The sequence below is a fragment of the Hemitrygon akajei genome, chromosome 10 (genome assembly GCF_048418815.1).
Source record: "Hemitrygon akajei chromosome 10, sHemAka1.3, whole genome shotgun sequence".
Classification (NCBI taxonomy): domain Eukaryota; kingdom Metazoa; phylum Chordata; class Chondrichthyes; order Myliobatiformes; family Dasyatidae; genus Hemitrygon; species Hemitrygon akajei.
Window position 1 is genome coordinate 167,358,545 of NC_133133.1, and position 72,089 is coordinate 167,430,633.

Consider the following 72,089-nt stretch of genomic DNA (forward strand, 5'->3'; position numbering starts at 1 on the left):
ATGTTTGGGATTAATTAGGAGGAGCAAATTAAAGGAAGGCAGGGCAAGCGCAGCAGCCGTTTTCACAGTGGCTGTCCTCTGAGTGGACAGCGAGCAGTGATCTTAAAGCTTCAGCTCTCTGAAGCTTCAGCAAAGAGTAGGCTTTACTCAGAGAAAGCAAAGGAAAGAAAAGCTCGTTTTTTTCCTTCTCTTCTTTATATCTGCTCAGCTAGAATAGTAGAGATGTCAGGCAGGATAGTGTAATGCTGCTCTTGTGGGATGTGGGAAGGCAGGGAGACCTCCAGTGTCCCTGACCACTACAACTGTGAGAAGAGCATCCAGCTGCAGCTTCTAACAACCTGCGTTAAGGAGTTGGAACTGGAACTGGATGAAATCCGGATCATTCGGGAGGCTGAAGGGGTGATAGATTTCTTACACTGCGTCTGCCTCTGTGACTCAGAAGGGAAGGGGGGAAGAAGAGGCATGCTCTGGTGAAGGGGGATTCATTAGTTAGGGGAATGGACAGGAGGTTCTGTGGGCGAGAACAAGATTCCAGATGGCATTTCCTCTCCCTGGTGGGGGATACCTGGATCGAATCATCAGCATTCGGACAGTATGGTGGGAGTTCCAGTTTTCAGAGGGTATGAAGTGTGAGAAGTTACCATAACTAGTGAGAAGGTTCTTGGGAAACTGAAAGCTCTGAAGGTTAAATAAGTTACCTAGCCCAGATGGAATACTCCCCAGAGTCCTGAAAGAAGTGGCTAAAGAGATCTTGGAGGCATTAGTAATGATCTTTCAAGAATTGCTAGATTCTGGTATGGTTCCAGAAGACTGGAAAATTGCAAATATCACTCCATGCTTCAAGAAGGGAGAGAGGCAGAAGAAAGGAAACTATAGGCCATTGGGAATATGTTGGAATTGATTATTAAGGATGAGGTCTCACGGTAGTTGGAGACACATGATAAAATGAGCCGTAGTCAGCATGGATTCCTTAAGGGAAAATCTTGCCTGACAAATCTACTGGAATTCTTTGAAGAAATAACAAGCAGGCTAGACAAAGGAGAATCAGATGATGTTGTGTACTTGGATTTTCAGAAGGCTTTTGACAAGATGCCACACATGAGGCTGCTGAACAAGCTATGAGCCCATTGCATTACAGGAAAGATTCTAGCAGTGGCTGATTGGCCAGAGGCAAAGAGGTTGATTAAAGGGAGCCTTTTCTGACTGGCTGCCAGTGACAAGTGGTGTTCCACAGGGAATGCTTTTATGTTATATGTCAATGATTTGGATGATGGAATTGATGGCTTTGTTGCAAAATTTGCAGACAATACAAAGATTGGTGTATTTAAGGAATAACAGGTAGTTTTAAGGAAATAGAGAGGCTACAGAAAGACTTAGACAGATTAGGAGAATGGGTAAAGAAATGGCAGATAGAATACAGTGTTGGAAAGTACATGGTCATGCACTTTGGTAAAATAAATGAAAGGGCTGATTACTTTCTAAATGGAGAGAAAATTGAAAAAAAAAACTGAGGTGCAAAGGGACTCGGGAGTCCTTGTGCAGGATTCACTGAAGGATGAGTCTGTGGTGAGGAAGGCAAAAGCAATGTTACTATTTATTTCAAGAGGACTGGAATATAAAAGCAAAGATGTAACATTGAAACTTTATAACACACTGGTGAGGCCTCACTTGAAGTATTGTGAGCAGGTTTGCGCCCCTTATCTTAGAAAGGATGTGCTGAAACTGGAGAAGGTTCAAAGGTGGTTCATGAAAGTGATTCCAGGATTCAATGGCTCATCATATGAAGAATGTTTGATGGCTCTGGGCCTATATTCACTGTAATTCGGAAGAATGAGGGGTGACCTTGATAGAGTGAGGTGAAGAGCGTGTTTCCAATGGTGAAAGAGTCTAAGACCAGAGTACTCACCCTCTGAATAGAGGGGCATTCTTTTAGAATGGAGTGGAGGAGAAATTTCTTTAGCTCGAGAGTGGTGAATCTGTGGAATTCTTTGCCACAGGCAGCTGTGGAGGCCAAGTCTTTATATGTATTTAAGGCAGAGGCTGATAGATTCTTGATAGGTCAGGGCATGAAGGGATATGAGGAGAAGGCAGGAAATTGGGGCTGAGAGGAAAATTGGATCAGCCATGATGAAATGGTGGAGCAGACGCGATGGGCTAAGTGGCATGATTCTGCTCCTATATCTTATGGTCTTATCTTTGACTGTCATAAGCTAGGATTTAAGCTTCTTTACGGATTTGCGGATGGTATTCATGGCTCCCAAAGTAGAGTGGTTCTTTCAACTTTGATTAACCATGCAAAAACTATTTCGGATCCGGAGGATCTCCATGAAGAAATAAAATGATCACACATGACCATAGAATCGCTACAAAGTGACAGAAATCAAACAGGCCCTTAAAGGGGCTGACTGGAAAAAACAGGAAGCCTAACAACAAGGAGGAACCCATCACTACTACCTGTCTTCCCTATGTTTCCACAGTTTCTTGAAGAATCACCAGGATCCTGAAGAAATACTGGATTAATACCATCCACAAGCCTGATAGATGTAAAAGTCGCATAGACATGAAGGGTAGTAAGATCTATTTCTGTGCTGTTTGATTTCATGACTCAGAAGATCCTTGACTGCCATTATATGATATTACAAGGCTATACAATTATTTAGAATAATACTTCCTGTCTGGTTAAATCATACATGCTGATTGAAAGCGTGCAGTAATGTTCATGAATCATTTCAACTTTGTCAACCAAAACATGACAAATGCAAATCTGCCAATATTTCTCAACAAGTTCCAGCCTGGTACTTTGTCATGGCTTAAGTTGGATCTAAGCCCAACTTCCCATCAGTAGTATTGAGAGGAAATCATTATAAGCACAAAATTTATATAAATGTGAAGTTATGCTGTGCCATAATGCAATTAAAGAAAGAATTCTAGAGGTAAAAACTTGTCTCTGGTCACCAGCACTGAGCACACTTTATTATCATTTATTCACATGGATCCCTGCTTCCAAAATTCAGATATATAGGTACTTACATCAATGGAATAGAGCATATATGTCAAACTCAAGGCCCGCGGTGGAATTATCTTTGGCCCGCGAGATAATATCTAATTACTATTAAAGCTGGCCCCAGTAATCGAAGCGCCTATGGCGTATGATATGGCTAATGCTGAGTTTATTCAGGTACCAGGTTTTCAGGGTTTTTAGTGTTTATTCGGCAGTCTTGCTCGGCAGTCTTCTTCATAAGAAACGGAATTTGTAAAGTGAAACACTTTGTAGTTATAGCAGAGACTGAGACACATGAGAGCAGGCTGAAAAAACGGAGGCAACGAAAGCTGCGTTCGCACGCGTCCGACTGATCCGGCCCGCATGAAGCTGCATTTTGCTCAATCCGGCCCGTGACCTAAAATGAGTTTGACACCCCTGGAATAGAGTATTCAAACAGGAATATAACACACCTCTGAGGGTATGTCATGTAATGTGTGTGACTACAGATGAATTTGTATCTTCTGTAACAATCCAAATTTTTCTATCTTTTATTAGTACTTGCAAACTTTAGGTCTTAATATCTGTTGGCCCAGCAAAAAGAAATTTGTTACTGATTTGGCCACTCCAGATAGAACAGTCAGAATCAAAACTGGATTCCACAGGGTAATTTAAAAAAAAAGAAATCCATTTAAATTATGTTAAAGCTTATGAACCACAGTTTGCATAACAGGAAACAGTTCCAGCCCCAAATGCTCTCATGAGCTGAGAAATGAATTAAACTTCTGCATAACAGTTGATGTGATCCTGAACTCTGGAAGTTTGCAGAAGCGGTCAAGTGGAAAGATTTGAAGCTGTTAAGATCTTTGAGCACTTAAAGGTTCTCATGAGTCCCTTTAACAGACACTGGAACAATATTCTTCAACAAAATGCAAGTAGCTGGCAGATATATATTGTGTTCCACGTGTACAGGGGCATGTTTGCTTTCTTAAAATATTGTATGAGGCTCTGGAGCACAGAAAGCATTTTCGAAACCAGACCTTTTACTGCACCAGGAACATCATAGAACATCAGACTTAAGATTATGGTGAGGCACTGCAATTTACTGCTTTGTGAGTGCACTCACAAGACTGGAAATTGGAGTGAAACCACATTGGCAGTGATGATGCATCCCGTAAGTGTTTTCCTTCTCTGTTGGTGGAGTCATGGCTTGAGCCTTATTGATCTACTGCTTGATAAGTGCCGTGAACAGCTCTTATCAAATAGTAGACTTGTTTATCAAACTTTCCAATCATTTGGGGAGTGATTACTTTCCAGTAGGCTCCTGTCTCTGATTATACAGTGGTTTTAAGAATCGATTTACTCTGGGTGATAACCAGGACTGCAGGTGATACAAGTGGCTGCTGAATGTCTCCCACCTCCCTATCCTCCTTCCCGCTACACTATCTCATCATCTTCCAACACAAAAAGCTCTAAATACCAAGTCTCTTTTACTTAACCTACTTGTGTGGAAAAGAATTACGTTATTGTTAGCAAGAACAAGTCATTGGATTCAGATCAGTATATTGTCATAGAAGGCAGGGTACAATGGATTTCCTTGCTCATGCGGAGTTTGCAGAATAAGCAGTATACATGATTAAATAATAATTGCAACAATAAGTATGCTGAAAAGCACAAAATAACAGAGTAATCCATATGTTATCTTTGAAAGTGTCATGAGCCCTGCAGGCCTCTGCAGCTTACTGTAGAACATTGGTCTTCTGGGTCTCTCAAGTTAGTCTTCTGCAGCCTTTACTAAATGTATTATAGAGAATGATTTATCTTGTGGTGTTACTCAATTATCCCTACGAGGCTCTGCTGGTATTCCTACGCCTAGCCCCTCGCTTCTCTCTCTCCATGGGGATTCTGCCGCTTTTCCGCTCCTGGGTTGAGCCGTGAGCCTGCCATCTGCCACTCCTGAGTTTAACCCTGCGAGCGACCATCGTGACAGAGAGAGTCTGCCGCTCCTCCGCACTTGGGTCCAGTCCTGTGAGTGACCATCGTGATAGAGAGAGCCTGCCATTCCTCCGCACTTGGGTCCAGTCCTGTGAGTAACCATGGTGACAGAAAGTGAGCATTTCAAACAAATCTTTGAAGAAGTACTGAAATAACAATTTGGAGGAAATGCAAGATGACACAGTCATAGAGAGTCATATCTATATTGACTATTGTCATAGTCACATCACAGAATCAGGTCACTTGGCCCAAGTCAATTACACGGACCAATTACACTACTTCTATTTCATTTCTCTCTATATTCCCATCAACTATGCCAAAATACTACCACCCACTTGCATACAAAGTGGCCAATTAGCCCCCCAACGCATATAACCATGGAACAAGGGAGGAAACCAGGAGCATCCAAAGGTCACAGGCAAAGCATGCAAACTCCACACAGACAGTACCTGAGGGAAGGGTGGAGACAAGGTGACTGGAGCTGCAAGGAGTTTTAGGTGCAATACTGCGGCATCCAGTGTAGAATTGTGCAGGAAGTTCAGAGAAAGGCAAAATGATTTGTGCTTCTGGGCTGCACAACTCCAGTGTTGGATTATCTCATACAGAATAGTTAGTCTGCTGTTTATAATAGTATATTTGCCTGAATTATTTCATTAGGAAACAACAGGACCAAGCACAATTTGTTAGTTAGTTAGTTAGTTACTGCCTGTAACACCACTGGTGTTTAGGGCAGCAATGAAGATCCTCCAATTCAGTCTGTCCTTGGCCATCCTCTCCATTGTGCCCCAGGTATGGTTCAGGGTACTAATTTCTGCCTTTTCACTACCGTCACTCACGTAAATCTTGGATGGAGAGTCAGGAATACTGCTGCACTCAGATGTAGAAGGACTCTTCATTGCTGTTTCTGTAACAAATATTTGGACCAGTCAGGGTTGTTAGCTTTGAACCGAACCCCTGAACCTAGAGGATCAGTGGACCTCTTAGTCTGACCTCTACCCTTTGACCTATTTGGCTTGGACAACCCTACAAAGAGTCAAAGCACAAGGCCCTGATTCCAGCTAACATAGCTCTCCAGGTAATTGAGGCATGTAGGCCTCCAAACCCTGAGACAAGTCTGTGGTCCTCTTGGAGGTTGTTGGTTAGGAATGGACAACAAATGCCAAGACTACTGGGGCATCCACACTGTATGAACAAATAAATAGAAACACCTGTGTTCCCTGACATTCTCTGCAGAATTGTCAGCTTGAATGTCCACATTAGACGGTAAAAAGCCCATGTATAATTAGATATACTAGCGAATCAAAATGCAATCTTCTCTTTTCTTTGTGAATACAATATAAATATCTGAGAAATTAATTATTAAAAATTCCCAGTAAAAGGAAAAACCAATCACGTACAGCTTTGATTCTAGTCAGCAGCCTATAAATCAGATCACACCAGGAATCTCAAGCTGCAATTTCCTGTTTCTTTTTCAATGTTTTGTGCAAACGCCAAGTTGATGCTGACATAAAAGGAAACAGATTATTACCTCATTGAAAGAAAAAGTACTGGGAGAATGCATGTGCTCAACAAAGCTGACTTTGTCGGCAGTGGTTTTGTGAGTCTCCTTCAGTATGTGGACCCGTTGAGAAAGGGGGTTGAGCCAAACATGTGGGAAACCATTAAATGTTTAAAAAATTGAATTTTGTAATAGAACCCTTCATAGGAGGTTTAGAAAAATAAAACCATGCAAGTATTAAAAACATCTTATACTCTCTATGAGTTCAAATGCTGATTATATTTCCTCAATTGCTAAAGTGAATATTATTCCCAGGATTTCCATTATAAAGAGTCTTGAAGAATGGTCTCAGCACAAAGCACCGACTGTATATTCTTTTTCATAGATGATGCCTGACTGGCTGATTTCCTCAAACATTTTATGTGTGTTGAGAGTCAAATCCATTTTAGTTATTTGAAGCAATGCACATGAAATGCTGGAGGGAACATCAGGCAGCATCAATGGAAAAGAATGAACAGTCAACTTTCCAGATCGAGACCCTTCAGTTATTTTCCCCCGAACTTACAGAGTGTTACAATTAGTGAATTGGTTTGTTTATGCTGGTTTGCTCTGTCTAGTTCTGATCTTTATCAGTTTGTTTTTTATTTAAGTAATTGAACATAACTCTGTCTGAGAAATGATTCAGTTGAAATTAAAAGCTTGTGATTAGACAACTTAAATACTTGAAGTCCAGCAGGTTTTTACTGAAAGATACTGATCTTGAAGATATGAAAATTAAGTTGATGAGTTATTTTCTCTTATAAAATTCCAACAACATGATGAACTCAATATTTCACATTTTGAGGAGAAGAATTAGGATGTGCTTGCTTTCTTTCACCATCCAAATTAAATCCAAATACTAAAGGAACAAATTGCTAATGCTAGGAAATGATCGCAAAATGCAGATGGCAAAGTTCAAATTTCACAGTACACTTATGGTACCTATGATGAGTGAAATTAAACCATTTCTGAATGACAACTTTCTGTCAGAAAAGTATGAAGTTAGAGATCATTGTGTTTTAAGAGGCCTTAAAAATGGGAGGAACAGAAAGAAGCAAGGTGAAAGTTTGGCCTTACACCATCTCCATTTATCTTTCCTGTCTTTAGTCTTACACTCAGTTTACTCTGTGTGGGCTAGTATCTCTGAATCAGTGAAGTTTTGTACTCTCCTCCTCCTGACACTGTGATGTTCTTCAACCTAGACTGATTGCTTTTTCTTTCTGCCCATGTGTCACTCGGTCCTTCACATGCTGGTAAACTGGGTTACTCAAAGTTAGTGGCGAGACACCGATTAAAAAAGATCCACTTTTAGTTAAAGCAATGGTATTTTTCTTTAAAATAAAATGCTGCCCATGTGGGATATTTTAGACAGAAATTCTGTTCTCTAGTATGCAGTTGTATGCAGTTGTGTCCAGGTTTGCAGAAACTTATAGAGTCACAGTTATACAGCATGGGAGCAGGCCTTTCTAAGCAAAGCAAACACCACTCATTAACTTTAAGGAGGAGAAAAAATATTTTTCTCAACAGGGAGCATTGACATTGTTAGCTGCTGTTGAGATATAGTGTGGAATAGGCTGTTCAGGCCCTTTGATCTGCTCTGCCCAGCAATCCCACGATTTAATCCTAGCCTATTCACGGGGCAATTTACAATGACCAACCAGTGCGTCTTTGGACTGTGGGAGGAAACCGGAGCACCGAAAGGAAACCCACACGGTCACGGGGAGAATGCACACAGGTAGCGTTGGAAGTTGAACCCAGGTTGCCTGTGCTGTAAAGCATTGCGCTAACCACTGCGCTACTGTGCACAAAGTGGAGAAGTTATGCCAGGTCGACCGTCTATGTTCGTCCATTTGGTTACCTGAAAATCTTGTTGCTCATTTTCTCAAATGATCAAAGAACTCTGTTCAAAGTTTCACATCTCAGCTGCACTTTTCAGGTAACTCGCAATGTGGGCTGCAGCTGTTACACACTTCTTTAGCAGAGGCAATTCAATGGGGCCAGCCATCTCCATGTCAGGCCACCCGCCAGCTCCTGCAGGCACTGAAAAGTGTGGTGACCTTGGCTGTTCACCGCAATTACATGAAACAGCAGGAGTGGCCATTTCACCTGCTGCTTGCAACACAGTGGCAGGCAATAGCTAATCACACATCATAATCGCCAAGTTCATTCCCAGTTGTTTCACCTCTTTGAATTACTTTGTAGTTTCATTCCAGATACTCAAGCACAGAAATTTAGACCAATAATTCAGTACGAAAGAGCGTTCACTGATGGAGGTGCCTTTTTCTGTATTAAACATCAACCAAGTCCTCAAGTCCTTTTTCATGCAAATGTAAATGATAGATTTTAGAGAAAAGATTTCAGTAAAAATGTGTTCTGGTAAATGTTTATCCCTCACTCTACGTTACTAAAACAAACCTGATTACTTGGTCATTATCGCGTTACTTTCTGTGGAAGCTTGCTGAGAAAATTGGCTGTTGTGTTTCCTGCAGTAAATCATTGACTATACTTCTAAAGTAATCCATTGGCTGTAAAGTGCTCAGGGACATCCTGAAAAGGAATTGACGGTATGGCATGAGTTGCGTTTTTGCATTTAAGTTCTGTTTAACTGGAAATTTAAGGAAAAAGAGAAAAAAAAATAATTACCGGTACTGCAAAATTAATAACACATAGTGTACTATTGCTATTGACATATTGTTGCCAGATAACCTAGACAGCAAGTAAATCAACACTTCACAGAGGTTGTCAAGTTAATGATACCCTAAGAGCACCCAGTGAAAAATGCAGATTCAAAGTGTTAAGAGGCCTGCAATGTTTATAGTCAGATATTTCTTTTGTACCCTCATACGACGCCTCACATACTAGACTCCTCAATCACTGCAGTAAAACGAATATTGGTTTTGCAGCACACACAATCCTGGAGGAGCTCAGCAGGTCAGGTAGCATCTATGAAAATAAACAAACAGTTGATGTCTTGGATTGAGACCCTTCTTCTTGACCCCTCTTTTGAGTCTCAGCCTGAAATGCCAACTGTTTGTTCATTTCCGTAGATGCTGCCTGACCTGCTGTGTTCCTCTAGCAGTTTGTGTGTGTTGCTCTGCAGATATTCTTAAATTTAAAATATTGCTTTTGATTTGACTCAACAAATGACATGGTCATAGCAATATTGGGTGAGCATGAAAGTCCATACATTTTGACTTAGAGATGTGACATGCAGCCTCCTTAGATACCAGTATTATGGCCAGAAAGCTGGTGTTCATAATGGAAGAAGTACCTGCAGATTAACATTTGTGTAATGTAGTGTCATTATTCATTTGAATTTGATGCATCTCAGACAACACCAAACAGGAGCTAAGATCCAATGCTGTTGGGCTAAATTGTTCTCCGATCTTGGCAACTTACTTGCAAATATTTTGTCACCATACGAGGAGACATCATCAATGCTTGGATGATGTCTCCCCATACGGTGATGAAACGTTTGCAAGCAAATTGCCAAGATCAGAGAACAACTCTGCCCATCCATCAACCAACTGAGCTACACATGTTCTGAATTTTCTCCATCCCATAGTGTACCTGAATGTAAATAACCAGTAATGAAGCTAAGTACCAGAGGGCATTTATTTAAGGAGGGAGGGGGTAAGTTCAAAAGAAATTTGCAGGCCAAGAGAATGCCAAGTCCCTTGAATGTACTGCCTGGGATGATGGGGAAGGCAAATACGATAGACATACTTAACTGGGTCTGACATTGGCACACAATAGGGACGTGTTTAGCCAGAGAGTAGCAAATCTGTGGCATTCATTGTTACAGATGGCAGTGGAGGCCAGGTCATAGCATACTGCATATTTAAAGGTTCTTGCCTAGTAAGGGTGTCCAAGGTTACGAGGAGAAGGCAGGAGAATGAGGTAGAGATTTGTGAAGCAATGATGGAGAAAACTTGATAGACCAAATGGTTTAATTCTGCTCCTACGTCTTATTGTCTTATAGTTCAAATTGAAGATGACATTGGACGGTCAGATAGATACTGTATCCACAAAAAACAAGTCAAAGGCTTATGGTAAGTTCATAGCAGATATACAAACAGTTTTTAAACAGGGGTGTGCCTGGTGTGGTGCTGGAAGCAAATATATTAGAGGATTTTAAACAGCTCTTAAATAGAGGCATGAATGTGTAGGAAATAGAATGATATGGACATTGTGTCTTCAGAAGGGATAAATTTAGACTGGCATTTGATTACTAATATAATTAGTTCGGCCCACCATTGTGTGCCAGTGGTCTATCCTGTGCTGTACTGTTCTATGTTCAGCATACATTATGACACAACATTCAGCCCAAACACGTCCCCTCTTTAACACCTATGCAATATCTGACCTTGACAAAATGCACTACAATTGTTTGCCAAAACTTCGCATCCAGTTTTTCAACACCAAGAGGGAGAAGGACAGCCGCTTCATGGGGGCATTTGCAAGCTGCTTACCAAGTCACACACTGGCCGGTCTTAAAAATATGTCATTACTACTTGTCTCTTGCTGATTCTCAGACCTGAAACAAGCTTCACAACAACACCCTGGGAGCATCTTCACCAGAAATCCCCAATTATTCAGGAAGGCAGTTCACCCCACCACTTTCTTAATAACTTTTTAGGTTTGACAAGAAATTCTGGACTTAGCAGTGATGCTTCTATCTTGCAGAGTGAGTTTAAAAATAAATCCTATGGCTACCATTTTCAAAATTTAGCGAGTTCTGCTATATTTTATATTGAAGTCCCTGTAAAAATCAATGTTAATCATTTGTGTGTGTGTGTATCTCTCCTGACTCTTCTGATGGTTAGGTTTGAACTATATCTCAATATGCCTTGTGGTGAATGAGGAATTACCTCAAAACTACCTCAAAAATTGATGAGTGAATGTCTAAGTGGAATAAGGTCACAGGGATTCTCAACCTCTTTTATGCTGTGGACCCCTTTATAAGCCTATAAACCCCTTCTCAGAATAATGCATTTAAATATAGAAAATAGAATACATAGGATTACAAAAGAAACTGATTATATTGAAATACAGTTATAAAAATATTAACAAAGAAATTTGTGATATAGTAAAATATGGACTTCTTTAGTAATTCATAAATAACATTAAAATATATTTAAAATCTTGGCAAGTTAAGATGAAATTTTATTTTTTAAAGACATATCAGTGCAAAGGCTGTTGCTGCTTCGCTTGAATAAGAACATTAAACTGTGAGGTGGCCTTTGACAAGGCAATTCATCATGTTGAGCATCCAATCGCCGTGCTGCCCAATAGTTGACGAGTTACATCGCACGACCATCTGCAGAAAGGAAGACTGCGATTACATTTGATCTAGTGGTGGATCTAATAGCTACCGTAATTTCAAGTTGTGGCAAATAATATTTTGAGATATTTGTAACAACTGTAATGTGAAAATATCTGTTATTTCTATTGGTGACAAACTCACAACTACTGCTAGTACCACTGTAGTTTGTTGCCTCCATTGAAGGAAATGCTAAATTTCAGTTAGAGGTTAGTGAAAATAAAGATGTAAGTTTTTTCCCATCCGAGTTCACAGACCACCTGGAATCTATCCATGGGGTCCATGGATCGCAGGCTAAGAACCTCTGACTTATGAGACAAGTTTATCATGAAAACAAAAACAAAAATAAAAGAAATGCCACCTGAAAGGGATTATCGAACATTAGGCTTCTCAAATGTTTTAAATGGTGATACAAGCTGGAAAGGTGAAGTCTGAACAGATTATAGCTGTCAACTAAATTACCTCAGGATGAGTCTAAACCTTGCAGCCATTGGCAGATTTCCTAGTGAGTTGCTCATGTCAGGCTGGATGGCTGGAAGAGCAGCATTGTGCGATCTAACTTACACTGAACTGGCCTGAGGACTTAGAAGTGAGACCCATTCAGTAACAAGAGAGGATATCCAACAATGCAGTTCAATGTGATATTGAATTTTCAGGCTGTTACAATTTGGACAAGGCATTAAGCTGTTAGCATTAGCATCACACATCAATAAATTGTTTGTAGGAAATTCAAACTTCAACAAATATGACTAAAATATAATATACTTATTTATTGAGATACAGCACGGTGTGTGCCCTTCCAGACCTTCAAGCTGTACTGCCCATCAATACCCCGATTTAACCCCAGCCTAATCATGGGCAATATACAATGACCAATTAACTGATCAACCGGTACATCTTTGGACAGTGGGAGGAAACTGGAGGACATGGAGAAAACCCATGAAGTCATAGGGAGAACTTACAAACTCCTTATAGGCAGTGGTGGGAATTGAACCTGGGTTGCTGGTACTGTAAAGCGTTGTGCTAACCACTATGCTGCCAAGGCAGAGTATGTGAAAATGGACTCTACAACCTTCCTAAAAATGGATTATGCATCTTGAAATTAATGAGAAATGTACTTTGGTTTGTCTGAATGATATAAGTGCTCCTTATCTTCTGTTATTTTTCTGTTAATACAAGTTTTACTGGGTAGATTGGAAGAAGTAAGAGATCTAGTTTCCTTCAATTTATGTTTTGCAGAATGATACCATTGAGCACCATTTCATTGTTCATTATTCCTTTTCGTAGGCTACTTTAGTTGAGATAGTTTGAATGAAACCATGTTTGTCTGTCTGCGACAACATTCTCATTAATTCATAATGGACGGTAACATTGCAGTTAGCACAATGCTTTACAGTACAGGTGACCGGAGTTCAATTCCTGCCGTTGTCTGTAAGGAGTTTGCACGTTCTCCCTGTGGCTGCGTGGATTTCCTCCGAGTGCTCCAGTTTCCTCCCACAGTACGTAGATGTACCAGTTAGCAGGTTAATCGGTCATTGTATATTCTCCCACGATTAGGCTCAGAGTAAATTGGAAGATTGCTGGGTAGAGTGGTTCAAAGGACCAGAAGGGCCTATTCTGCACTGTCTCTCAATAAATAAATAGCTAGATTGGTAAACAAGCTAACAAATATATACATACGTTTTTGCTCCTATCTACTATTTCATGATATGGAATGAATGATGGATGAATCCATTTATCACAGGGCAGACAGATGCCTACAATTCTTTGTATTATGAACCAAAATTGAAAAAAAAGATGATTGCAATTAGGTTACACTTCCCATGTCCTGAAGTCCTGTTAGTGTCAAAGGAGCACGATTTCAAAGAAGTTGCTGTTGAAATGTAGGAAACACAACTTTTTTTGTTCACTGTAAGTTCCCACAGATAGCAACTATAATAAATCCAGATGTTCTGCTATTCTGCTGGGTGAAATTGTATCAACGGGAACTAATGATAAATCTACCGTAGATTTCGCACTACAGAGCGCACTGGATTAAAAGCCGCTGGCTGTAATTTTAGAAAGAAAATCAATTTTGTACTTGTACAGGCCGCACCGGATTTTAGGCCGCAGGTGTCCCACGTTGTAATATGAGATATTTACACAGAAAGATATTACACGTGAGGATTTTTTAACTTTTAATTAAATCCATATGGTAACAAACAAATACATATTGCAAATGCTTTTTTTCGAACCGTGCCTGTAATACGGCTACTTTTAAATATACATACGTATCGGTAACACACAAATTACGTTGCGTATACTTTTTTACTGAACAGTGCACGAACAACATTCCAATATCTCCTAGCGACTGGTAAAAATATATATACTGCAGCCTACCAGGAAAAGTTATTGATTGCCTTTAACTTAAAAGCAGCGTTTTCGATCGGGTCTAATGCCGCTCGCCCCCACCTTCCTGTTTATCGCAAACCGGTATTTCCCACAAGACGCGGCGAAACCGGGTGTGACGTCTAGCATTCCGGGCTGTAGTACAGAAAACATACTAACAAATGAATTACTAAGCGAAAATATTATAAACTAAATAACTGCCATAAAGGCAGCACAATGCTTTTCTTCGAGTGTTTTCCATGTTGATGAGGGTGAGTACAAATGACTGATTTACAATAATTTAATTGTGAAAGTGCGCTTGATTTATCGTACAATTTCATTGGACCTCTGTGAACTACTCATCAATTTTATTGGTCTACTGTTACGAGGCAAAATGTTTTTGGCGGCATGAAAAAAAATCATGCATTAGCCGCACCGTAGTAAAGGCCGCAGTGTTCAAAGCTGTTCAAAATGTGGGAAAAAAGTAGCGGCTTAAAATCCGGAATCTACGGTACTTCAAAGTGCTGAAGGATCTTAACAGGTCAGGCAGCAGCATATGGAGAGGGAGAGTGTCAACGTTTCTGGCTGAGACCCTTCCTCTGGATTGAGGAAGGGCCTCGACTCGGAACGTCGACTCTATTTCTCTCCATAGATGCTGCCTGCCCTGCTGAGTTTCTCCAGCATTTTGTTCGTGTTACACTGGATTTCTGGCATCTGCAGAATCTGTTGTGTTCCTGATAACTCTCCTGCTCTGATTGGTTTGTGAGCTTCCTTGCTTACTGTAGCGTAAAACATTTCTTGTGTGAATCTGACTGTTCAAAGAGTAATCTAAATTAAAGTAAGTTTAGGGATATTTATAAATGTACGCAGGTCAGCCATTTTCATGAGATGCTGAGGTAGATTTTTATGATTATTTTACTAATAATGGAGGTGTGAAAAATGCCATCAAAATTTAAATATTGAGGAGCCAAGACAGAAAATGTTGTTCGTGACTGAAACAACTATTGATGTGGTAAGCTGGGTGTTTCAAATGAAGCCTGAAGACATACACTCAGCACCTTTTTGAGACATCTCCTTCAGACTGTCAAAGCAAGGAGTTGAAGGAGGCTGTAAACACTCCAACCAGTTGATTACCACAGGTCTTCAGTACTGGGCCGGGTACACCAACAAGGGCAGATGGTTTCTAGGGATTCACCCTCCTGAAGAAAGCTCTCGTCTCAGAGACTGAGATCATAGGGTCATCGGGGTCTGTGGGGGTTTGTGAAGTTGCCTCCCTGTTCTTTTGGTCAAAATGAGCATGATAGACATAGGGAGCAAAATCTTGTTGTATTTGTATTGCTTGGCTTTGTTGTGTAGGAGGTGATGGCATTCAAGCCCTGCCAGTTGTTGACCATCCCCCTGTGATTCAAGTTTAGTCTGGAAATGCCTCTTTGCCTGTGAGATAGATCTCTTGTACATTCTTCGATTGCCAGATCGGGGATGCACCAATCTAGCTCTCATCAGATTTCAAATCTCTTGGATCTTCCTGGCTTCAGGTTGGGGCAAACTCCAAATGATCTTGTGAGTACTTGCTCATTAGATTTGCATCTCACACTTTTACCAAACATTTTCAACTGACCACATCCTTCTCTCAGCTCCCAAATTCAATTCCATGATTGATGAAGGCCAATACATCGTATGCCTTCTTAACCACAGAGTCAACCTGCGCAGTTGCTTTGAGTGTCCTATGGACTCGGACCCCAAGATCCCTCTGATCCTCCACACTACCAAGAGTCTTCCCATTAATACTATATTCTGCCATCATATTTGACCTACCAAAATGGATGAATTCACACTTATCTGGGTTGAATTCCATCTGCCACTTCTCAGCCCAAGTTTGCATCATATCAATGTCCCACTGTAACCTCTGACAGCCCTCCACACTATCCACAACACACCCAACCTTTGTGTCATCAGCAAACTTACTAATCCATCCCTCCACTTCCTCATCCAGGTCATTTATAAAATTCACGAAGAGTAAGGGTCACAGAACAGATCCCTGAGGCACTCCACTGGTGACTGACCTCCATGCAGAATATGACCCGTCTACAATCACACTTTGCCTTCTGTGGGCAAGCCAGTTCTGGATCCATCGACGGCACGGCACACGGCAGCAGCGGCCTTTCAGTCCTGGTGCTACTTTAATTTAGTTTTTAATTTAATTTTAAGGCACAATTAGGGTTTAGGGCAATGAATAACAGAGCGACTGTCTACCATCGCCAGCTACTGCTACAATACAGAGATCACCCAAAAACAAACCTTCATGAAAACCTGCTGGTTAGATTGCGAGACCTCGGCTTGTTGAGGGAGTTGGGCCTACAGTCCTCAGAGTCGCCTGAGGCCGGTGGCCGGAGTTGGGGGACGTCGTAAGCGGTGTGCGAGGAAGTGGAAGCGAGGCGAGTGGGTAGGAGTCCATGCCAGGAAAAAAAGTAAGCCCTAATCCGCCAGCTGTCCCATCCATTCTGCTCTCCAATGAAAATTAAATTGGACTACATCCGTGGCAACAAAATACTCGGTGGGAGTACAGAAACAGAGGGAATCCTGGACACGGCCATTCAGCTGTTTCTTTATGTAACAGATTTTCCCCCAAGCCATCAGACTACCAACCTACTGCCCTCTGCTGTGCCTATTGCCTTGTTTATTATTCATTGTAATGCTTGCACTGTTCTGCGTACTTCATGCAGTCATGGGTAGGTCTGTAGTCTAGCGTAGTTTTTGTGTTGGTTTACGTTGTTCATGTAGCACCATGGTCCTGAAAAACGTTGTCTCATTTTTACTGGGCACTGTACCAGCAGTTATGGTCAAAATGACAATAAAAAGTGACTTGACTTGACTTGACCTGACTTGATCCACAAAGCAATGGCCCCTTGGATCCCGTGCCTCCTTACTTTCTCAATAAGCCTTGCATGGGGTACCTTATCAAATGCTTTGCTGAAATCCATATACACTGCATCTACTGCTCTTCCTTCATCAATGTGTTTAGTCACATCCTCAAAAATTTCAGTCAGCTCGTAAGGCATGACCTGTCCTTTACAAAGCCATGCTGACTACTCCTAGTCATATTATACCTCTCCAAATGTTCATAAATCTTGCCTCTCAGGATCTTCTCCATCAATTGCCCAACCACTGAGGTAAGACTCAAAGGTCTATAATTTCCTGGGCTATCTCTACTCCATTTCTTGAACAAAGGAACAACATCCAGAACCTCTCCTGTCCCCACTGATAATGCAAAAATCATCGCCAGAGGCTCAGCAATCTCCTCCCTCGCCTCCCATGGTCGCCTGGGGTACATTTCGTCTGGTCCCGGCGACTTATCCAACTTGATGCTTTCCAAAAGCTCCAGCACATCCTCTTTCTTAATATCAACATGCTCAAGCTTTTCAGTCTGCTGCAAGTCATCATTACAATCACCAAGATCCTTTTCCATAGTGAATACTGAAGTAAAGTATTCATTAAGTACCTCTGCTATTTCCTCCGGTTCCATACATACTTTCCCGCTGTCACACTTGACGGGGTCCTATTCTTTCACGTCTTGTCCTCTTGCTCTTCACATACTTGTAGAACGCCTTGGGGTTTTCCTTAATCCTGCCCGCCAAGGCCTTCTCATGGCCCTTTCTGGCTCTCCTAATTTCCTTAAGCTCCTTCCTGTTAGCCTAATAATCTTCTTATTGATCTGTAACATTACCTAGTTCTCTGAATCTTTTGTATGCTTCTCTTTTCTTCTTGACTAGATTTATTACAGTCTTTGTACACCATGGTTCCTTTACCCTACCATAATTTCCTTGTTTCATTGGAACGTACCTATACAGAACTCTACACAAATAGCCCCTGAATATTTGCCATATTTCTTTGGTACTTTTCCTGAGAACATCTGTTTCCAATTTAAGCCTCCAATTTCCTGCCTGATAGCCTCATAATTCTCCTTACTCCAACTAAACGCTTTTCTAACTTGTCTGTTCCTATCTCTCTCCAATGCTATTGTAAAGGAGATAGAATTATGATCACTATCTCCAAAATGCTCTCCCACTGAGAGATCTGACCCCTGGACAGGTTCATTTCCCAATACCAAATCAAGTACAGCCTCTCCTCTTGTAGGCTTATCTACATACTGTGTCAAGAAACCTTCCTGAACACCCCTAACAAACTCTACCCTATCTAAACCCCTCGCTCTAGGGAGATGCCATCGATATATGGGAAATTAAAATCTCTCATCATGACAACAGTGTTATTATTACACCTTTCCAGGATCTGTTTCCCTATCTGCCCTTCAATATCCCTGTTATTATTAGGCAGCCTATAAAAACACCCAGTAAAGTTATTGACCCCTTCCTGTTCCTAATCTCCATCCACAGAGACTCAGTAGACAATCCCTCCAAGGCGTTCACCTTTTCTGCAGCCATGACACTATCTCTGATCAACAGTGCCACACCTCCACCTCTTTTGCCTCCCTCCCTGTCCTTTCTGAAACATCTAAAACCTGGCACTTGAAGTAACCAATCCTGTCCCTGAACCATCCAAGTCTCTGTAATGGCCACCACATCATATCTCCAATATTTTCTGTATTATATTCAATTTGCAGCACCTATGATACTTTGCATTTGGATCAAGTACCATATTTTAACATTCAGTTAAACATTTTTCTGGGGGAGCAGCTCTACTTGTAAGGAAAGATATTGAGAGAAGGAATCATTATGAATGTTTATTTTTCTAAATGATTGTCAGGCTATAATCTTCTTCTTGGGTCCTTAGCTCCCAGTGGAGCATAGACCATCGCTGACCTCCCATTGGAGTTCATCAATGTTTCTGTAATCCATTATATCCACTGTACATGGGGATTGGCCTATACAGTTCCACCAGAGCCCTGTTGGCCAGTGTTACCTGCTTCCACCTCTCACAACGGGGGATGTAGGGTTGGATTTTGAGAGGTGTCAGGCTATATTAATCTCTTTGATGTTCTTCAAATAATTAAGATGTGGGAATTAGTGTTTAGGATGCAAGTCAAGTACCTGAATTGATCCCAAGAAATTCATCAAAATACTTTAGAGATTTTTTTTGGATTTTTGATTACTTGGTAGTAATAGAACATTGTGGTTTTAAAAAGCGGAAGGGATTACATTGTGCGGTAGGTAAATCAGTCTGGAATAAATTTACCTTGTTCAAACAGAGCCTTGAGCTGAATAAGTTATTAAGAACTAAAGGGGATGACATATTTGAGCCTACGGGAAAATATGAATGAGAAACATTGCAATTCAGCGTTAATCGGCTTGGGCTGATGAGTGGAAACAAGACTAGTTATCACCTGTATAAATAGCACGGTGATGGCAGGTACGCTTTCCCTAAACCTATCATCACAGTAAACGTGAGGCCGGTTGGACTAATTTTGCTGACAGAGACCAACAATTCATGAGAAATTGCCAAACCAGTGAACAGAAGCCAAAGCCATGCTGTGCAAATGAACCTGATCTCAGCAGGAAAAAGATAATGATCCAGTTAATAAGAGAATAAAGAGCAAACATTCTAAAGTAAAACACAGAGGACAGTGACAAGTCAAAATGGCGGTGAGGAATAGCAGACAATGGATCATATAATTCAAACAAGAGCCAGATAATATAGTATTATCATATTTTAAAAGAATCCCATTTCTCAGCACAGGGCCCATTGTCATGTCATTTCAAGTGCTCACCTACCTGTGTACCAAATAATAAGGCAGACCTCCCACCCCCCATTCTCACTACATTCTACAAAGGATGTATCACGGGCATCCTGAGCAGCTGCATCTCCGCCTGGTTTGGGAATTGCATCGTCTTGGATCGCAAGACCCTGCAGCGAATAGTGAGGTCAACTGAGAAGATCGTCGGGGTTTCTCTTCCCGCCATTACAGATATTTACACTACACGCTGCATCCGCAAAGCAAACAGTATTGTGAAGGACCCCACTCACCCCTCATACAAACTTTTCTCCCTCCTGCCATCTAGAAAAAGGCACCGAAGCATTCGGGCTCTCACGACCAGACTGTGCAACAGTTTCTTCCCCCAAGCCATCAGACTCCTCAATACTGAGTCTAGACTGACATCTACATCATTTATAATTATATTGTAATTTGTCCTCTACTGTGTCTATTGTCTTGTTTATTAATGAATGTACTGCCCTGCACTGTTTTGTGCACTTTATGTAGTCTTGTGCATTTCTGTAGTCTGGTGCAGTTTTTATATTGTTTTACATATTCTAGTGTAGTTTTGTGTTGTTTCATGTAGCACCAGGGTCCTGGATGAACATTGTTTCATTTTTACTGTGTACTGTACCAGCAGTTTATGGTCGAAATGACAATAAACTTGACTTTACTTGAGTTGAAATGAAGGAGAAATAGCACCAGTGATTTTTGCAGACCCAGGCGACTTCTTTCGGTTCATCAATGAAACAGAGTATTCTTCTTCTCTTATGTCTTTCTTTTCTTTTCAAGATGGTTGAGGTTCTGTCAGAGCCTATGATCTATAGTCCAAACTATGTTCTTTAGAAGAGCTTGGATTTCAGACAGTCTGGGTGGCCTAGCCCTTCGTTACCTCCCGGAGCAGTCTGGAAACATGAGCCCTTGGGGAGTGGCCCCGTAGATGGTGCGGCTCCTCGCCAATTTTGCCAGCTGAAGCATCATGGGAGACTGAAACATTGAGACAACAGCCAATGCATTTGCTAATTGCCGGCTGCTGTCAGAAGGAGGTCCCTGTACGTGAGTGATCACCCCCCTCCGCCCCCCCCGATGGAGAGTGAGAGCCTGTCAGCACTTGAGATAGGGGGCTTGAAAAAGCAATGCAGAAGGTCATAATATTGGAGCAGAGAGTTGCTGGTTATCAATCTCATTGTTGAAGGAGCGACCTCTCTCTCCCTTGTTGAGTAGAGGGAAAGCCTGTCTGAGACATCGAAGTGCTGGGTTATCTACGGTAGTTTTGATGGACTCTGGTTCAAGGTCTCTTTGGGGGACTTTTGCTGATGCTTGCATGGTGGGAAGTGAGGGGGGGTTGATGTTTCTGCTGGCAAGAGTGAGGGAGGGTTGATGCTTTTGCTGCTGCTTGCAAAGGATGGGAGGAGTGGAGGGGTTATGGGTCTTTGATGCTTCTATCATTGATTCTATGGGCTTTCATGTTGACTGGATATCTGTGAAGCGTACAGATTTCAGGTTGTATACTGCATACATTCTTTGATATTAAATTAACCTTTGAACCTTCCTCCACCACTCCTTCAGATTTAAGCCACTTTCTAGGTGAAGGAGTTATTTTACCGAACTTCTCTAAATGACATACTTACAATAAACCAATCCTCCTGTTTCTAGATATCATTGTTATGGAGAAAAGTTTCCTCTTATCTGCCCTATCGCGATTCATCACAATTTTGTGTACATCTGTCAGGTTCTCCTCAGTTCCATGGAAAACAACCATAGCTTATCCAGTCTCTCCTCATAATGCTTCATCCCAGACGACATGCCGGTCAATCACCTCTGCACTTCTCTGGCTGGTGTGGTGAAAATGCATCTCTACCAAAGGGGGTGCAAAGCACTACTCCTCTCCGCTGGCCTGCAGGTCACCCTTGGGCAAGGTATAGCACCTGCTTAGCCCCTCGATCAGGGTCACTTGAAGCCAAGGGAGCAGGTGGTGGATGGTCATATGAGTAGCTGATGCATGTTATAAGTCTTGGTTGACTATTGATGCCATGGAGATAATCTCTGAGGAGTATTGATAATGGCTGGGGTGATCCATCTTGTAAAGACACTGCCCAGAAGAAGGTAATGGCAAACGACTTCTGTAGAAAAATTTGATAAGAATAATCATGGTCAAATAGCTACGCCATATGACATGGTGTAGCTCTCTGTCAGGCACCGACCATTCATGGTTATACCCATCCAAAAATCATATTACAAACAAGAGAAAATCTGCAGAAGGTAGAAATCTGAGCAACACACACAAAATGCTGGAGGATCTCAGCAAACCAGGCAGCATCTATGGATACGTCAACTGTACTTTGTTCCATAGATGCTGCCTGGACTGCTGAGTACCTTGAGCATTTTGTGTGTGTTGCCCAAAATCATATTTCTTCAATTTAACAGTGTCCTCATTAAAATGTAATTTCACTATCTTTCCTCCCCATCTCAGTCCTCAAATGACCCACAATCTTCATATGGCCCACTTGCTGCTCCAGCTCTTATCACCCATCCACCCTCTCCCTCCCCATGTGTGGTGTATCTAATATTCCAGTAATATTTGATTAATATTGCAAATATATTGTTTGATTTATTATTCATTGGTTGTTTACATAATTCAGTATGGGTTATATGTAAGAAGTACATGAGTGGCATACTTCATTACACCACCATATTATAGGTGACTGTCTCACTAAAAGAAGGAACTATGTAAGTAGACATGATTCCGGGCTCCAGTGTTTTTCTTTCAATTAGTTTCTAGACTACAAAGCAAACAGTGGCAATGAGTAAGTTTTAAAACGAGTACCTACTTGTTGAAGCACAGCACGATTTTCTCTGAAAAGGGGAGGGGGACTTTCAAGTTAAAGAAAAAGCACAGCACATGTTTCTTCGGAAGAGGAGTAAGATATTCAAGTTAAAAAAAAAGGCAGGAAACAGATGAAATTAATGAGTGGAAATGATAGTCCACATTGGAAAGATAGATGCATTTAACTGTGCAACAGATAGATGAATGATTACAGTATTTTGAAGTCAGTAAGAAAAGAGTGCTAGTGTTACTGAATACAATAGGTGGAAAAGGATACAGTTTGCTTAGATATTTAATTGCTCCAACCAAACCAGACAAAATTTGTGTTGCTGATATCATGAACATAATGCAGGAACATTTAGAACTGAAAATATTGTGATTGCAGAATCAAAAGGAAAGGGAGTCCATTTCAGCTTACATGGCTGAATTGAAGAATTAGCTGAGTATTATCAGTTCAGTAATGGACAATAATGTACTGAGAGATTATTTAGCTCGTGGAATCTTAAAAGAAAACATTTAGAAGATGGCTCCTAACTGAAGCACAACTCACATTTAAAAAAGCAGTTGAGTTAGCTGTATCAATGGAAACAGCAGCCTGAGATGCAATTGAGTTGTAGTGAGGAATAAAAGTGAGCATTAACAAAATTGCAGTATCTAAACAGAAACTTGTGTGAATGAACAAATTGTGTTACTATTGTGGCAGCGGCTGACGTACACCAGACGTACAGCAGGTTTAAAGGTGAAACTTGCAGAAAATGCAACGAAGTAGGACACATGCAAAGAGCACGTCAGGCAGACAAAAATAAATGGACTGGACAGGGAAGAGGAAGAGATAAAAAGACATGTTGCAAGGTCGATGCTGTTGATGAAAAATCTGATAGTGATGAGAGTGACACAGGACTGAGTAGTCCTGAGATATACAATGTGAAAGCTAACAAAAGACAAGCAATATGGCTTACACCAGAAGCGAACAGCAAATTATTTAAATTGGAATTGGACACTGGCTTAGCTGTTACAGTCATTCCACAAAATGAGTTTGAATGGCATTTCAAAGATGTTTAACTGAAGCCTGCAGATATCCAGCTAAGAGCTCATTCTGGAGAAAAGATAATTCCTGTAGGAATAACATTCTTAACAGTGAAATACAATAACCAACAAGCCACATTGGGTTTATATTTGGTAAAAACAGGAGGACCAGCATTGTGGGGCCATGATTAGCCGAGACAATTACAACTTGATATGGAGATCCATCCACCATTTGCATGCCATATCCCCTGCAACGGAGTCAACTGAAAGTGAATTAAGAAAGCTATTGGATGATGCCAGAACAGAGTTCAAAGATGGCATTGTAAATCTCCAACATATGAAAGGTAAAATAGTGTTAAATGAAAATGCCACACCCAAGTTTTACAAAACCTGTCTGATTCTTCATGCCATCCGTGATAAATTAGCCAGTGAGGTAGATCGCATGGAGGCTGAAGGAATTCTTTCCAAGACTGAATGAAGCCTATTGGCAATAGCAGTGGTCCCAATAGTCAAGAAGAATGGGACTGTTAGGATCTGGGTTGATTTTAAGGTCACCATTAATCCAATACTGAAAGTAGATCAGTGTCCAGAACAGAGGACAACCTTGGAGGGAAACACTTCAGCAAAGTGGACTTAGATGAGGTCTACCTATAGAAGGAGATGGAAGAAGAGTCCAAAGTGTTTCTTGCCATAAACACCCACAAAGGGCTTTATCACTATAATAGGCTTATTTTTGGAGAAGCATCTGCACCTACACTCTGGTAGAAAGGTATGGACCAGGTGCTGCAAGGCTGCCCAGCACTCAGTGTTACCTGGATGTCATCATTATTACCGATAAGGATAACAAAGGACAGCTTCAAAATGTCAAGACTGTGTTAAAAAGGTTAGAATATTATGGGGTCAGAGCACGACATTAACAAGTGTGAATTATTTAAACCAAGGATCACTTACTGTGATCATACCATTGACACACAAGATTTACACAAGTGTGCTGAGAAAATTCAAGAATTGGCAGCTGGTCCCAGGCCAAAGGACATGCCACAGTTGCAATCTATATTACCATGAATTCAGAGATGGGCTGTGTTTCTTGGAGGACAAAATTACAAGATCAATTTCAAGAGGACAACTAATTATGGAAGTTTTGGTAGAATGTTCTGTTCACCCTTGGAAAAAGAAATACCTGAAAAGCTTACAAAAGAGGACACTCCTCTTGATGCGTTTTCCCTTATAGAAATCAAAAGTCTCCCTATTACAGCAGAGATGATCCAAAGGGAAATCAGAAAAGACCCCACACTGTCTCTGGTCCACATGGCAACACAAAATGGCTGGGAAATGCAGCAGAAGTTCCAGTTCCCCATTTATACCACTGCTAGGATGAACTTGCCCTTGACGGAAGTTGCCTTATGTGGGGATTGAGAGCCGCTGTACCATCAAAGCTGAGAGTTAATGCATTGTAGGAGCTACTTGCCAGTAATTTAGGCATGGTCAAAATGAAAGTGTTGTCTCGCAGCTTTGCCAGGTGGCCTGACATCAATGAGCAGATGAAGCAGCTCGCCATGCACTGTTCGGAATGCCAACACATCCAGAAGATGTCAAGAGCAGCACCTCTCCATCCCTGGAAATGGTCTCCATTGCCCTGGCAGACGATTCGTGGGAATTTTGCTGGACCATTCATACACACACATTTCTAGCTATTAGTGGATGCAGCTACAAAGTGGCCGGGGTGTTACCAATACACTTCAGCCTGACACACTGTTGAGAAGCAACTCCTCAAGGCCTTCTGTTCCAGAATACTTAGTCACTGAGAATGGACCACAGTTTGTTGTGGAACAGTTTCCGTCACTCCCGATGATGAATGGAATAAGACATATTACATATGCTCCTTGCGTGTCGCAATGCAGCACACTCCAGACCAACAACTCACCAGCTATGCTGTTCCTCAGTCGCCCCTTGCGCTTACACTTTGATCTTCACAAACCCAGTCTCAGAAAGAGAATGCAGGACAAATAGCTGAGGCAAATTGAGGGCTCCTCAAACAAGGAGGTTGATGTTTCACTCCTTGACAAGCAGTGCTGACGAGGGACTATATAGGGCATCAGAAGTGGGTAGCTGCAAAGATTAAGACGGAACTGGGCCATTCTCCCATACAGTGGAAATTGCATCTGATGTCACCTGGAGATGACATATTGATCAGTTGAGAAGAGCAGAGTCAATTGTTCGAGAAGAAAGGTGTCCAGAGCCGTCAGAACCACTTCCTGCAGTTCCAGAGTCAACCCCAACAACCACCGTGGATGAGGACCCAGAACCTAAGATTGTTTCACAGCCACAAATCCCACCTGCCAAGCAGATCGCCACTTGTCAGGAAAGACATTATCCCACAAGAATAAGAAATCTTCCACAGCAATTAAATGACCAGAGAGTAATAAGCTACATATTTGAGTTGAGATGCATTCCATATTGAGTTGGAGTTTATAGCTAAGCAGGAAGGAATGTAGGGTATTTAATATTTGAGTAATATTGTAGATACCTTCTTTGTTTGATTAAGCATCCTTTGCTTGTTTACATGGTTCATTATGGGTTATATGTCAGAAGTACTGTTATGTACCCGTGGGTATCTTGTGACTGTCACATGACCATGATGTAATTGAGGCTGTGCTGGGCATGATGTAGTGGTCCTGTGATGGTGGAGTGACGTAATTTTCCCACCAGTGAGAGGTCATGTGATAGTTTTCAACAGGGTATAAAAGGAGAACCCCTCCCTGTGACGCAGGGCAGTTCGTGGTTGAATTCATTCAGTGACTCCGTTCTGCTGCGTATTCGATGTTATGACGAAGTTTTGTTTTAAATTGGAGCTTTACTTTCTGCCTTTAAGTCTCAAAGGTTATTGCCAACAGTTCTGCTACAATACTGCCAGTTAAAGTCCAGTCGGAGAGTGAAGATTTATCGAAGTTCGGGCAGCTAGAGGATCGAGGGCAGTTGATGTCAGCGGTGAAACATGTTCGACCTTATTTAATCTTCGTACAAGGAAGTAGTAATTTGTGTCCGAGATAGCTTCTACATTTCTGAGCAGAAAGAGCTGGACGCAGAGTTTCGCCAAGGAAAGGTCAGTGTCTTTAAGCCGTTGTATTTCCTTCAATCGTAAATCCCTCGGCAAAGCATACATTGGCTGGGGCCATACTTGGGTGGTAAACTACTACAATAATTGAGGGTTTTCTTCACCCAACATAGCCATTCTCTCTCTCCAGCAGTGGATATACTGTGGTCTTTTCCCACAGAGCTCTTGTGGTGGCTGTTTCAAGTTTCAGTGCTTCCCTTAGCATTTACCCTTGCAGGGAAGCACGGGCTAGTCCATGGACATCTCTGCCTGTTGCCAGACCAGCAAGCTTTGGGCAGACAAGGGGCGTCTTTCATTGGGCTGATGATCTGCCTGCAGCATTTGATGTCCTTCTGCATGTGTGTGTGTTTCTCTAGGAACAGCCTTTGCAGAGTCCTCTGCTATCCTCAGGATGAACCATGACGTATGTCCTTGCATCTTCCGCCCCACGGTCTGTAAAGAGGTGAGCTTCTGAGAGCTGAAGCAAGAAAAACACTTGATTACTTTAAATGTACAAGGCCTGAACCATGTCCCTTTGGGTCCAAAACAGCTGAATGCAATGGCTAGCCCTCACACTAGCTTGCTGGCCTCTCTCCTTTCTCACACTGTAGTATATCCAGGCCATGCTGTGAAGATGTGGAAAGGCCAGAGCAGTTGAGGCCAATTTTATCCTGTGGGCTCAAGATTCACATGAATTCTGTCTTATAAATGGTTCATGGAGAGGAAATCTGGGGCTGGAGATCGCAGCCTGGGAGCTCTGTCAGAGCATCTTCAGCACTGAGATAGGCACTTTGATACAGTCATTGTAAACTACTCTTACGGTACTGACACTGTATACTTTCCTGTTCAAAGTACTGGCAGCATGCTATGAGGAATGGAAAGATTGGCCACAAAGGACAAAGGATCCAATTCACATATCCCAGACAGCCCAGGATTCTGGTCCCTCTAATTGTGCACATCGGCACTTATGAACAATTTCTAATCAATTTGAGAGTGTGAACCTGGAGGAAAGCCTTGTAAGACCAACTGGTCAAGTTTTCAATTAAAATATTCTCTTCCAACCTATTAGGAACTACAAACCAAGGAACAAAGAGATCAATAAGAGGCCAGACTTACAAGATTCAGCCTTGAGGCTCCAGTCAGCTTCGAGCAACCTGTCAGTGTGTCCCTTGCCGATCATTCCGTGGCAGTCTCAGAGTGTTGTGCTCTGCCTCAGAAATACACTCCTCTGAGGATAATAGAATTAATTGTGGAAATAGAATAAATAAACGGTTGCAAATTTTGCACCTACCTAGACCCATCATTCTTTTAGACATCTCCGTCAGAGTTGCTCCCATTCTTCTCTGCTCTGAGAGGGATAAATCCGGCTTCTCCAGTCCTTCTGCACAACATAAGCCCCTCATCCCTGGAGTCACTCTGGAGATTCATTTTTGGATCTTCCCTGGCTTTGCTAAAGCTCCTGATGAAGGGCCTTGGCCCAAAATGTCCTCTGTCCATTCTTCTCCATTGATGCTGCCTGACCTGCTGAGTTCCTCCAGTATTTTGTGTGTGCAACAATGGCTAGAGCTGAAGGAAAGTAGGTATCAATGTCAAAGGTCATGGGGAGAAGGCAGGAGAATGTGGCTGAGAGGGATAATAAATCAACCATGATGGAATTGTCCAATGATCTTATGAACTGAATTGAATTGAATTGAATTGATTTCATTACTCAGGTCCTTCAGATACATGAGGAATAAAAATCTTTATGTTACGTCTCCATCTAAATGTGCAATGTGCAACTTATAGCCATTTATAATAAATATTATGTACAACAGGATAGTCAATATAACATAGAAATATAGCTGTGACAGCTTGAATTAATCAGTCTGATGGCCTGGTAGAAGAAGCCATCCTGGAACCTGTTGGTCCTGGCTTTTATGCTGTGGTACCACTTCTCTGATGGTAGTGACTGGAACAGTTTGTGGTTGGGATGACTCAGGTCCTCAATGATCCTTCAGGCCATTTTTACACACCTGTCTTTGTAAATGTCCTGATAAGATTATCCTTACATCTACACACCGTCCTTAGACATCTGGAGAAGAGGGATGCTTATGTGAGAATGCTCTTCCTGGACTACAGTTCAGCATTCAACACCATAATTCCCTCGAGGCTCAACAAGAAGCTCAGAGTCTTTGGCTCCTTTTCTCTCTGTAAACCCATGACTGTGTCACCACCCACAGTTCCAATCTGCTAATTAAATTTGCTGACAGCACTACACTGATTGGCCTAATCTCAAATAATAATGAGGCAGCCTACAGAGAAGAAGCCATCACCCTGACACAGTGGTGTCAAGGAAACAACCTCTCCCACAACATTGCAAAAACAAAGGAGCTGATTGTGGACTATAGGAAGAATAGAGACAGGCTAACTCCCATTGATCTGGGGTTGAGAGAGTGAACAGCTTTAAGTTCCTCGGCATAAACATCACCAAGGATTTCACGTGGTCTATACCTACAGGCTGTGTGGTGAAAAAGGCACAACAGCACCTCTTCCACCTCAGACAGTTGAAGAAAGCACTGACAAGACAAAAAAAATCATTTATAAGCTGTACAAGACATTAGCGAAACTGTTGTCTTGCTGTAGGAAAGAATCTATTAAGTTGGAAAGTATGCAACAAAGGGTCACAAATCTATTACTAGTACTAGAGAACAAGAGTTATGAGAGTGATAGGCTGAGGCTTTATTCCCTAGAGAGCAGGAGGTGGAGGAGTGACCTTACAGAGGTGTATAAAATCATGAGGGGCTTAGATAAGGTGAACAAATGATCACAGTCCTTTTTCCAGGGGAGAGAGTATGGGTTTAAGATAAGAGAGGAAAGACTTAAAGGAGACCTGATGGGCAACACAGAGGATGGTAGGTAGGTATATAGAACAAGCTGCCAGAGGAAGTGGTAGAGACAAGTACAATTACAATATTCAGAAGATTCCTGGACAGGTACATGGAAAGGAAAAACTCTGAGAGATGTGGGCCAAGTGCAGACAATTGAGAATATGGGACCAGGTCAGGCAGGCAACTTGGTCATCAAGGGCAAGGTGGGCTGAGGATGGTCTTTCTGAGGTAACTCCATGACTCTTTGACAATTGTACCTTATGATAACTATCCATCACTTGTACTGCAACAGAATGTTGAGATATTCTCTATCCCGAGGTAGCTTAATCAATGAACCTCAAGGCTGAGATTTATGGACAACTGAGGAGTCAAGAATAGTGAGGAAAGGGCAGGAAAATAAGATTTAGGATCAGAATCAGATGAGCTATGCCCTTAATAATGGGCTTGAGCAGCCCATTGGTTCACGTCTGCCCCTATTTCTTATGTTCTGATATGAATAGGCTTTTTTACATACCAGGTAATACCATATAAGCTCTTCAGACTGCAAACTTTATTCTGCATACTAAGTCATGTACTAAATTATTTGAGAATGATGTACGATAAGAACTGTAATGAATCTTTTCCCTTTCCTGACTCCTGGGCATTGTGTCTAATGTCACCATTTCAGCTAAACCAGCCTCCCCTACATCTATTCTCAATGACTCAGTAAACAGACAACATTATCAAACACAGCACCAATCTGGACATTCTCTCTTCTCCCATCTCTCTTTGGGCAAAAGATACAAAAGCCTGAAAGCCTGTACAAACAGGCTTAAGGGCAGCTTCTGTCTCACTGTTATCAGACTCTTAAGTGGGCCTCTTGTATGATAAGACGGACTCTTGACTTCACAATCTATCTCATTATGATCTTGCACCTTATTGTCTACCTGCAATGCACTTTCTCTGTAGCTGTTGCGCTTTTTCTATATTGTTACAGTTTTACCTTGTCAAGTCACTTTTATTGTCAATTCAACCATAACTGCTATGTACAGTACATAGTAAAAATGAGACAACGTTTTTCAGGACCATGGTGTTACATGACACAGTACAAAAACTAGACTGAACTACGTAAAAAAAGCAACACAGAGAGAAAAAAAAACAACTACACTAGACTACAGGCCTACCCAGGACTGCATAAAGTGCACAAAACAGTGCAGGCATTACAATAAATAATAAACAGGACAATAGGACAGTAACGTGTCAGTCCAGGCTCTGTATATTGAGGAGTCTGATAGCTTGGGGGAAGAAACTGTTACATAGTCTGGTCGTGAGAGCCTGAATGCTTCGGTGCCTTTTCCCAGACGGCAGGAGGGAGAAGAGTTTGTATGAGGGGTGTGTGGGGTCCTTCATAATGCTGTTTCCTTTGTGGATGCAGCGTGTAGTATAGATGTCCGTGATGGTGGGAAGAGAGACCAGGGTCTTGCGATCTGAGATGGTGCAGTTTCCGAACCAAGAAGTGATGCAGCTGCTCAGGATGTTCTCAATACAACACCTGTAGAATGTGATGAGGATGGGGATGGGAGATGGACTTTCCTCAGCCTTTGCAGGAAGTAGAGACGCGGCTGGGCTTTATTTGCTATGGAGGTGGTGTTGAGGGGCCAGGTGAGATTCTCTGCCAGGTGAACACCAAGAAATTTGGTGCTCTTAACCATCTCTACCGAGGAGCCGTCGATGTTCAACAGGGAGTGGTTGCTCCGTGCCCTCCTGAAGTCAACAACCATCTCTTTTGTTTTGTTCACATTCAGAGACAGGTTGTTGGCTCTGCACCAGTCCGTTAGCTGCTGCACCTCCTCTCTGTAAGCTGACTCATCATTCTTACTGATGAGACCCACCACGGTCGTGTCATCGGTGAACTTGATGATGTGGATCGAGCTGTGTGTTGCAGCAGTCGTGGGTCAGCAGAGTGAACAGCTTTAATGCACTCTGTAATAAGTTGATATGTATGAATAGTATTCAAGACAAGCTTTTCACCGTACATGTGATAATGATAAACCAATTCCAGTCCAATTCAAACTCAAAATTGAGCCAGATAATAAATCAAACATGTTATCCTCTCAGTTTCTGCCAGATGGGACAGCCCTTTCATCCCATGGGTGACAAAGAGCGCATAAAGATCAACAGAGCTTCTGTAGGTCTGTGAGTGGAGCACTAAATCCATGTTTGAATGGTATTAAACTGCTGTTGAATACTCTCTGATTTAGCAACTTGTTTGTCCTTGCTGAGCAAAAGATTAACAGAAACTAAATTTGCTTTCAGTACATTTACTTTTATCGTACACGGATGATACATGTACTCTGGAACTCACTCTTGACTCTGTGCCAGCACTTTACCGATTTTAGAAGAACTGTTGAATTCCAAACATGCCATCATTGGAAAGTAATCAATTATGGTCATTTATTGACTGCATAGTCGGATTGCTAAACATGTACAACTTTCAACAGAAACTAATGCTAAACATGGGTCTTGGTCTGTTTTTAATTTATCTTCTTTTTGTTTATTTTAAAGCTGTATTCAATTATGTAAGTGTGAATTGTACTAATTTATAATGTATATTTCATGTCTCTGTTGAGCAGACATTGAAGAATGTTTTATGTGAAAGAAACTGAGGATTATTTAGACAAGTAATTATTTGATGGATTGAAAGGCCTGCTTCCATTCTTTAAGCTTACTTGGTGCCAGAGGAGTTACCAGTCAGCATTGAACTCAATATAGAACTGCCTTAAGAACTCCAGCACTGGATTTTTCCCTTAGGGTTTACTCTCAAAGTCTTCCCACAAGTGAATACAACTGCAAGGCAGCAGAGGTTTGAGATCAGAGTTTTCCTTCTTGTAGGTGAACAACCATGGTTGACGAGACCCATCTGCCTGAAGCAATTGGTTTTAAGACCCCAGTAACCTGCCTTTGCCCCTTCTCCTGTCAGTAGAAATGGTACTACCAGGCTTAGTAGCTAGGCTACACATGAAGGCCAGGAGCTGGACATGGTTGTTAGAGGCTATTTGAGGTGCACATCATTGGAAGCATTTAGATCAGAATCAGGTTTATTATCACCAGCATGTGATGTGAGATTTGTTAACTTAGCAGCAGCAGTTCAATACAGTACATAATCTAGCAGATAAAGAATAAAAATAATAAATAAAATGAAACATAATAATAACTTAATCAATTGTGTATATTAAATAGATTATTAAAAACATGCAAAAACAGAAATACTGTATATTAAAAAAAGGTGAGGTAGTATCCAAGGCTTCAAAGTCCATTTAGGAATCGGATGGCAGAGGGGAAGAAGCTGTTCCTGAATCGCTGAGTGTGTGCCTTCAGGCTTCTGTATCTCCTAGCTGATGGTAACAGTGAGAAAAGGGCATGCCCTGGATGCTGGAGATCTTTAATAATGGACGCTGCCTTTCTGAGACACCGCTCCTTAAAGGTGTCCTGGGTACTTCGTAGGCTAGTGTCCAAGATGGAGCTGACTAGATTTACAACCTTCTGCAGCTTCTTTCGGTCCTGTGCAGTAGCCCCTCCATACCAGACAGTGATGCAGCCTGTTATCCTCACTATCACCCCTGGCTATGACAGCCTTAACGAACTAGTGTATAGATGAGTAATAGAATATGTGGGGGAGTCAATGTAAATGTGTGGAGGATAAACTGGGTTAGTGCAGAATTATTGTAAAAAAATATGCTGGTGGTTGGATGAGACCTAGAGGACTGAAGGGCCTGTTTCTGTGCTTATCCCTCTATTTCAGTCTCTGTCATTGTTTCAACCCATTGCATTGTTGCATGAGTGCTGAAGTAAGCAAGAGGGCACTTCACACCTTCAAGACAAGCACTGGGTCCTTTGAACGGAACCTTACAAAAAGTAAAATTAGTGGAAAAAGTCAGATATCTTTTCAGCTCTATTGAAATAATATAAGCATAATTAATGAACAGCCCACAGACCACTGAGGTGCCTAAAGGGGGATATCAATCAGTTACACACACAAATGCTGGAGGAACTCAACAAGTCAGGCAGCATTGATGGAGGGAAATGAACAGTTGACATTTCGGACCAAGAATCTTCATCGGGACTGGAAAGGAAGGGGGCAGAAGCCAGAATAAATTAAGGAAGTGTGGGGAGGAGAGGGAGTACAAGGTGGTAGCTAATAGGTGAGAGACCAGGTGAGGGGGAAGTTGGGTCAGGGAGGGAGAAGATGGGAAGGGATAGATGGAAGTGATAATGAGCCGAAGAAGAACAAACCTAATAACTGACTGTGGACCATGAAAGAGAGGGAAGGAGGAAGCGAACAAGAGGGACGTAATTAACAGGTGATGTGAAGAGAAAGAGTGGGAGGGTGGCCAGAATGGGAATGGAAAAAGAGGGAATGATTAAGGTGGGAAAAATGAACAGATGCTAATGACATCAGGCTAGAGGTCACCCTCTAAATATGAGATCTTGCTAAGTTTGGTCTCATAATGTCAGTACAGGAGGCCATGAACAGACACATCGGAATGAAAGTGGGAAGTCAAATTGGAATGTGTAACCATTAGGTGATCCTGCCTTTCGTGGTGGTTAGCACAAAGGTGCTTAACAAAGTAATTCGCCAATCTATGCTGGGATTTAGCAATGTAGAGGAGGCTGTACTGGGGACATCACATACTATAGATGACCGTGACTAGCTCACAGGTTAAGCGTCTCCTCACCTGGAGGGAGTGTTTGGGGCCCAAAGGGAGGAGGTGTAGTGACAGGTGTAGCACTTGTCAGGAGGGAACTCAGTGGGGAGTGAATGAAGAAGAGAGCCCCATAGAGAATAATCCTTCTGGAAAGTGGGTGAGGTGGGGAGGGAAAGGTGTGCTTAGTGGTAGGATCCCACTGGAGATTGTGAAAGTTGAAGAGAATTCTCTGCTGTATATGGTGGCCTGTGGGGTGGTTTCTCCATAGTGGACCTTTCCTTGGGCATTTGAAGCTCCATCAATTATTAAAAGTGCTGCTGTTCTGCAACTTAGTCAGCACCATCATAGGCTCTAACTTCCATAGGACCCAGGACACCTTCAAGGAGGCGTTGTCCATCATTAAGGAAACCCATCATCACCCAGTTGTACCTGGTTCTCACTGCTACCATCAGGAAAGTGGTAAAGAAGTGTGAAGGCACACACTCAATGATTCAGGAACAGCTTCTTCCCCTCTGCCATCTGATTTCATAATGGACATTGAACCCACAAACACTACCTCACTGCTTTTTTATTTCTAATTGTTGCACTACTTATTTAATTTAAATACTATATATATATAAATGATTTTTGTAAAAATTATTATATATTGCATTATACTGCTGCTGACAAATTTCATGACACATGCCAGTGATATTAAACATCATTCTGATTCTGAGCTTAATTTAAAATTAATTTCCAAGAGCAGAACACAAGTTGAGTAAGTCCCCTTTAAATTATATATTTCGGCATGTTCTTGACCCCATCCTTAGTTTCACCCAGTCGATCCACGCTACCAACAGGAACTGATGAGAGATTGTCAAGCCAGCTACCTGCTAGGACATATCAAAATCTGTCAAGCAGGTGATAATCTTCAAAATTGGTTGGTGAGGAACTTGTAACACAATTTCACAGACACATCTACCACCTCATAGTACAGTATACAGTTCGTTCAAAAATATCTTGTTTTTATTTTGAAAAGGCTAATCCCTAATTTTCTCTTTGGGTGGGTCAGAAAGGTAAAGTAATTAAACTCCGAGTAGCAGCTCTTGGCGATGTTCTTTACTACGTGTATTTATTTTATGTACTGCCTGTGTTTGACCTCCCCTATATTTAAGTTTTTTTTGCTGAAAAGTAATGTTATAAGTCACATTTCTCTACAACAGTGTTGCTGACAAGGTCTGGCCACATCTGAGTTGAAGGGTTACAAAAGTGAAAGTAACAACATGGGTGGTCTTATGGGAAAAAAAGCACATACATAGATAAAGAAAACAAGATATTCACCTTCCAGGCAGGAAGATTTGGCTTCTGTGTTACAGGAGTGGGAATCACAAGCCTAATATACAGAGATCTCCAGTGTGGAAGCAAGTACTTTGAGAGGTTGAATGGTTTCAAGCACACCTTGTTAATCAGATTGATTCCTGGAATGAGCAACTTGTTCTGTAAAAAGAAATTAAGCAGATTGTGACTTTACCCTCTTGAGTGTAGGTGATCACTTTGAAGCATTTGTTTCATTCAGGCCTTGATGAGATGGAGTCATGGACGATGTTTGCCCCCCCCCCCCCCCCCCCGGTGTATGTTCATAACCAAGTGCCTGAATTCCCCTCAAATGCTCCCATTGCATAAAGCTCGCTTTAATACTTCTGTTTATTTCCCTCCTCACTAACTTAATAACCTATTCACATATGCTTTTAATTCCATGACATTGGCAAAAGAAGTATTAGGGAATGGGTTATCACACTGTAGATAATCAAGCTTGATATAAAAGAAGTCTTCTTGTCCCTTTTTGAATCATATGCTGCGGTGTATTGTGGATTTACTGAAAGGGAAAGTACAGGCCTAATCTGCTTAATCTTTTTCCACTGGACCACTCACCTTTAGCTCAGTCTGAGGAACCAATCATGACATCCGAAATGGCTGCTTAATACTAGGCTACAGATACTCGGTGCCCATTAGCTTCCATGTTGGTTTGAGATCAGCATGTCCATTGATGCCCTGGAGAAAGATAAGCAATTATCTTTCCATCAGTTATTTGTTAGTTTCAGTGATTTAATTATAAGACCATAAGATATAGGAGCAGAAGTAGGCCATTTGGCCCCTTGAGTCTGCTCCACCATTTAATCATGGCTGATCCAATTCTTCCAGTCATCCCCACTCCCCTGTTTTCTCCCCATACCCTTTGATGCCCTGGCTAATCAAGAACCTATCTATCTCTGCCTTAAATGCACCCAATGACTTGGCCTCCACAACCGCTCATGGCAACAAATTCCACAGGTAATTGTTTTACTTTTAGACTCACAGTGGGCTTTGTAGTTATTTTTAATGTAAAAGAACAATATTTTTACTTGTTTACTTACATACTTATGGCCCCGTATGCTGCTGGCATTTGGAGCAGCAATGAAGGTCCTCCATCTTTTTCTGTCCATACTGTCACACACAGATATAGAAGGAATCTTTACTGCAGTTTCTGTAACAATTTTTTTGACCAGTCATGGTTGTTAGCCCTGAGCTGAATCCCCAAACCTGGAGGACCAGTGGACCACTCTTGGTCTGGCCTCTACCCTTTGACCTGTTTTGATTGGGTGACCCTACCAACAGTCAATGCACAAGGCCCCGACTTGAGCCAATATAGCTCTCCAGGTCATTAAGGCACGCAAGCCTCCAAACCCTACAACGCGCTTGTGATCCTCTTGGAGGTTTCACTTGTCTGACTCACATGTTAATGAATGTGCAATTCTCAGATGTTCAGTGGCATTCATTGACCCTTGGTCCCACTGACATCTTTGACAGGGCATGACTAAGCAGGTGGGAGGGGAAGTGGCAAGGGAGAGGCTCACTGGCTGTCAAAGCCATTCTGTGATTGTAACAAGTGGAAGGCTGCAGTGTTCCAGAGTTTCAGAATCCAAATCGCAGTGGAAGACTGGAACAAATAGGTGACTAAGGGCCAGGCAGAAAGTGTTCTGGGCAATAGAAGATCTGTCCCATCCTCGTACAGTTCCTGAAAGGCACACCATTTTACCAAGAATTGAAGCTGCAGGTGCTCGCTATTTTATAGAAAGACTTGATGAGATGGGATCAACTCTATTATGAGCAATCTAGCTCCAAACTCTCAGGAATTATGAAAGCAAATGAAGATTGACCCACAGTCATCACTCTTCTGCCCCTGAGTCATGCTGTTAGTTCTTTTTCTCCCATTTGGGAACTTGGATACCAGTGCCAGCACAGGGCAATCCACCACCGCGTTGAACTGTCACAGTGCAGGCTGCCGACTGCATTCGTGAAGTGGCTTTAACTGCCAGTGAAGTTCTGCCTCCTTCTCCCAAATGCACATTGGCTATCAAAGGCCACAGTAATGCTGAATGATTTAAAAGGTGAAAGTCTTTGAAACTAAAAATCCAGTCTAATTTTGTGGAGGTTAATGGTGGGGTGGGGATACATCTCCAATAAAGGAAGTGTAAGGCGTTCCTTCCCCCCCCCCACTAGCCTGTAGGTCACCCTTGGACAGGGTGTAGCCCCTGCTTGGTCCCTGATCATGGAACATGAGAAGTAATGGGACCAGGTGGTGGGTGGTCATATGAGAAGCTGGTGCATATCACAAGTCCTGGTTATACACCCACAGATGCCAGGCAGGCAATCTCTGAAGAGTATTGATTATGGTCACCCATCTTAGACCATACGACCATAAGAGTGGTATTAGGTCATTTGGCCCATTGTGTCTGCTTTGCCATTTCATCATGACTGATCCATTTCCCTCTCAGCCCCAATGTCCTACCTCCTCCCTGTATCCCTTCAGGCCTTGGTTAATCAAGAATCTATCAAACTCTGCCTTAAGTATATCCAAATGACTTGGCATCCACAACGCCTGTGGCAATGAATTCCAGAGATTCACCACTTGTAAAGACACTGCCCAGAAGAAGGCAATAGCAAACCAATACTGTAGAAAAATTTGGCATAAACAATCATGGTCATGGAAAAACCATAATCACCTACGTCATATGATACTGCACATAGAGAATGAAAGAACAAAGTTATTACACTATATTGGTGTAAGATTGCACTATATAATTACACTATATATTACACTATATTGCTCAGGGCCTGAAATCACAGATAAGCCCGATTGGATAAGAATGGCAGATCTCCTTCATTAAGAAACTGAATTACATTTTGCATGATGATTTTGTAGTTTCAGGATGATTATTACCGAAAAAATCTTTCTCACAGATTTAATTAATTAATTAATCAATCCTACATTCCCCAGCTTCTGTGTCGGGATTTAAACTTAATGACTTCTAGTCTAGTAATATTACCATGAAGCTATCATTCCCCTAATGTAAACTTTATTTCTAAACCAAGGAACCAAGTAATATGAAACAAGGCTGATGAGCTTATAGCACAGTTAGGAACCCTCATGTAGGGGTGCATTAGGATTAGCTTACAGACTGAATTGATAGTAAAGAAGGCAAATTAAATGCTTGCATTCATTTTAAAGGGACCAGAATGTAAAAACAAGGATTGAATGATGAACTTTGCAAGCCATTGGTCAGACTACATTTGGAGTATTGTGAGCAATTTTGGGTCTCATATCTAAGAAAGGATGTGCTGGTTTTGGAGAGGGTCCAGAGGAGTTTTATGAAAATGATCTCAGGATTGTAAAGGTTAACATGAGCTGTGGTGGATGGCTTTGGACCATAAGATATAGGTGCATAATTAGGCTATTTTAGCCATCAAGTCTGCGCTGCCATTTCATCATTTCCCTCTCAGGTGCAATCTCCTGCCTTCTCCCATAACCCTTCATGTCTCTACTTGCTGGAATTTAGAAGGGTGAGGTGGTATCTCATTGAAACTTACTGAATATTGAAAGACCCATGCAGAGTGACATGGAGAGGATGCTTCCATTAGTGGAAGAGTCTAGGACCAGAGGGCACAGCTTCTGAGTAAAAGGGTGTACCTTTAGGACAGGAAAATTTAGCTGGAGGATGGTGAATCTTTGGAATTCAATGCCACAGAAGCTTCTGGAGGCCAAGAGATTGGGTATATTTAAAGCAGAGGTTGATAGCTTCTTGATTTGTAAAGGTGTCAATGGTCACAGGGAAAAGGAAGGAAAATGAGGTTGAGAGGGAAAATAATTCAGCCATAATGGAATGGATGGGTCAAATGGCTTAAAACTACCCCTATGCCTTATGCCATTTTCAGAACAGTATAAGCTGGAGGGCTGTAATTTATTCCAGGATCTGCATATGTTTGTCCTGGTGATCTATAGACATTTCATTTTGATCTTGAGATGGCAAAATCTGCCATTACTCTGAGCACAATTATAAAAGCAGTGGGGAATGTAACTGGGAGCAGGTGGGCTTTATTAGCACATGAATTCCTCCTCTATCACGTCACATCTCCAGGACAGTACACAAAGTTAGTTCAGGTGTACCCAGAGTCAATTGAAAGCTGAATTGTGGGCTGTGGACTGAGCCAAAAAATGGAAGAATAAGCCAGCTTCAAAGGAAGGGGGTGGGGGGTGGTGATGGAGTGGGATCACATGCATATTGGGAAATGTCTTCAGTGGGGAGGAGGCTGGATAGAAAAGTATGCACAAGTGAGGCATTAAAAACTAGAGATTTGAAGGAGTAAAAGAAAAGTTGGAATAGTGATTCACTCCTGCCGCTGTGATCAGCTTACTAACCTTGCGAATTTTGGCATTGAAGAACATGAGCTGACACATCCTAAAACCAACATCACATTCAGGTCTTTTGGATAATCATGTCCCCAGTCTAGGGAAGGATCTCAGCAACTGAGTTATGAATGCATTCTTTTGTAAATCAATTTGGCTTTGCTGCAGCTGGGCCACAAAGGAAATCAACCCCTCTGTTCCCAATCTGTTGAAATTGAGCAAAGCCAGCTCATGAAGTATGGCAACAAGGGATGCCTCAGGAACACATGGAAGAGCACAATGTTCTCCCCTCCAGTCGAAGTTGTTGCTTCCAAGCTCAGAAGTAATCTAGCAGATGGTGCATTCATGAAAGTACAACATAGCACATCAAGTGTACAAGCAGCAAACTTTTCTTTCCAATCAGTACATGAACATCTTTTACTGATAACTGAATGACTTGTTTTATGTACTATTTAGATACTTCTACAGTTACTCCTTGTTGTTGCTGCATACTTACATCAAAAGTACCTTGTTACTTTAAATCATGGAGTGACATCACTTCTCTGCTATATAAATTGAAACAGCTGAGATTTTTCTTTTGGCCAGTACCCCAGCAGTATTGAATTTTACAGAGGAATAGGCTGATACAGCACAGATGGAGGTCAGCTGGCACATTTGTACTCACTTCTCCCGCTCCCCTTCAGTTTTCTATTTGATCTATTTCCCAAACCTTCTCCTCTCCTCAGTTAATGACTTACTCAGAAAGGAGAAGTTCCAGTGCCAATGACTGTAGCAGTGCTCTTAGCTAATCATGGTGGCAGGGTGAAATTTTAGTGCTGTTTTGATATTTTTCTCTGTTTCCTCCCTCACACTCCAAACTCAAATGGATCTTGCAGTGAACTGTTCCATCCACCAAATCATGTAATATTGGTTATACTCAAAGTGTTGGACTCGAGCAGTTTAAATTCATTTGGTTTATGATTGTATTCATATTAGGAGTAACTTACAAAGATTAGTTAATCTACTTCAGGAATTTTAAAATGCTTTTAACTCTTTACCTTTGACAGTTATGCAAATAAAACAAAGATTCAATGTACATATGCAGTATCCAACCCTGAGACTCAGCTTCCCACAGACAACCACGAAACAAAGAAAACTCTGGAACCTGTTCGGAGAAAAGCACCACACCACCACCCAGCACAAAAACAATGAGCAGAAAACGCAGAATATAAAACACAAGACTGAAAGAATCCAGGCATATTCAGTTCAATTCAATCTAGCGCCACGCCGCTAGTCATCTGCAGGCTGCCCCAATCAAAATCGCTCCAAGTTGCAACAAGGAAGAAGAAACGGCTGGAAAGCAGAAATGTACCATAATGTGACAACCAAGACCATCATCCACATTCACTGAGAAACAACTGATACCCCAGCAATCAAACGTGTGTGTGATTGATAAGTTCGTGGCCCAAGGTAGAAGGAGTCAATTTTAGAAAACCTAGCTCATTTATTTTTCCAACATAGTCCCCTCCTACATTTACACACATAGTCCAGGAGTCGTGGAGCTTACAGATATTGGACCTCCAGAAAACGTCCACAGATGGGTGATTGATAAGTTCATGGCCTAAGGTAGAAGGAGATGAGTTATACAGCTCTTGTTACATGCACATGCAGGTCAACTCTTTTAGTGATTATTCAGAAAGTTTGGTTAATAACTCATCTCCATCTATCCTAGGCCATGAACTTATCAATCACTGTGTGTGTGTGTGTGTGTGTGTGTATATATATATATATATATATACACACATATATATATATATAGGTCTCTATTAGTCTCAATAGACCATGGATTTTGTGTCTTGGAAAGTTTACAGGGGGCAAGCCTGGGCAAGGTTTTCTTTTATGGAAGACCAGCACACACACATAAGGTTTAATTGTGAACCACTGAGTCCAATCCATAAACCACATTGATTAAATCTTCTAGAGGAAGAACCAGTCACCATCAGAGCAGTAGATGTCCAGCAACAGGCAACAACTATGAAGAACTGGACATCACTAGGGCCTGGCATGATCCAAGCCTATTAGTTGAAGAAACTAATAGCTTTACGTACACAGCTGGCAGCTCATACGAATCAGCTGCCTGGAGCGGGATTCCACCCTGACTGGCTAACTCAAGGAAGGACAGTACTCATTTTGAAGGATCCTCACAAAGGGGCAACACCATCAAACTACCGGCCTATAACCTGCCTGTCAACAACGTGGAAGCTCCTATCTGGTACCATAGCCACCAAGATGAAGGAATGTTTTTGTGCAAGGTCAACAAGACACTAAGGACCTTCATCAAGAACTCAATGGGGCACAATGGAGAACAATGTTAGATGCTAACTCAAAGCCAATACCTCCTGACCATCAGATGTGGAATATACCAGGGTGATGAACTATCCCCACTGCTGTTCTTGGATCCCCCTCAGCCAGATCATCTCAGAGAGTGGACATGGGTACAGGTTCAAGAGTGGAGAGACCATCAGCCATCTCCTGTACATGGATGACTTCAAGCCGTTTGCCAGAAATGAAAGAGACATTGACTCACTAACCCACCCGACAAGGATGTACAGCAGAGACATTTGGACTGGAAAAGTGTAGCTGGATGGTTGTGAAAAGAGGAAAACGCATCGACTGAAGGAGTCGAGTTACATGAAGGCCATATAGCAGATGTCCAGGACAGCTATCTTCCCTTCTGAATGGGAAGAACAAGACCAGAGCCACCAACGCATTTGCCTTAACAGTAATCAGATACCCAGCCACAATAGTGTGCTGGCCAAGGAATGAAATGGCAGCTTCTGACATCAAGACCCATAAACTAAAAAACAATGCATGGAGGATTCCATCCAAAGTCCAAAGTTGAGCGATTGTACATCTCTCTCCCTCCCCTGCCCTCCCCGAAGATGGTGCCTGCATTTGACCGGTCTTTCTCTCACTCCATGCTGCTGGGTGAAGTCTTGGGTTCTGGGCAAGTTTGATCAAGGCAGACTGGCTCAATGACTGACAGTCAACCAATGACACAGTGCTAAATTAAACTGAACTGAGCTAAATAAACTGAATAGTCCTGGATTGTTTCGATGACTTCATGGTTTGATGTTTTATATTCTGTGTTTTCACTCATTTTTTGCCACTTGTGTGATTTGTTCCTTTTTTGTGCATTTGGTATTTCATGTTATCTTTGAACAGATTCCATGGTGCTTCTTTGTTTCATGGCTGTCTGTGGGAAGATGAATCTCACGCTGTATACAGCATACGTGCTTCGATAATAAATGTGCCTTAAATCTTAGAATCTTTGATTCTAAGATTTAAGATTCTAAGGTAATCAGAGGGATCATATCTTTACTTTTTGTTCAATATGGATCTCTTTGTTAAAAGAAGGACATAAATATACTGGTGACACAGTCATGGGCATACAGAGAGCAAAGGAGGGGGCTTCAGAGACACCCCTGAGGGGCACCTGAGTTAATCAGATGAAGAGAACATCATCTAATTAAAAAATCACGTATCTTAAAGTGAGAAGATGTTTCGCTTTGATCTATTATGGATCACTGTTCATACAAGACAAGAATTAAGGCATAATTTTTACTTTCAAGAGATTGTGAGTCTTTAAACACTCTTTCTCAAAGGGCAGTGTAAGCAGTGTTTTGAATATTTTAAGGCAGAGCCATGTTGATACTGGGTCAGCAAAGTGATGGATGAGAATACAGAGTTGAGTTACTATCAGATCAGACATGATTTTATTGAATTCAGAGCTGACTTGAGGCCCTACTCCTGCTCCTAACTCATTGTTTTGTAACATGTTGCATCACATCTCCGCTCTGAAGTAGGAGGAAATCCAAAGCAACACACACAAAACACTGGAGGGACTCAGCAGGTCAGGCAGCATCTATGGTTAATAATAAACAGTCAACGTTTCGGGCCGAGACCATTCTTCAGGACCGAGAAGGAAGAAGGAAGGTGCCAGAATAAAAAGGTGGCGGAGGGGAGAAAGGACAGCTGGAAGATGATAGGTGAAGCCAGGTAGGTTGGAAAGGTAAAAGGTTGGAGAAGAAAGATTCTGACAGGAGAGGGGAGTGGCCTATAGGAGAAAGGGAAGGAGGGGGGACCAGAAGAAGTAACAGGCAGGTGAGAAGAAGTGAAAAGTCAGAGTGGGGAGTAGATGGGGGGGGGGGGGGGGCGGAGTGGAATTTGTTTACCGGAAGAAGAAATCAATATTCATGCCATCAGGTTGGAGTACATTCACTTGAAAAATAAGCTGTTGCTCCTTCACCTTGAGGGACTTCATCTTGGCACAAGAGGAGGCCGTGGACTGATACACTGGAACGGGAATGGGAATAGGAATAGGAATTAAAAGATGTTTGGCCACAGGGAAGTCCCGCTTGTGGCAGACAGAGCAGAGGTCCTTGATGTTTTGTTATTCATTGTTTTATTTTTGTAATTTGTAGTAATTTTTAAGTCTTTGCACTGTACTGCTGCTGCAAAGCAACAAATTTCATGTCATATATGTTAGCGATAATATATCTAATTCTAATGCACGTCTAGATGGTCTATAATTGACTCAGCACTGCTATTCATTGAGTTGTTGGAATTTTAGGAATTCTAATGTTAAATATTGATGCTTTGCCATAAGCAACACAAAAGATAGTGTTTGTAGAGGCAATGTTTTCTGTTATAATTCCAATAAGATTTCAAAGCATTAATTTTCCAAAGTTACGCTTTGGCTAAGGAGAGTATTAACTGAATGGCAAATTCTGAAATTATTATCTGAATTCAAAAAGCTTGACATTTACGTTAAGCGCAAGGAATGTTTGCCATCTGGAATGCATTCCCTGACAGTGGTGGAGACAAATTCAATCATGCCTTTTGAAAGGTATTTGAATCAGTACATGAAAACTGTTCTTTCACAAAAGGGCATGGGACTGGCAGTGGCTTTAGGGCCCATGGAGAGAGCTGGCATTGATTCAATGGGATGAATATCAGTTACAACTCCAATTCTCATCTTCTTCAGAAGGTGCTCACTCTTTTCAAGGTTGCTGTCTCCAGTGCCTTAACCAAACAATAGTTCTACATACAAGCCCAGGCATTGAGTATTGAGAAGTCAGTCAATAACAAAGGACTTCACAACGCAGCCTATTCCTTTTATTGCCTAGCATATACAGGTCTCTTTTCTTGGATTACACTCAGAAAGAAGGGCCCTAGAGCAACTTTCCCTCCCATCTCACTGAAGTATCACCTTGAAGGTTATCGTTGAGATGCTTCCGTTAGTGGGAGAATCTCAATCAAGTTATCAGATTAGGCTGTCTTAATTTAAAACGTAACTCTGCAAGAACTTCTTCTCATAAAGCCATTTGCTCGCTGCTGTCAGAGGAAGGTGTCTGTGTGTGATGTTCTCTCTCTCTGTGTCCTTCTCGCTTGCAGCTCCTGAGGGAAGGTCCTTGCATTTGAATGATCTCTCTTTCTCCCTTGATGCAGTCAGAGGATGGTGGAGCAAGATTTAATTGATGCATTTTGTGGATTGTGGACTCTAATTCACATATGATGTGATTCTAGCTTTTCTGGTCACTCCTATTTTGTTGCTAGTTTGAATAATTTTGAATAAGGATGGCCTGTAGATAATGAACACTAAAATGGACTGAATATGCCTTTTGATTTTGTGTTTTATATTCTGTATTTTCCCTCTGGTTTTTTGTTGCCGTTTGCACAATCTGTTTCTTTTTACACATGGGAGTTAATGTTTTTTTTCCCTTTGAACAGGTTCCATGGTTCTTCTTTGTTTCATAGCTGTCTGTGAGGGAGACACATCACATAGTTGTATACTGCATGCATACTTTGATAATAAATGTACTTTGAATCTTTGGGATTCTCTATCACTATGGGTTGTGCAGGCTAGATCACAGGCTAGAAAATGAGAAGTAGAATTGGGGGTTTTAAAGTGAAAGTAGATACTTTTTTGAAAGACCAAGAAATTGAGGGCAATGGAGAACTGTGACAGAAGTGGAGATGGGACCAAGGATATGTCAGCCATGATCATCCTAGGGTGATGATCTAGGGTGATAAGGCCTAGGATGGATCGTCCATGATCATTCTGATCAAGATGGACAAAGGAGAAGCAGCGGATGTCATTTACTTAAAATTTCAGAAGGTATTTGTTAAGGTGCCGCACATGAGACTGCTTAACAACATAAAATCCTATGATGTTACAGGAAAGATACTTGCACGGATAGCGGAACGGATGATAGGCAGGAGGCAGTAAGTGGGAATAAAGTTTGGCTGCCAGTGACTAGTGATGTTCCTCAGGGATCAGTATTGGGACCGCTACTTTTCACAGGCATTGGCGGGAATTGAGCCTGGGTCGCTGTCACTGTAAATTATTGTGCTAATGCCACCCCTTCACTGGACCCCCTGCAGTTTGCGTACCGTTCCAACCGCTCAACAGATGACGCCATTGCCATCACCCTCCACCTGGCCCTAACGCACCTGGACAAAAAAAGACACATATGTTCGGATGCTGTTCATAGACTTCAGTTCAGCATTCAACACAATCATCCCTCAGAAACTGATTGGAAAGCTGAGCCTACTGGGCCTGAACACCTCCCTCTGCAACTGGATCCTAGACTTCCTGACTGGGAGACCTCAGTCAGTCCGGATCGGGAGCAACATCTCCAACACCATCACACTGAGCACGGGGGCTCCCCAGGGCTGTGTGCTCAATCCACTGCTGTTCACTCTGCTGACCCACGACTGTGCTGCAACACACAGCTCAAACCATATCATCAAGTTCACCGATGACACGACCGTGGTGGGTCTCATCAGCAAGAACAACAAGTCAGCTTACAGAGAGGAGGTGCAATGGCTAATGGACTGGTGCAGAGCCAACAACCTGTCTCTTAATGTGACCAAAACAGAAGAGGTGGTTGTTGACTTCAGGAGGGCACAGAGCGACCACTCCCCACTGAACATCAACGGCTCCTCGGTAGAGATCGTAAAAAGCACCAAATTTCTTGGTGTTCACCTGAGGGAGAATCTCACCTGGTCCCTCAGCACCAGCTTCATAGCAAAGAAAGCCCAGCAGCATCTCTACTTTCTGCGAAGGCTGAGGAAAGTCCATCTCCCACCCCCCATCCTCATCGCATTCTACAGGGGCTGTATTGAGAGCATCCTGAGCAGCTGCATCACTGCCTGGTTCGGAAATTGCACCGTCTCAGATCGCAAGATCCTGCAGCGGATAGTGAGGTCAGCTGAGAAGATCATCGGGGTCTCTCTTCCTGCCATCACGGACATTTACACTATAAGCTGCATCCGCAAAGGAAACAGCATTATGAAGGACCCCATGCACCCCTCATACAATCTCTTCTCCCTCCTGCCGTCTGGGAAAAGGCTCCGAAGCATTTGGGCTCTCACAACCAGACTATGTAACAGTTTCTTCCCCCAAGCTATCAGACTCCTCAATACCCAGAGCCTGGACTGACACCTTTCCCTATTGTCCTGTTTATTATTTATTGTAATGCCTGCACTGTTTTTGTGCACTTTATGCAGTCCAGTGTAGGTCTGTAGTCTAGTGTAGCTTTCTCTGTGTTGTGTTTTTTTTATTCCGTAGTTCGGTCTAGTTTTTTGTACTGTGTTGTAACTCCATGGTCCTGGAAAACGTTGTCTCATTTTTACTATGCACTGTACCAGCAGTTATGGTCAAAATGACAATAAAAGTTGACTTGACTTGACTTGACTTGACTAATCATTAAGCTACCGTACCACCCATGCAAACTATACATTTCACTATACATTTTGATGTACATCTGATAAATAAATTAATTTGAGTCTGAATCTGTAAGTGGATTAGCAGCTATATATGTGAACAGACCTCAGCTGTTCATAAGGTTTAAAGGAAATGAATTCAACTCAGTTTCTTGCAGTTGTAAGTAAATCAGCATTAATTAACAGCAACTACACCTAAATTAAAATGGTTGGTATTTGTCCTGAAAGATCACACTGGAGTAACTCTATATAAAATTAATGCTTAACGTTAATTCTCCTTAACACTACAGATGACTCAGGAGCCCTTAAAATATAAAGGAGTCCAAAAAAGTCCATCAACAACCCTTATTTTGATGAGGTTGACTCAGGTTATCAAACATATGACTTGCTTTGCTTTTAAGCCACTGTTCCTCATTGGGCAAAGTTCATTGCTCTGGGTACAATTTGTAACCCGTTAAAGGTCAGGAATTGTAAATATTGTCTTAAATAAATGCTTCAGGCCTGTGGGAATTGATCTGTAAGGATCCCTTTTTGTCGGAGACTGATATTCCCCACGTAACTCAAGCTGGCTGTGGCCCTCACCCCTCTGATGTCCCTTGTAAATATTGCTAGTGTAGCGTAGCTTCATCACCCACTGCCTGACTATGGTGTAATACCTTCAGATGAATAACTCCGGCATTGCTGCTGGAAGCAGCTTGCTAAATAACTATTCTTCATGACCCCAGTGCATGAAGAACAGAGCAATCAAAAGGTTAACATTGTGACATTGACAGCCCATTGAGAAGGTTTTGGATTAGCAGTGACTCTTTTCAGTTCTGATTAAAAAGTGTGCCCAAGTTTTATTGTGTCTCATTTTGGGGATTAAACATAGCAGAGCACGTTTGAGAGAGCCTGTGATCAACTTTGTTACTTTTAGTTCACTCCCAGTGGATTTCTGGTTTGACAGCCAGAGACTGAAAATGACTTTGCTTCTGAAAACTTCTTCACAACAGTTGCACTGAATGACAATTGCTGATGGTCCCAGGGATGGAGGTGTCCTTGCCTCTGATTGTGTTTTCTGTCAATCACTAAATCCCTCTGGCCATTTGGTTCATTTTGCTTTCAAGCACCCAAAATTTACTTCAAACTACCCCTTAAAACTTTTATTTGAAAAAGTGAGCCAGTGTTCTTCTGCACCATGGGCTTACATGATACAGTGCATGAGTCAACAAAGGGACTTTCTTAGTGATTCATGGTAGACGTTACAACGGTGCTGATTTTCATGCCTTGTCATGTTCTTTGGAGCAGTGAAATTCTTCCCTTCATTGTGGAAGGTACATTGGTGTAGGTGGTAAACCTGAGCAGGTTTCTGCAAATTTCCCATGGTGGCTGTGATTCAAGTCTGCACAGATTTCCACTCCTATAGATTTCCTGTCATTCTGGTTTTCTGACTTTCTCCTATAATTCCAATTCCCATTCTTGTTCCGACATGTCAATCCATGGCCTCTTCTTGTGCCTCGGGGTTGAGGAACAACACCTTATATTCTGTCTGGATACCCTCCAAACTGATGGCTCGAATAGCAGTGGCTCGAATGGCCTGCTGAGTTCCTTCAGTATTTTGTGTGTGTTGCTTTGGATTTCCAGCATCTGCAGGTTTCATCGTGTTTGTGATTGATTCCTCCCTTACATCTGGCAGCTTGTTTACTCTGCTCTGCCCCATACCCCACACTGATTCAATACATGGTTTGTTTCCTTCTCATTCTCTTTTGCAATTTAGTCCTTTCTTTCTCAATCAATTTCCACTGTGAATGGACAGTCTCTCCCCCACTCAGAGTTAGCTCTCTGCTTCCTTCCCTAATCACATGTTGATGCAAGGAAACCACTGACTAAGTAATTATGAACCACTCAACCACACATGCAGAGTCTAGTAATCATCAGCATTGACATCCTTCGTTTCGCTTCCTCTTTTTTCTCTTTATGACGACTTAATCTCTAAATGAGTCTGCTGCTTTCCAACAATTTAGTGGGAAGCTGCCTGCAATTAATTTCAAGATTAATTGTCATTCAACCATACATGAATACAGCCAAACAAAACAGTGTTACACTGGGCTAAGGTGCACAAGACACATCCAATATAGCACTTTTAAGATAGAAACAAAGCTCAATGTTCATAGTACACTTATTATCAAAGTACGCATGCAATTTACAACCCTAAGATTCATCTTCCCCATGGACAGCCATGAAGTGAAGACTCATCATGGAACCTGGTCAAAGACCCAATGCGCAAAAAAAGCACACAAACGGTGAAAAAACTAGAGATAAACACACAATATTAAACATGAAACCACACTCATTGAAACAGTCTCGGGATGTTCAGATCAATTCAGTTCATTTCAATTTAGTGCTGCGTTTGTTGTTTGTTGACTGCAGGCCACGGGGCTAGCATGAGAGAGAGAGAGGGGGGAGAGAGGGGGAGAGAGGGGGAGAGAGAGAGAGGGAGGGAGGGGGAGGGAGAGAGAGGGAGAGAGAGAGAGAGAGAGAGAGAGAGAGAGAGAGAGAGAGAGAGAGAGAGAGAGAGAGAGAGTGAGAGAGAGAACATATAGAGGACAGGAGGCGGGGAAAAGTTAAGATGGCGCTAAATGGCGACTCCTTTGCCTGCATCTTTGGAAACAGCTCTATTTCCATCTTTAATATCTTTATTTTTCCCTTTCAGGGTTCTTGTTGTTTGGCACATCAAGGTTTCGGCCTGAGAGTCGGGCTCGAGTTCGGAAGCCTAAGATCTCGGGGCCCTGGAGATGGGCAGATCGGGGGTCGGTGTCACGGCAGGAAACCCGTGTGTTGTCGGGGGAGTCAGGATATCTGCTGTGGGTCCAAAGACACAAGAACTTTGTGATCTTCCCTTATTAGGGGGAGGGATGATCTGCAGTATGTCGTATGCTGGAAGAAATGTGAAGTCTTTGGGGTAACTGCCAGTCTGTGTCTTTGCTGTTGTTTTGCTCACACTGAGTGCTCGGTGGTGATACCGGTGCTTGCTTTTTTTTTTTGCTGCTGGGGAGAGGGGAATTGTTGCTTGCTGCCTCTTCCGCGCGGGAGGGAGGAGAGCTGGGGAGGGGTCTTGTGGTTCTTACATTTATCTGTCATTCATTCTTTGGGGCACTTCTCTGTTTTTGGAGATGGTTGTGAAGAAAAAGCATTTCAGGATGTATATTGTCTACATTTCTCTGACATTAAATTTGACCTTTAAAACTTTGAACGTTTGATATAGGATATCAGCAAAATACAATCGCACAAAAAAATAAGGCCGTTACAGGAAGTGTTCTTGCTACACCCCTTTCATTGGGCTTATGGAACATGTAGTTCAGATTCAGATTCATTTTATTTATCTCACTTACATTTATCTCACATTCCCCCATATCCCTATCCCTAATCCCTAACCTGACCCGTAACTGCCCACTCTGCCGCTCAAACCACTCCTACAAACTAAAAAAACCCCTAAAAACAGATGAGCCTGCAGACACCACAGCTCAGTGCCATCTTGACCAGATCACCACAGATCTCAGCAATGGAAAGCAAACAAGTGAAAAATTTGCTGATATTTGGCAAGCCAAGTTAAAATTAACATTGAAAATTGGATGGCCAAAATGAGATGCCTTTGAATAATTGAAGGCTAGACATGGAAAACTGTAGACATCAGAGGTGATCTACTCACATCACATTTTGAGGTCATTATGCATTCAGATATGCTTGGATATCTAATCCAGAAATCTCAGGATCAAATCTAGAATGTACCAACCATGGAAGCCCTGATGGCAACTTTCCTTACAGCAGCATTATTGTCAGTGTCAATTAAATTCAACTTTAATTTCAAATTAGTACAGTTGTTTTAGATGCTGCATGTGCACAGATTAAATGGATGATCAGGTGGGTCAGTAGAGCCAGCACTTCTATGGACCTGTGTTTCTTTTTTTGAGCAGTGTCAGGGCTAGGGTTAGAAATACAAGGTTTAGTAACCCATTTCCAAAGGTCTGGCTAGAAGTAACCATGTAGCTATCCAGTCACTCTTGCGTCACTGTGTGACCTTGTATCATGAGGGTTGGGTGGGAGGGAATGGAGACACATTTCTACCAAAGAGGGTGTAATACACTCCTTCCCTACGCTAGCCTGCAGGTCACCCTGCTTAGTCCCTCGATCAAGGTCACATGAAGCCATGGAAGCAGGTGGCGGATGAGCATCTGGTACATATCACAAGTCCTGATTACGTGAACACTGATGCCAGGCAAATCTCTGAAGAACTTTGGCTAGGGTCACCACTCTTGTAAAAACACTCCCTAGAAGAAGGTAATGGCAAACCACTTCTGTAGAAAATTTGTCAAGAACAATTGTGATCAGCAGCTGGAAGACCATGATTGACTGCATCATAGGACATGCCACATAATGATGATAATGATGACTGGAATGGCAAGGTTGTATAACTCAATCCCACAGTTATGTTTCCAAAGCCATCCTAAAAGTAGATATGATGTCATTGTCAGTAACCACGTGATCATCCAGTCAGTCTTGTGTCAATTTGTGACCTTATGTCACGAGAGTAGTTTGAGTGACGCATACATGCAGGGTGCTATCAAGAACCAGTTTGTTTTTAATACAGAACACAATGAAGTCATCTCTCTGATCGATTCACTGTGCTGAATGCTTGGAACATTAAAAAGCAAACACAGAAAAGTACAGCACAGGAACAGGCTGGAGAAAATGATGTGAAGACAATGATGATTTTGAGAAATGAATTTGTACAGCAAGTTAATTTTAAACACAAGACACTGCAGATGCTGGAAATCTTAAGCAACACTCACAAAATGCTGGAAGAACTCAGCAAGTCAGGCAACGGCTGTGGAGGGGGATAAACTGTTAACAAAGAAGATGAAGAGTCCTAATGAAGCCTTGGCCTGAAACATCGACTGTTTATTCAAGAGGCATATATGCTGCCTGTCTTACTGAGTCCTCCAGCAGCAAGTTAATCTGTTGGTCAAAGGATTGTACTAGGATGAAGCAAACCAGCGTAAAAGATGCCAGGGCCAGTGAAAAATATTATTGTCCCTTTATACTGGAGTTGCCAATCCAGGATGTCTTTTCGACGGTGAGTTGGCAACTTCATAAAAAAGGGACCATTCACATATTTCAAAATAGGCAGTTTGTAACCTGTTTGAGTAGCACAAGAGAAGCAGTTCACTAAAGATTTATTAAACAGTTGTTTCTCTTCAGGCAATAGGCTCAGTTTGAGGTGCTATAGTGAAGTGAAGTTGGTTTTGTCATGCAATACTATGACCAATGGAGACGCTAAGACCATCAAAGTTCAAAGTACATAAAGTTCATCTCCTTACAAACAACCACAAAACAAAGAAACTCAACAGAACCCATTAAAAAAGCTGTCAAACACATATTCGTGCATATCATGCAAACAATAAAAGTAGCAAATAATATTATGAACTGAAGTTCACGGAAGTGAGAGCACAGTTACGAAGCCAGTCACAGCTCATTAGTTGCAGGCCACAGCCTCAGTTCAGCGCAGAGGCAACTAAACCATGTGGAGCAGTGAGCTGAACACTGTCCTGTCCCTCACTTCTGGCCCCAACACCCTGACATTTTCAATGTGTCCCGCCACTTAAATAGGCCAAACCTTGGCTCGTTCTTCACTCTCAACCAGGCCCGTATCAGACCTCTCCAATCCGGCCAGGTCAAAGATCAGCTCGTTCCTCACTCTCAGGCTGTGCCTTGCCCCCTTGGCTCTGCTTCACCTCAGTTCTGCTCCTTTGAATCAGCTCCAAGTCCGATCCAGCAATAGTCAAACATTGGCTCACTCCCTGCATTCAGGTCTGGTCCACGCTGCCTCAACTTAGCCCGTACATGCTGCGTCGCAACTGTCCTGCACCTCCGAGATTTCGGTTCACACCGCAAAATGCCAGATCATACAGGTGGCTTGAAAGGTCAGCTCTGAAAGGGAAGTTAGAGACTACTGACTGCTGTGACTGCTTACCAGAGCTGTGCAATTAGTAAGGTAGTTAGTAGCTTTAATTGCTGCCAGCAAGTCATCACTGTGTTTCACCAGCACTATCTTAAACCGGGTAGGTTTGGGAGCAGAGCTCAGTGTTTACAATCCTCTTCAGAATGGGACAGACCGAATCAAGTGCAGGATAAATAGAAAGCTTTAAAAGAGGATTTGTCTATCAGATGTTCATCAGCAGCAAAGTGATTATGTGGAAGTTGTGGTAAGGCAAAGGTTAAAACGAGAGTAGCCTGGGGCAGTTGCATCGAGTGAGAGCACTGGAGGGACGTCTCCTTACTACAGATGAGATAGGCTGGGGTGGCTGCAGCAGAGTGTACTCAAGCAGACAAGCGAGGCCTCTGTAGTGAGACTTTTACAAACAGGGGGTGCCGGAGATAGATGAGATTCTAGTCAAGGTAGTGCCAGTGAGCGACGATTCCTCGGGCGACACCTTCAGATGGCCAAGCTCTTCAATTATTTCACTTTTTCCACACTTCCTGCTTGTTCTTTTTGTCTTGATTGTGTTATAGAAACTGCTGGAGCCTGTGACATGAGGCTGGAATTTGGAAAATACTCCTAGTTCTCTGAGAGATGTGAAAGTTGATGCAAGGAAAGGTTCAAAGTTCAAAAGTGCAAAATAAATTTTATTAACAAATTATATATACGTCACCATATACAACCCTGAGATTCATTTTCTTGTGGCTGTACTCAATAAATCTATGGAATAATAACCAAAATAAAATTAATGAAGGACAGACCAACTAGGACATTCAACCAGAGTGCAAAAGACAACAAACTGTGCAAAATACTAAAAAAAAAGAAACAATAGTAACAAATAAGCAATAAATATTGAGAACATAAGATGAATAGTTCTTCAAAGTAAGTCCCTTGTTTGTGGAAACATTTCAATGATGAGACAAGTGAAATTGAGTGAAGTTATCTCCTTTGGTTCTAGATGGTTGAGGGTTGTAAATGAACCTGGGATATTGAGGGCTTTAACAAACAAACAAAATAGTAATTGTTGCATCTAAATTTATGGTATCCAGCAACATATCAATTACGAGTTACTACAGTTGTCAGTATTCTGGTTGAGTTTCACATGGACAATTTAGTACATGCAGAAGACACCCTAGTAGATATTGAGCCAGGATGCTGCTCCACAATATGTCATACAATATATTGAAAGTCATAATCCCAATTTGCTCTGGCAAAAGTTTAGAAATGAATACGAGATCAAATGTCTATGAAGCTTACTAACGCCTGGAACGTAAACTTCACATTTGTCAAATGGAACTTGAACAGGGATCACTGGATTGAATGAATTCCTAGCAGTCTGAATTTAAAGTTGTATTTCAATGTAAATAGTTTATTGATAATACAATTTCATGCGTATTATTGATTGTATTCCTTTTTTCAAATTCTGAAGTGGCACTCAATGCAACCAGCCAGCAATGCCAGGTGCTTTAAGAAAACCCATGTTTAATGATGGACAGCAGTATCCCCCCATTACCCAGAAATACCCTCTTCTCATTACTACCATTGGGGAAGAGGTACTGGAACCTAAAGGCATGCTCTCAATGATTCAGGAGCATCTTCTTCCTCACTTCCTCTTTTTTTGCGGGAGGGTGGTGGTGGTGGTGGTGGTGTGTGTGTGTGTGTGTGTGTGTGTGTGTGTGTGTGTGTGTGTGTGTGTGTGTGTGTGTGTGTGTGTGTGTGTGTGTGTGTGTGTGTGTGTGTGTGTGTGTGTGTGTGTTTATTTATATTTATAACATATACACACACATATACTTCTAGCTGTAATTCATAGTTTTATTATGTATCGTAATGTACGATATTAAACCTAATTCCGATTCTCATTCTCATTCTGAGAATCAGAACGTACAGTTGATTTTAGATGGTACTTTTATGTTGACAGTATTATTTTTTGATATGGTAGAAGGTGTCTACTTTAGCTCTAAATTTCACTGTCTCAGCGAAGGCAAGGTCAAGCAGCGGTATATATTTTTCAAATATCTCATGAGACTTTGTGGTCAGTGGATCAGCTTTACAACTGTTGGAGTGGGGAAATATATCAATAGTTACCTCTGACAATTAAACAATGCTGCATTGTTGCTAATACAAACCAGCTCAGCAGCAGTCTATTGCATTAGTGACAATTGTTCCTTATAATTGGAGCTTAACATTGTGTGTGTTTTCAGCAGGAGAGGGAACATTGAAGTTTAGATATGGCTTTTCATCTCTCCATTCCCACATCTGTTATCTTATTTAGAAAAATGGTATTTAATATTTTAAATGCCTTATACTTCATAGTCCGGATTTTGTTTCATGAATCTGCTTAATATCCACAACCACTAGAATTTTTAAATTTATGTTTACAATGGAATAATGTGGTAAAAATCTTATATATGAATCGAGATGCAAAAGAAATACTCATGACTATAGCACCACTAGGTGGCTCAAGACATAACGTTTTTGAAATGCTTCAGCACTCTAACTGGTTTAATCTAAGAAAAAAATATGATTAATGGGGATTATGCTTACAATAAAATGGCACGATGCAGAAAAGCAGTATCCATCATCAAGGACCCCCACCATCCAGATCATGCTCTCTTCTTGCTGTTGCCATCAAGAAGGTACGGGAGCTTCAGGACCCACACCACCAGGTTCAGGAGCAATTATTACCCGTCATCTATCAGGCTCCTGAACCAGAGGGGATAACTTCATTTGCCCCATTATTGAAATGTTCCCACAACCTGCGGAGTCAATTTCAAAGTCTCTTCATCTCATGTTCTTGATATTTATTGCTTATTTATTTATTATTATTATTTCTTCTTTTTGTATTTGCACAGTTTGTTGTCTTTGATACTCTGGTTGAACACTCCATTTGGGATGTTTTTCATTGATTCTGTAATGCTTATTACTTTATACATTTCTTGAGTATACCCACAAGAGTGTGAACCCTCGCAAGGCAGAAGGTCCCGGGGGAGTACCTGGTAAGGCTCTGAAAACCTGTGCCAACCAACTAATGGGAGTATTCAAAGACATTTTCAACCTCTCACTGCTACGGGCAGAAGTTCCCACTTGCTTCAAAAAGGCAACAATCATACCAGTGCCTAAGAAGAATAAAACAAGCTGCCTTAATGACTATCACCCTGTAGCAGTCACACTGACAGGTGATGAAGTACTTTGAGAGGTTGGTTATGACTAGACTGAACTCCTGCCTCAGCAAGGACCTGAACCCATTGCAATTTGCCTATTGCCACAATAGGTCAATGGCAGATGCAAAATCAATGCCTGTCCTCATGGCTTTAGACCACCTGGACAAAACAAACATCAATGTCAAGATGCTGTTCATCGACTATAGCTCAGCATTTAATACCATCATTCCCACATTCCTGATTGAAAAGTTGCAGAACTTGGGTCTCTGTACCTCCCTCTGCAATTGGATCCTCAACTTCCTAACTGGAAGACCACACTCTGTGAAGATTTGTGATAACATATCCTCCTCGCTTAATATCAACACTGGCGCACCTCAGGGGTGTGTGCTCAAAGGCGCTACTTTCTATATACAAATGACTGTGTGGCTAGGCATAGCTCAAATGCCATCTACAAATTTGCTGACGATACAACCATTGTTGGTAGAACCTCAGGTGGTGACAAGAAGAAGTACAAGAGTAAGATACTGTATGCCAACTAGTGGAGTGGTGCCTCAGCAACAACCTGACTCTCAACGTTAGTTAAGACTGAAGAGATGATTGAGGACTTCAGGAAGGGTAAGATGAAGGAACACCTACCAATCCTCATAATGGGATCGGAAGTAGAGAGAGTGAGCAGTTTCAAGTTCCTGGGTGTCAAGATCTCTGAGGTCATAACCTGGTCCCAACATATTGATGTAGTTATAAAGAAGGCAAGACAGTGACTAGACTTTATTAGGAGTTTGAAGAGATTTGGTATGTCAACAAATACACTCAAAAACTTCTATTAATGTACCGTAGAGAGCATTCTGACAGGCTGCATCACTCTCTGGTATGGGGCGCGGGGCTACTGCACAGGACCGAAAGAAGCTGCAGAAGGTTGTAAATCTAGTCAGCTCCATCTTAGGTACTAGCCTACAAAGTACCCAGGATATCTTTAGGAAGCGGTGTCTCAGAAAGGCAGCGCCCATTTTTAAGGACCTCCAGCACCCAGGGAATGCTTTTCTCTCACTATTACCATCAGATAGGAGAAACAGAAGCCTGAAAGCACACACTCAGTGATTCAGGAACAGCTTCTTCCCCTCTGCCATCCGATTCCTAAATGGAGATTGAACCCTTGGATATTCCTCACTTTTTTTTAAAACACAGTATTTCTTTGTTTTGCACGTTTTAAAATCTATTCAATATATGTATACTGTAATTTATTTATTTATCATTATTATTATTTTTATTTTATTGTTTCCTCTCTTCTATATTATGTATTGCATTGAATTGCTGCTGCTAAGTTAACAAATTTCATGTCACATGCCAGTGATAATACACCTGATTTGATTCTGAAAATGAATCTCAGGGTTACTTATGGTGACAGGTATGTACTTTGATAATAAATTTACTTTGAGCTTTGAACTAGGTCCTTATGAATTCCATTATCAGAAAGCAATCTTCTCCCTGCAACTGTGTGTGTTCCTCCTTAGTGTTCCTGTTTCATCTCACATGTGCCAGTAGCAAGGTTACTTGGTTAGTGTAAATGAGTCCTGGTCTAGTTAAATGGTAGGAAGATCAGGAGGGAGTTCATGAGCACGTGGGAGAGAATAGATCACGGGTAAGTAAGAGAAAGATTGGACTGAGAATGCTGAGAGTCAGTATAAACGTGATTAGCCTAATCAGAGTGAAGTTATCCCCTTTGGTTCAAGACACTGATGATTGAGGGCTAGGTGATTAGCTGGAAAAATCAAAGTAAGCCAGGTATTTGTGGGGAAAATTGTTCAATGAAACGACTATAGATTATGACAGCTATTATTGAGAGAGCAGAATATAAGACCTGTCAGACAACATGTTTAAAGATCCATAAAGATATCCAGGCTCCAATGATCCTTTTACCGGAATGTGTGGCAACACTTGAGGGCAGCCTCCAGCACACCCCTAGGTTGTGTTAATTGTTAATGCAAATGATACATATCACTGTATGTCTGGATGTACATGCCATTAATAGAATAAATCTGATATCTTTCATTTTCTGATTACTAACTGTTGGACGGAAAGCCAGTGATTTATTCAGATTTATAGCAAAAATCAGAACATGTCATGTTTAAACCGAAGAGGACCCATTAAATGCAGGGAGATAATTAAACTCAATAGAGAAGGACCGCAAAACTTTTTCTAATGCTAGAGAACCAAGTTATGGGGATCGGGGTTATTGAATCTCAAAAAAATAGCCTACCTTGAAGCATTACCTAATTAATTCATTGTTATAAATGGTGGTCTAGATTTTCCAATGGGAATACTTTAAAGCAGGATGATTGTAGAACATAGCACAATACAGCACTGGAACCAGCTTTTCAGCACACAATGTTGTGCTGAACCAGATAAAAAATAAATAAAAATACAAAATCTAAACCCTCCTATCTACATATTCCGCCGCCTTCCTCACAATCATATGCCTATCTAAACATTTCTTAAAAGCCTTTGACATTTATTTATTGTAGTCTGTGCTAATCACTCCAGCCAAAGTAAGCTGCATTTGAAACCATGACTCACCTCCAGATGGTTCCTTAAACCTATCAGAATAAAAGTGTTTCTCAGGGAGAGAAATAAATCAAATTGAACTGAAAATAATTGAGTCTAATAAGTAAGAATAAAATCAAAAATCTACTTTGGTAAATCTAGGAAAAGAAAACTTCAAGCTACATCGAGATTCCTGCCAACCATTGAGCACATCTATACGAATCGCAGCCGTAGGAAAGCAGCAGCCATCGTCGGGGACCCCACCACCGAGGACGTGCTCTCTTCTCACAGCTGCCATCAGGAAGAAGGGCTCATATCATCAGGTTCAGGAACAATTTCTACCCCTCAATCATCAGGCTGTTGAACTAACGGGGATAATTGCACTCAACTTCACTCGCCCCATTACTGAAATATTCCCACAACCTATGGACTCACTTTCAAGGACTCATTATCTCATGATCTCGATACTTAATGCTTATTTATTTATTATAATTATTCCTTTCTTTTTGTATTTACACAGTTTGTTGTCTTTTGCGCTTAGATTGAACACCCAGGTTGCTGTGGTCTTTCATTGATTCTGTTAAGGTTATTATTCTATAGATTTATTGAGTATGCCCTCAAGAAAATGAATCTCTGGGTTGTATATGGTGACATACATGTACTCGGATTATAAAATTTACTTAGAACTTTGAATTTAGATCAAGCAAGCACAACTGAAAGGAACATTTAATTTTTCTATCAGGAAGCTTACCTTTGTCCACAAATGATTATTATTTGGGGTGAAGCTTTTAATAGTATTCTGCAGGTGAAGAATAACAACAAAACAGCTTTAAAAAAATCATGTATTGTGAAAGATCATGAAATGTACTGTTGCCGTATGCATGGTTTATTTTTTTTGCGTGTGTGGGTGGTTGATGTTATTGTAGCAATTTGCGTGATTTTCTTTTTTTGTTCATGGCTGTCAAGAAGACATATCTCAGAGTTGTATACTGCATACATACTTCGATAATAAATGTACCTTGAACCTTGACAGGGAAACTAAAACATAGTGAGATACAAGATTAGATATTCCATGTGACAATTCACATTTTCATCTATCACTTGATACCATGAGCATCATAACTAAAATGAACACATTGGAAAGACAAATAATCAAATAATTATTCTGCTGTTTTTATGCATCGGTTGTGAACTGAAGCTACACATGGCCTCTGCATTGTCAGTCTTCCAGCGGGTCAAATATTTTCTGTTCCGGGGGCTTGGTACTTGAGGGAAAGGAGAACTGATATTTCTGACCACTTATCTGAATCAGCATTGGGAGAAGGGTTGATTATTTAATTGCATATTTTTCCCAAAAGAGGAAGTGTTCATCTGCAAATCTGGATTATTTTGTCATTTCAATCTCCTATTCACAATGATTCTTTTACACTTGTTCTTTCTATATATATTTACCTATCTTATATCTGTTTGGTACTGAAAGGTGATAGATGGAAGGTGAAGTATGGCTGCTCCCCTTTTGCTTCTGTGTGCCAGAGTCACTGATTCTTCAGCCATCTCCATGTCATAAGCTCTGCGGGCCTCTGTAGCCTGCCACAGAGCATTGGGCTTCCCGATTGCTCAAGCACTTGCATTTACAAATTACTGTCTTAACTAGAGCTGTTAAGCCCTGTGTCTTTCTGTTTAATTTTGGCAAGTTAATTCTGAGGGGCATGGGTTCCCTGCATTCTATCATTATTTAAAGGGGACTCCTGTTTAGCACTGGAACGGAGTCCTTGTTTTTAGGGAGTACGTCTCGCGGTGTCGCTCGGTCATGCCACCAATACTTTGTTGATATTCCTATGTATAGCCTCTTGTTTCCTTCTCAGCATGGAAGTCGGCTGTTCCTCCACACCTGGGTTGAGTCGTTGCCCACGCTCCATGACAAAGTCTGCCATTCCTTAGCCAGGGTCTAGTCCTGCTAGTGACCACTCCATGAATTAAAGGTGAATTTCCAAAATACTCATGAGTATTGGAAGAAAGACAAAAAAGTTGATTGCATTAAAATAAACACAATTAAATAAATGCATTAAAAAGTTAAGCATTTCCATTATTACATATTGGAAATTTTATACAGTAGGGGATACAGTCATGATGTCTGCATTGAATTTTTAGCAAGAGAAGTATATGTTGATTTTTCCTGCAGGTACATAAAATGGCTTATATGGGTCTGTCATTAAAAAAAAATGCTAATTGATCTCAACAATTTTCTCACTCAATTTTCACATTTCTGAGCTGCCTTATGTCTTCACTGTGGATTTAAATGTTAAACTTGTTACTTCTAGAGAGCCATATTAAACAAGTACATATCATACATATTTAAGTTATCATAATGATTTTAATGTGCTGATAAATTAATAACAATAATAAAATAATAAATAAATTAACAGATATGGTCCAGTCCATCGCAGGTAAAGCCCTCCCCACCACTGAGCACATGTACATGGAGTGCTGTCACAGGAAACGAGCATCCATCATCAGCGACCCCCACTATTGAGGCCATGCTCTCTTCTCAATGCTGTAATCAGGAAGAAGCACCCACACCACGTTCAGGAACGGTTATTACCTCTCAACTATCAGGCTTCTGATCCAGAGGAGATAACTTGACTCAAATTCACCTGCCCCCATCTCCGAATGCTCCCTGAACCTATGGATTCTCTTTCAATGACTGCTTATCTCACATTCTTGATATTTATAGTTTATTTTTTATTTTTTTTCTTTTTCCTTTTGTATTTGCACAGTTTGTTCTTTTCTCTTGTACATTGACTGTTGTCCATCCTGTTGGTTGCGGTCTTTCATTGATGCTATTGTATTTCTTGATTTGTTATGACTGCCCCCAAGAAAATGAATCTCAGGGTTTGTATATGGTGACATATCTGTAGTTTGATCATGAATTTACTTTTAACTTCATATGTTTATTCGGAGAGGCAAAGGAAAATTGTTCCAGTGCGACAAGGTAACTGCGAGAGAATGCTGCCGGCTGACACATTGCTGGCTGCAGATGTACACCTTAGGGAGATAAAAAACCAACACAAAGGCTTTGCAGGGAAGAGCTGCAATCTAAGGTCATGCCACCACTGGACACTGAGGGCTGGCTCCTGTGTAACAACATCTCCGACTCTTCATTTGTGTATTGTTCATAGCTGTCACATGAATGGCACTGGTGCTTTAAAAACTGTATAAATGTACTGGTTTGATGACACTATGAATGCAAAGAAAGGTACGTACTAATTATTTTGTATTCTCTAAATGGTCGACTCACTATAGAAAGGATGTGGAAGCCATAGAAAGGGTGCAGAGGGGATTTACAAGGATGTTGCCTGGATTGTGGAGCATGCCTTATGAGAATAGGTTGAGAGAACTCAGCCCTTTCTTCTTGGAGTGACGGAGGATGAGAGGTGAACTGTTAGAGGTGTATAAGATGATGAGAGGCATTGATTGTGTGGATAGTCACAGGCTTTTCTCCAGGGCTGAAATGGCTAGAATGAGAGGACATAGTTTTAAAGTGCTTGGAAGTAGGTACAGAGGAGGTTTCAGGGGCAAGTTTATTACGCAGAGAGTGGTGAATGCGTGGAATGGGCTGCCAGTGGCGGTGGTGGAGGTGGAAATGATAGGGTCTTTTAAGAGACTCCTGGATGAGTACCTGGAGCTTGGAAAAATAGAGGGCTATGGGTAAAGCCTAGGTAGTTCTAAGGTAGAGACATGTTCGGCACAGGTTTGTGGGCCAAAGGGCCTGTATTGTGCTGTAGGTTTTCTATGTTTCTATTTAAATGAATAATATTTATTATTGAAGTAAAAAAGACACAGGAAATATGCTGGGTCACAAAGGTGGAAATGCAGAGCGACAAATCAAAATTCAAAGTAAATTTATTATCAAAGTACATATATTGTCACCATATACTACCCTGAGATTCAATTTCCTGCAAGCACTCACAGTAAATACAAAGAAACACAATGGAATCGAAGAAAAACTGCACACAAACAACCAATCTGAAAGAGACAACAAATATAAAATAATAAATCAATCAATCAATCATCATCATCATCATGTGCCGTGTCATATGACATGGGCCATCATGGTCTTTGTGTCCGTGATAGTTCTTGGCAAATTTTTCTACAATGGTTTGCCATTGCCTTCTTCTGGGCAGTGTCTTTACAAGACGGGTGACCCCAGCCATTATCAATACTCTTCAGAGATTGTCTTTCATCAGTGATCACATAACCAGGACTTGTGATATGAACCAGCTGCTCATACAACCATCCAACACTTGCTCCCATGGCTTCATATAGAACATAGAACATAGAACAGTACAGCACAGAACAGGCCCTTCGGCCCACAATGTTGTGCCAACCCTCAAACTCTGCCTCCCATATAACCCCCCACCTTAAATTCCTCCATATACCTGTCTAGTAGTCTCTTAAACTTCGCTAGTCTATCTGCCTCCACCACTGACTCAGGCAGTGCATTCCATGCGCCAACTACTCTCTGAGTGAAAAACCTTCCTCTAATATCCCCCTTGAACTTCCCTCCCCTTACCTTAAAGCCATGTCCTCTTGTACTGAGGAGTGGTGCCCTGGGGAAGAGGTGCTGGCTGTCCACTCTGTCTATTCCTCTTAATCATGACCCTGATCGTGAGGGGGCAGAGCTAAGCAGGTGTTACACCATGCCCAAGGGTGACCTTCATGCTAGCGGAGGGAAGGAGCATCTTACACCTTCTTTGGAAGAGACGTATCTCCACCTGGCACCCATAATAATTAAACAAATAAATACATATTGATAACTAGTCTTGTTGAGTTCATGAAAGTGATTACAAAGGTTGAGGAATCAGTTCTGTTTTGGTCTTGGTGAAGTTACCTCTTCTGGTTCAAGAACCAGGTGTTTGAGGGGTAATAACTGATCCTGAACCTGACTGTGTGAGAACTAAGGCTCCTGTACCTCCTCCCTGATGGCAGCAACGAGAAGGCCCTTTGGAGTATATTCAGTTTAACTGACATGTCTTGAGCATTATTTGCATTAATCATATAATCAAGGCAGTGGCACAAGTGGAAGCATATGACTAGATCCTTTGGAGTAGATCCAGCCTTTTTTGGCATGACTTGAGTTTTTCTTACATTAATCAGTTGATCCATGCATCGTGAAATTGGCACTTGGATAGGAGAGACAGGAAACTGGCAAGCTTTAAGAAGATCCAGCCAACCGACCAGGTGTGAGGGGAGATGACAATCCCAATTAAAATTCTAAAGTACAATTGGAGAGAGGTCATATCCACCTGTACCAGGCAATGCAGAACTTCAAAACAATTTATGAAAGTCACAAGATCACTCCCCCACCAAAAAAAAGTCTAAGCCCTTATATTTTTATCAAATCAAAAAAAAAGGAGGGACCATCAACCTCAGTTTACAAAATTACCCAGCGGGAAAGATCATTGGATTACTTAGGAAACAGAGGTGTGATTCTGCCACACTGCCCCATCAATAAATTGCTGGAAGCACAACAAGGAACTGTGAATGTCAGCAGTCTTAGCCAAAATCAGTAATGTTTGTAAAAACATACTGTTTTACATAATGTCTTTTTAAGTTCTCAAGGCAGGAATTGGGATGGATTATTCAAGTACTTTTTCCCTGTATTTATTATCAGAATCAGGTTTATTGTCACCTGCATATGTCATAAAATTTGTTAACTTAGCAGCATGAGTTCAATGCAATACATAATATAGAAGAAAAATAAACAAGTAAATCAATTACAGTATATGTGTATTGAATAGATTAAAAATCATGCAAAAAAACAGAAATAATATATATTAGAAAAGTGAGGTAGTGTTCAAGGGTTCAATGTCCAGTTAGGAATCAGATGGCAGAGGGGAGGAAGCTGTTCCTGAATCGCTGAGTGTTTGCCTTCAGGCTTCCGTACCTCCTACCTGATGGTAACAGTGAGAAAAGGGCATGCTCTGTGTGGTGAACTACATATACCTGTCTGGACACGCCCCTCTGCTGACTGCTCCTGTGGCTCCTCCCACAGACCCCTGTAAAAAGGCGATTGGAGGCACTGCTCCTCCCTCAGTCTCCAGGATGTTGTGTGGTGGTCCCTTGCTGCTAATCGTGGTCTCTTGCAGCTAATAAAAGCCTATCGTTCACCTCCCATCTCCGAGAGTTATTGATGGTGCATCACTCTGGGTGCTGGAGGTCCTTAATAATGGATGCCGCCTTTCTGAGATAGCGCTCCCTAAAGATGCAACACACACAAAATGTTGGTGGAACGCAGCAGGCCAGGCAGCATCTATAGGGAGAAGCACTGTCGACGTTTCGGGCTGAGACCCTTCGTCAGGACTCACTCACCCAGTCCTGACGAAGAGTCTCGGCCCAGAACGTCGACAGTGCTTCTCGCTATAGATGCTGCCTGGCCTGCTGCGTTCCAGCAGCATTTTGTGTGTGTTGCTTGAGCTTCCAGCATCTGCAGATTTCCTCGTGTTTGCTGCCTAAAGATGTCCTACTTTGTAGGCTAGTACCAAAGATGGAGCCAACTTAATTTAAAACCCTCTGCAGCTTCTTTCGGTCCTGTGCAGTAGTCCTCCCCCCCCATACCAGACAGTGATGCAGACTGTTAGAATGTTCTCCATGGTACATCTATAGAAGTTTTTGAGTGTATTTGTTGACATACCAAATCTCTTTAAACTCCTAATGAAGGATAGTTGCTGTCTTGTCTTCTTTATAACTACATCAATATGTTGGGACCAGGTTAGGTCCTCAGAGATCGTGACACCCAGGAACTTGAAACTGCTCACTCTCTCCACTTCTGATCCCTCTTTCCTTCTATCAGACATCATAGGAACATTTTTTATTTGGAAATTGCAAATGGTATTAACTTTCAATGCGTAATGCAAAATGGAGATTTTAGAAACTCAAGTGAACTGGAACTTAGTCTAGAATCTATTACCATTACTGTAAGCTGAGGCTATTAAAAAAAAGGTTCACAGCACGTTTACAGTACCAGCGACCCAGGAACAACTCCCATTGCGATCTGTAAGGAGTGTACAGGTTCTGCCCATGACCACATGGGTTTCCTACAGGTGCACCGGTTTCCTCCCACAGTCCAAAGATGGACCAGTTGGTAGGTTAATTGGCCATTGTAAATTGTCCCATAATTAAGCTAGCATTAAATCAGGGGTTGCTGGACAGTGCAGCTCGAAGGGCCAGAAGGGGCTTTTCTGCGCTGTATCTCAGTAAAATAACCAACAAAAAAAATGTGAATCTATAGCATAGAGGAACAAACAACATATGTTTCAATCTCACCCTTAGCACATTTATATTTGTTAAAGTCTGCTTATTACAGATACAACTGGATTGCCATAGCAGATGCTTAATTATGCTTCTCAGAAAAAAAGACTAAATTAAAAGCAATTAAGAGGATGAAAGTAATGAAGCAATAAAATTAAGATCAAATTGAAAACCAATGCTTATTAATCTATAACCAGTAATTTATGAACCTGCTAACAAAGTTTGAGCAGGAGTAACAAAAACCAAGAATCTTTTTAAATAATATGGAACATTATCTAACTATATACCCCACAATAAAACTCACTTTACAGTGATTTAGAGCATTGTTTACAGCTTCACAGTCAAAGTGACTGGTTTCAACATGACTGTAACTGCAAGCCTATATGTTGGCAGTTTAAGTTAACTGCTAATTTGAATTTATATTTCACAGTCACAATAGAATTTCAGCTCTGGAATCACGGGGCATTGAGGAGGATATTGAATGCATTCACTTTTGCCTTTTATTATATTTATTGGTAAGTAGTTAAAAAGGCAAGAAACACAGAAAATTAAGTTCAAACAAAATGACCTCAAAGTGATTTACGTGCGTACAGGCTATGCAGCAGCCTATGCCATACCCTCATTTTCACTTCTGCGTCGCTCTGCGCCATAGCGAGCATGCGTTGGTGCACGCCAAAACACTAGCTGGTGGTGGGGTTTCTATGCCACTGTGTTGAGTTTCTTCGTGAGAGGCATGGACGAGGAAATGCATTTCAAATATTTTCGCATGTCGGCAGGTAGATTTGACGATTTGGTTCATCTATTTCACATCGGTGTACGCACAGCCTGCAGACATGGCGGAGAAGAAGCAACCGGAAATGCGTAGGAGGAAATGCGATGCTACCAAGCAGACCAATCACAGTTGTTGCGGTCTGCATCGCTGCGACGCGTGAGTAGTTTTTCTGGAGAGGTGCACGTCATCCTACGGCGTAGTGTACAGCATAAGTACGACGTAGAGTATGCGATACCTACAATGTAGATGCGGTGCACAAGTATAAATCAGCCTTAAGCAATTGCTTCAGCCCAAGTAGATAACCACATTTTGCCTTTTTTCCCATTTTCCTCACATTAGTATTTCCTTCTGGCTAGGCCGTCCTCAGAGGATTTTGGCCCATGTAGCAAATAATGTCTATTATTGTCCACCTTTATATTTCTCCAAGTCTTTTTATCAACCCATTTATTTCCTGCCTTTGCTAGATCAAGCCCCCAATATATTAGTCTCTGTTTACCCCTGAAGGACTTCCATTTGTGTTCAGGCTTTTACATCAAACGTCCAAGCTCAGTGTTATGCCACCTTGCAGAGCAGACAGGAAATGCCAAGCCCGGATGATGTTCCACTTCCTTTGAATCTTCCTTTTATCTTGCTGCTAATTCACGTGGCTCTGACCTAAGATGGCCTCTCTTCCAGCATCTCATAGTATTTGTGCATCTGTTAGCACTTTTGCTGCATTGTTAGGGAAGTCAGGTTCCTCCTACCTGTTCCATTATCATTAGAGATTATGCCTGATAGTAACGGTGATGTGCAACAACAATCACAGAAGATTCCACGGCAAGATAAAAGGAAGAGCACAAGAGATTCCACAGATGCTGGATATCGAGAATAACAAACACAAAATGCTGGAGAAACTCAGCAGATCAGGGAGCATCTATGGAAAGGAATAAAAAGTTGAATTTTCCTGACAAATATTTTCAGCCTGAAATGTTGACTCTTTATTCCTTTCCATAGATGTTGCCTGCCCTGCAGAGTTCCTCCAACATTTTGTGTGCGTTATTCAAGATACAATACAGGGCTGGAAGATCAATGTAATCGGTTTCACATACTGTTGTTCTTCACATTGCTTTTACTTCATAATGGAGAATAGATGAAATTTTGTGCAAGCTTAAGGGGCCCAAATTTAGATGAATGAAGCATGAAGTGGAAAGTGGAAATGCTATGACCGACTGCAGAGGATTGGAAGGGGAAGCCCAGGCGATGCCTGCACTTCAAATAGCAGAGCCTTAAGTTCAGTAATGAGAAGGTGAAAATTGTCAGTCACATTACTGCAATGTGAGCAAAGTCACCAGAGAAGCAATGAAGCTACTGGATACAGAAGTGTTTTATTCAACAAAGAGAGACACTCTCACAGGAAGAGGCCTGTTTGACCCAATATTACACAACATTTTATATGCTAAAGATCAAAGGCAGCAGCAGGACAATTCTATAGTTGCAATGTATCTACCATGCTTCCTTCGAATTACATATAATGTTGACACTTTCTTCTTTGCACCCACACTCCAGACACCCAAAATGAATGTTAATCAGCATTGTCTGGATTTTAATTAACTGATGTCCACAGCTGCAGGAAGCTATTTTCCAGGGCTGCATTTTAAATTCAATCTACAATCCATGTACAGTTCTAAAGATTGGTTGAAGTTAATATTTTGCTATATACCCTAACTCCAGAATATGCCCTATCAGCATTTCCTGTACTTACAAAGTACTTCAATGGCAGTGAAGCATATAGCACTATGGAAGATGCTAAAAAAAGACATTCAAGTTCCTAATATGTTTCAGAACATTTTGAATACATGCTGAAAATATATTCAGTGAGATAAAACTGCATCACAGTAGTTTTGACTGCTCTGAGGTATTCCAAATAATGTGTGAGTGCTTGTAAAAGCTCCAGAGATGGTGTAAATGTAATTATGGTGTTACACCTAATGTTCCAATCAGCCAAAGTAATTTAGCTATTTTCATGGAGTAAGTCCATTCTACAATTCCAAAATAAAAGCTTGCCTTGACTTGGAGAACATTGGAAGTTGGAAATGTTTAATATCTACTTCTCTTGTATATTCCATTAGTTTTCTCCAAAATTAATCATATCAAAGTGTGCAAAAGCTCCAAAGAAAAATAGAGAATAGGTAAATATTTCAACCTATATCATGATTATGATAGCTCAGGGAGTAAGTTATACGTTTTAACTACAACGTATCACCAGCTCTCCAGGATATCAATTAGGGTGCTTGAGCCACAGTGTCAAAGAAAATGTCATCTTGGTGTGCTTGACATTCATGTTTATATGAATCTCACACATTCGTAAAAGTCGATGTGAATGTGTGTCCAAAATTGCACCTCAGTTCTTTAGCCTCTCAGATTATTTCATTCCTTTCATAAAGTTGAATGACCTATTTCAGAAATTCAAAATAAATAAATAAATAATGCATTATAGAACATTATTAACGATATTCTGTCAGCCTCAGGAACAGTTTCACCATCAGAATCCTAAACCAGAGAGGATGACTTAACTCACCCCAACACTAAACTGAATCCAGAACCTATGCAGTCACTTTCAAGCAATCTATAACTCATGTTCTCAATATTATTTATTATTATATTTTGTTTTTCTTTTTTGTATTTGCACAATTTGTTGTCTTATGTGCATTGATTGTCCATCTTTGTGTGTAGTTTTTGTAAACATATAACCATATAACAATTACACTACGGATACAGGCCATCTTGGCCCTTCTAGTCCGTGCCGAACGCTTACTCTCACCTAGTCCCACCGACCTGCATACAACCCATAACACTCCATTCCTTTCCTGTCCATATACCTATCCAATTTTTTTTAAAATGACAATATCCAACCTGCCTCTACCACTTCTGTTGGAAGCTCATTCCACACAGCTCACTGATTCTATTGTGTTTCACTTTATTTACTGTGAATGAAAACTAGAAAACAAATCTCAGGTTTGTAAATGGGGAAATGTACAGTATGAACTTCGGTAGTAAACTTAGTTTGAACTTTGAACTAAATTGATTCAAGGACAGAAGGAAAAAGCAAATGTGAGGAACAACTTGTTTGTTCAAAGAACAGTTATAATCTGTAATTTACCGTCTTTAGGGTGATAGAAATAGAATCATTTAATGTCTTCAAACATTAGAAAGTCACTTACTTCATTGCTGACATTTAGGGTACAATGAAGGTCCTCCATCTTTGTATAGAAGGATTCTTCATTGCTGTTTCCGTAACAATTGTTTCTTGACCAGTCGGAGTTGTTAGCCCTGAGCTGAACCCCCAAAGCCCGGAGGACTGGCGGACCACCCTTAGTCTGGCCTCTACCCTTTGACCTGTTTGGCATGGGTGACCTATCAAGATCCAAAGCACAAGGCCCTGACTCCAGCCAACACAGCTCTTCAGGTCATTGAGGCACACAGGCTCTCAAACCCTACGACAAGGTTGTGGTACTCTTGGAGGGGAAAGTCATTTGATAGTGAGTAATTTGCAGGGTCACAGGGAAAGAACAGGGTAATTTAATCGATAAGTTTTCTTCACTTGTAGCAGTTACTTTTAAACAAAGCAAAATCGCTCAGAGACTAAGCACAGACGGGGGCTGACCCTGTATGACGCAATTCACCAATAGTGAAGTTTGAAGTCAAAGAAAACATGTTTGATCCATTAATAAGAAACCAGCAAAGATGATCAATCTTGTAACGATTATAAAAACAATGAAACTAAAAGTAGTGATGTAACAATATAAGCAGTCTAATCATATTCAAACATACATAAGTGTATTTAAACATCAGCGTTAAACATATTTAAATAGTGTAAAAAAAAAGAAAATATCATTCCTGGCTGCCTTTAACTCTAACCAGACTAAAACTGAACTGAAGACAAATCACGAATATGTAATTATCACGAGGAAATCTGCAGATGCTGGAAATTCAAGCAACACACACAAAATGCTGGTGGAACGCAGCAGGCCAGGCAGCATCTATAGGAAGAAGCACAGTCAATGTTTCGGGCCGAGACCCTTCGTCAGGACTAACTGAAAAGGCTGAAAATATGAAAACTGAAAATATGTAACTATACTCTTCACATCGACCACACTGACGGCCATGTTACAAATTAACCATAATAAATGTGCAACATGAAATATGTTACAGACATACAGAAAATAGATACATGACCCCTACATCACTGAAACCAGTGTTGGCTTGATGGCCAAGTAGTCCCCGTATAGGGTGGAATAATTACTCCATGATAATACACTGGATAAATTCTTTGAGCAGTTATCATGGACCAAGTACTTTTCTGACATTATGGTTATAAAGTTATATTGTTACATAGCTTATGTGTGTATGCTGCTTTTAAAAGTTTA

At 41.4% G+C, this 72,089-nt stretch overlaps 1 long non-coding RNA gene across 1 annotated transcript; it reads right to left on the reverse strand.

Annotated features, from left to right (window-relative positions):
- Nucleotides 1-11,700: 11,700 nt before the first annotated feature.
- On the reverse strand, nucleotides 11,701-36,427 carry LOC140734928 (uncharacterized). Its single transcript, XR_012100639.1, has 3 exons — nucleotides 36,320-36,427; nucleotides 35,729-35,884; nucleotides 11,701-11,832 (listed from the first exon to the last, which is right to left on the reverse strand). It is a non-coding gene; the product is annotated as an uncharacterized lncRNA (long non-coding RNA).
- Nucleotides 36,428-72,089: the final 35,662 nt, after the last annotated feature.